We start from the raw sequence: 71171 nt of genomic DNA, 5'->3' as shown, positions 1-71171 counted from the left end.
GATCACGCATCACCGGGCAAAAGGTCCTAACAGGATTTCTCAGGGCCCATCCTCTCCTTTGTTGCTGGCCAACCTTTCCATTCAACCCAATGTATGTTCATGATGTCAGTGGTCACATTTGGGGATTTGGAGTCGGAGTAGCCTTTGAATTGTGGTCTCTTGGCCTGGCTTCCCAACAACAGGTATGGGGATACACCCCAGTGGGTTTACTCCTCTCTTTCTTTCTCTTTACGTCTTGGGGAAGGTTTCCTTTGGAGTCTTGGGGATGTTGGGAGCATTTTGACCCCAGGTCATCTGGAGTCGACAGCACGTTCCTGCTAGCTGTTCTCCAAAGGTCAGGCCTTACTGCATGTCCGAACTCGGTGCACGCCTGGCCTTTGTATAACCCAGGGACGTCAAGGAATCTTGATGACAGGACGGAGGGAAACATGGGGAGCTTATATCTCTCTTTCAAGGGTTTCAAGCTCCCTTGGAGTTTCCCCACACATAATCCCTACTCCAATTCTCTCTCCGTCTCTCAGTCCCTCCGTCTCTCTCTCAGTCTCTCTCTTTCTCAGTCTCTCTCTCTCTCAGTCTCTCTCTCTCTCTCTATGTCTATCTCTCTCTCTCCATTTCTCTGCTGGGACCCTGTTGGTCTCACTTTCTATAACTCCTTGGTTCACTCCCAACTCAGCATTACGGTCTCAATTCCTTCTCCGCTTTGGCCACTTACGCCTACGTGGATGGAACCGTAGACTTTGCACACTGGCCTTGACAGTGTAATATGCAGACTTGTGGTTGGTGTTGAAGTCGTCATCACTGCATGTGCTGAGGTCCGTCCTGATGGACACTTGCCCAGTTGCGTTGGATATTCACGTCGATCTGCTGGATGTCACTTTGTGCTGATGTATCATAAATATCCGGGACTTGGAAGCTCACCTGAAGCGAAGTTGGCTTTGCTTGTATCGGAAGCAAATGCTGCGAGACACAGCACCCTGGAACACAGGAAGTGGTCTTCGACGGCCTTTGCTTTGGGGGCTGTGGGGTAAGCGCTTCGGAAGAAGACCCGCGATGGGGCAGTCACTTGCATGCGAATCACCAAGGACGTATTCCTGGGTGCCGGCCGGACAGAAGGGTGACCGATCCAGGGGGATTCCTCTGCTTCTGTGTGCTTTGACAGGTCTTGACTAGGAGAGCCCACACTGAGGCCATGTGGCTGAGAAGAGGCAACGTGTTGCTAGTGGGCCTTTCGGGAGGAGAGGCTCCTGGTGGCCTAGAGCATGGCATAACTCAGGAAGCTATGGATTTCGTGGATGCAACGATGTGCTGGAATCCACACGTCCGCTGGCCCTCACAGACGTTTCCCTTGGGGTGGTGTGAACCCGCGGCTCTTTCTTCCATTCTTGTCCACCACCACTAGGGCCTGAACCCAGATCGGCCCGGGGACCTTTGTGTGCAGGCAGGCCCCCCTGGGACTCACTGTGGCCCAGCCACAGCACGAGGCAGCATAATCAGTGTGTCTCGAGCTGGTGAGCCTTTTTGGGAGGAGTCCCGGCAGGGCTTCCTTCCAAACGGGTGCTGTGCTGTTCGCACGGCCGACACACTTTCCTTCTCTACCCCCCAGAAGCGCAGTCAGTGCTTGGTGGTGGTTTGCATGGTTCTATTTGTCTTTGGGTTCCTGCCACTCATAGGCCGAGGCTTTGAGCTGATATGCCCTGTACATAGGGAGAGAGGCTGATGTGATTTGCCGAAAGGCCACACTCAGAGACATCCTGCAGAAACCCATTAGTACACTCGGCAGCACTTGTAGGCAGAAGGCGTGTTTGTCCCAAGACTCTGATGTCCCTTCACACTAGGGTCTTCCATCCATTTCCTTTGCCAGCGTGGCCTTGGTATGTGGGGGGATTTGGTCACCAGGAGATGGACTTCATGTGCCCTCTCATAGGCATCCTTGGTGCCCCAACGTTCCCCATGCTGCTGGGCTTCCGATTGTACAGATGTCTTGGCACCCACTTTTGCGCAGAGAGAGCCCTTGCCTCGGGGAACTTCTCCATGGTTGAAGCAGCCCAGGAGGGCCCTGAGGGCACCAGGGATCTACATCCCTGATGACACATCCCTGAGCTCTCCCTCATAGGTCCTTGGGAATCCTGGTGGTCCTTGACCTGGGGTACCATGTCAGGGTGCACCATCGGCTGCAGGCCACTAGGTTCCTCTGCCACGTTGCAATGCTTTTCTCAAAATGCAGATATCCCTGGGTGTCCGGAGTCTCAATGTCGATGTAGCCTCCTGAAAAGTCAGACGTGGTGTGTGAAGAGAGCCATGCTTCAACCCCTTGGTTTGCCTCTCTGCCTTCCTTCCCACCTTCTGTCTTCCATTCGCCTTAACACTTTTCTCCATCCCTAATTTCCTCCCAAGAAATTCCTCCTCCACAATGCGAGCCTTGCTTCTCACCTCCTGCCTTTCTTCCACATCCGTATAGCTTTCTCACTATCTAGCTCTTATCATCAATGTCGTCTTCCTCCTCATCAATTGAGAATTCTCTCTCCAGGGCTTATCTTTGGGAAGATAGTCAAGAAAAGCCGGGACGTATTGGCGACTTCTGGAGACTCAGCAGGAATCATGGACCGTGGTTTTATCCGGCGTGGAAAATGCGATTTGGGGTCCTCTCTCAGGAACTGCGCAGGGTTTTTGGCTATTTTTTTACCGGGTGTCCTCCTAGATCCATGGTCCTATTCCATCGGAAACACGAGCACGTGTGTTTACAATGGGGTAAAGTCTTTGGGCACCCGTTGTCCAGGGGCGCAGGAGAGCCTGAAGAATCGTCGTGCCCCCCATCCTGAAGCTGTCTTGGAACGGTTCAAAGGAATGCAGGGTGATCCGTAGCCACCCAAAGCCACCCAAAGCAATCCAAGCCCAAAGAATGGTTAAAGAAACTTGAGAAAACCACACCCCTGGAAGGAATGTAAAGCAGAGCAGAGGAATGTGTGGAATGCAGACAGGGGTGAAACAATTAGGGTCCCATATGGAAAACGGGGAAAACAACAGGTTGGCATGTGGAAATGAAGGAATCTGACAGAGCCGGGCAGAAAAGTTCTGGAATGCGGCAAGGTCTGAACCAGATGTTCAGTCTTCCATGGCTTGCTGTGAAGACCATATGGCCTGCACTCCAAAGGCCTGGGAGACTCGGGGCTAGGCTGCCATTTGAAAGGGCCTTAGGTTGTCCTCCTTCCTCCCAGGTCCTCAAACTGGAGGGGAATTCTCAATGACTGTTAGATCTCCGACTTTGGGTGAAGTGCGGTCCGTGGTACGGCCCAGCCCTCCAGGTGAAGGGCAACACTATAGGCAGGCTCTACACGTACTTGAGGTGTGCCCTGGAGTTTTGGGGGGTGGGGAATTTCCAGCAGCTCCGCTGATTTCCATACATCAGGGCGTGGCCACCTCAGCCTCTACAAGACCCCTGTCTCCAGGGAGAGCTCAGTGGGCCAGCATTCTCCCGGCCAGCTGCTCGCTTCTTCTCGCTTCTCGGACCTCGAAGCATGGATTCCTCCAGCACGTCCTGCACATCCAGCGGTAGCTTGACCTCTGCTTCTGGGCTGGGGGTTGCAACTCCCAGAGGCTGGGAGCCCTTCCCGCCTGTGCATCCTGCATCGATAGGGCCATGCCCTTCATTAGGGCATGTTCCGAGATTGGGCTGGCCTTTGGCCCGCGCTCCGTGGGCCTCAGCGAAGCAGACTCGCCTCAGAATGACCCCCTTGCTCCATACCCATGGTAATTTCGCTCTGGGATGGAAGTGGATGTTGCCTCTTCCTAGAGAGGTGCCCACGCAGATCACGCATCACCGGGCAAAAGGTCCTAACAGGATTTCTCAGGGCCCATCCTCTCCTTTGTTGCTGGCCAACCTTTCCATTCAACCCAATGTATGTTCATGATGTCAGTGGTCACATTTGGGGATTTGGAGTCGGAGTAGCCTTTGAATTGTGGTCTCTTGGCCTGGCTTCCCAACAACAGGTATGGGGATACACCCCAGTGGGTTTACTCCTCTCTTTCTTTCTCTTTACGTCTTGGGGAAGGTTTCCTTTGGAGTCTTGGGGATGTTGGGAGCATTTTGACCCCAGGTCATCTGGAGTCGACAGCACGTTCCTGCTAGCTGTTCTCCAAAGGTCAGGCCTTACTGCATGTCCGAACTCGGTGCACGCCTGGCCTTTGTATAACCCAGGGACGTCAAGGAATCTTGATGACAGGACGGAGGGAAACATGGGGAGCTTATATCTCTCTTTCAAGGGTTTCAAGCTCCCTTGGAGTTTCCCCACACATAATCCCTACTCCAATTCTCTCTCCGTCTCTCAGTCCCTCCGTCTCTCTCTCAGTCTCTCTCTTTCTCAGTCTCTCTCTCTCTCAGTCTCTCTCTCTCTCTCTATGTCTATCTCTCTCTCTCCATTTCTCTGCTGGGACCCTGTTGGTCTCACTTTCTATAACTCCTTGGTTCACTCCCAACTCAGCATTACGGTCTCAATTCCTTCTCCGCTTTGGCCACTTACGCCTACGTGGATGGAACCGTAGACTTTGCACACTGGCCTTGACAGTGTAATATGCAGACTTGTGGTTGGTGTTGAAGTCGTCATCACTGCATGTGCTGAGGTCCGTCCTGATGGACACTTGCCCAGTTGCGTTGGATATTCACGTCGATCTGCTGGATGTCACTTTGTGCTGATGTATCATAAATATCCGGGACTTGGAAGCTCACCTGAAGCGAAGTTGGCTTTGCTTGTATCGGAAGCAAATGCTGCGAGACACAGCACCCTGGAACACAGGAAGTGGTCTTCGACGGCCTTTGCTTTGGGGGCTGTGGGGTAAGCGCTTCGGAAGAAGACCCGCGATGGGGCAGTCACTTGCATGCGAATCACCAAGGACGTATTCCTGGGTGCCGGCCGGACAGAAGGGAGACCGATCCAGGGGGATTCCTCTGCTTCTGTGTGCTTTGACAGGTCTTGACTAGGAGAGCCCACACTGAGGCCATGTGGCTGAGAAGAGGCAACGTGTTGCTAGTGGGCCTTTCGGGAGGAGAGGCTCCTGGTGGCCTAGAGCGTGGCATAACTCAGGAAGCTCTGGATTTCGTGGATGCAACGATGTGCTGGAATCCACACGTCCGCTGGCCCTCACAGACGTTTCCCTTGGGGTGGTGTGAACCCGCGGCCCTTTCTTCCATTCTTGTCCACCACCACTAGGGCCTGAACCCAGATCGGCCCGGGGACCTTTGTGTGCAGGCAGGCCCCCCTGGGACTCACTGTGGCCCAGCCACAGCACGAGGCAGCATAATCAGGGTGTCTCGAGCTGGTGAGCCATTTTGGGAGGAGTCCCGGCAGGGCTTCCTTCCAAACGGGTGCTGTGCTGTTCGCACGGCCGACACACTTTCCTTCTCTACCCCCCAGAAGCGCAGTCAGTGCTTGGTGGTGGTTTGCATGGTTCTATTTGTCTTTGGGTTCCTGCCACTCATAGGCCGAGGCTTTGAGCTGATATGCCCTGTACATAGGGAGAGAGGCTGATGTGATTTGCCGAAAGGCCACACTCAGAGACATCCTGCAGAAACCCATTAGTACACTCGGCAGCACTTGTAGGCAGAAGGCGTGTTTGTCCCAAGACTCTGATGTCCCTTCACACTAGGGTCTTCCATCCATTTCCTTTGCCAGCGTGGCCTTGGTATGTGGGGGGATTTGGTCACCAGGAGATGGACTTCATGTGCCCTCTCATAGGCATCCTTGGTGCCCCAACGTTCCCCATGCTGCTGGGCTTCCGATTGTACAGATGTCTTGGCACCCACTTTTGCGCAGAGAGAGCCCTTGCCTCGGGGAACTTCTCCATGGTTGAAGCAGCCCAGGAGGGCCCTGAGGGCACCAGGGATCTACATCCCTGATGACACATCCCTGAGCTCTCCCTCATAGGTCCTTGGGAATCCTGGTGGTCCTTGGCCTGGGGTACCATGTCAGGGTGCACCATCGGCTGCAGGCCACTAGGTTCCTCTGCCACGTTGCAATGCTTTTCTCAAAATGCAGATATCCCTGGGTGTCCGGAGTCTCAATGTCGATGTAGCCTCCTGAAAAGTCAGACGTGGTGTGTGAAGAGAGCCATGCTTCAACCCCTTGGTTTGCCTCTCTGCCTTCCTTCCCACCTTCTGTCTTCCATTCGCCTTAACACTTTTCTCCATCCCTAATTTCCTCCCAAGAAATTCCTCCTCCACAATGCGAGCCTTGCTTCTCACCTCCTGCCTTTCTTCCACATCCGTATAGCTTTCTCACTATCTAGCTCTTATCATCAATGTCGTCTTCCTCCTCATCAATTGAGAATTCTCTCTCCAGGGCTTATCTTTGGGAAGATAGTCAAGAAAAGCCGGGACGTATTGGCGACTTCTGGAGACTCAGCAGGAATCATGGACCGTGGTTTTATCCGGCGTGGAAAATGCGATTTGGGGTCCTCTCTCAGGAACTGCGCAGGGTTTTTGGCTATTTTTTTACCGGGTGTCCTCCTAGATCCATGGTCCTATTCCATCGGAAACACGAGCACGTGTGTTTACAATGGGGTAAAGTCTTTGGGCACCCGTTGTCCAGGGGCGCAGGAGAGCCTGAAGAATCGTCGTGCCCCCCATCCTGAAGCTGTCTTGGAACGGTTCAAAGGAATGCAGGGTGATCCTTAGCCACCCAAAGCCACCCAAAGCAATCCAAGCCCAAAGAATGGTTAAAGAAACTTGAGAAAACCACACCCCTGGAAGGAATGTAAAGCAGAGCAGAGGAATGTGTGGAATGCAGACAGGGGTGAAACAATTAGGGTCCCATATGGAAAACGGGGAAAACAACAGGTTGGCATGTGGAAATGAAGGAATCTGACAGAGCCGGGCAGAAAAGTTCTGGAATGCGGCAAGGTCTGAACCAGATGTTCAGTCTTCCATGGCTTGCTGTGAAGACCATATGGCCTGCACTCCAAAGGCCTGGGAGACTCGGGGCTAGGCTGCCATTTGAAAGGGCCTTAGGTTGTCCTCCTTCCTCCCAGGTCCTCAAACTGGAGGGGAATTCTCAATGACTGTTAGATCTCCGACTTTGGGTGAAGTGCGGTCCGTGGTACGGCCCAGCCCTCCAGGTGAAGGGCAACACTATAGGCAGGCTCTACACGTACTTGAGGTGTGCCCTGGAGTTTTGGGGGGTGGGGAATTTCCAGCAGCTCCGCTGATTTCCATACATCAGGGCGTGGCCACCTCAGCCTCTACAAGACCCCTGTCTCCAGGGAGAGCTCAGTGGGCCAGCATTCTCCCGGCCAGCTGCTCGCTTCTTCTCGCTTCTCGGACCTCGAAGCATGGATTCCTCCAGCACGTCCTGCACATCCAGCGGTAGCTTGACCTCTGCTTCTGGGCTGGGGGTTGCAACTCCCAGAGGCTGGGAGCCCTTCCCGCCTGTGCATCCTGCATCGATAGGGCCATGCCCTTCATTAGGGCATGTTCCGAGATTGGGCTGGCCTTTGGCCCGCGCTCCGTGGGCCTCAGCGAAGCAGACTCGCCTCAGAATGACCCCCTTGCTCCATACCCATGGTAATTTCGCTCTGGGATGGAAGTGGATGTTGCCTCTTCCTAGAGAGGTGCCCACGCAGATCACGCATCACCGGGCAAAAGGTCCTAACAGGATTTCTCAGGGCCCATCCTCTCCTTTGTTGCTGGCCAACCTTTCCATTCAACCCAATGTATGTTCATGATGTCAGTGGTCACATTTGGGGATTTGGAGTCGGAGTAGCCTTTGAATTGTGGTCTCTTGGCCTGGCTTCCCAACAACAGGTATGGGGATACACCCCAGTGGGTTTACTCCTCTCTTTCTTTCTCTTTACGTCTTGGGGAAGGTTTCCTTTGGAGTCTTGGGGATGTTGGGAGCATTTTGACCCCAGGTCATCTGGAGTCGACAGCACGTTCCTGCTAGCTGTTCTCCAAAGGTCAGGCCTTACTGCATGTCCGAACTCGGTGCACGCCTGGCCTTTGTATAACCCAGGGACGTCAAGGAATCTTGATGACAGGACGGAGGGAAACATGGGGAGCTTATATCTCTCTTTCAAGGGTTTCAAGCTCCCTTGGAGTTTCCCCACACATAATCCCTACTCCAATTCTCTCTCCGTCTCTCAGTCCCTCCGTCTCTCTCTCAGTCTCTCTCTTTCTCAGTCTCTCTCTCTCTCAGTCTCTCTCTCTCTCTCTATGTCTATCTCTCTCTCTCCATTTCTCTGCTGGGACCCTGTTGGTCTCACTTTCTATAACTCCTTGGTTCACTCCCAACTCAGCATTACGGTCTCAATTCCTTCTCCGCTTTGGCCACTTACGCCTACGTGGATGGAACCGTAGACTTTGCACACTGGCCTTGACAGTGTAATATGCAGACTTGTGGTTGGTGTTGAAGTCGTCATCACTGCATGTGCTGAGGTCCGTCCTGATGGACACTTGCCCAGTTGCGTTGGATATTCACGTCGATCTGCTGGATGTCACTTTGTGCTGATGTATCATAAATATCCGGGACTTGGAAGCTCACCTGAAGCGAAGTTGGCTTTGCTTGTATCGGAAGCAAATGCTGCGAGACACAGCACCCTGGAACACAGGAAGTGGTCTTCGACGGCCTTTGCTTTGGGGGCTGTGGGGTAAGCGCTTCGGAAGAAGACCCGCGATGGGGCAGTCACTTGCATGCGAATCACCAAGGACGTATTCCTGGGTGCCGGCCGGACAGAAGGGAGACCGATCCAGGGGGATTCCTCTGCTTCTGTGTGCTTTGACAGGTCTTGACTAGGAGAGCCCACACTGAGGCCATGTGGCTGAGAAGAGGCAACGTGTTGCTAGTGGGCCTTTCGGGAGGAGAGGCTCCTGGTGGCCTAGAGCATGGCATAACTCAGGAAGCTATGGATTTCGTGGATGCAACGATGTGCTGGAATCCACACGTCCGCTGGCCCTCACAGACGTTTCCCTTGGGGTGGTGTGAACCCGCGGCTCTTTCTTCCATTCTTGTCCACCACCACTAGGGCCTGAACCCAGATCGGCCCGGGGACCTTTGTGTGCAGGCAGGCCCCCCTGGGACTCACTGTGGCCCAGCCACAGCACGAGGCAGCATAATCAGTGTGTCTCGAGCTGGTGAGCCTTTTTGGGAGGAGTCCCGGCAGGGCTTCCTTCCAAACGGGTGCTGTGCTGTTCGCACGGCCGACACACTTTCCTTCTCTACCCCCCAGAAGCGCAGTCAGTGCTTGGTGGTGGTTTGCATGGTTCTATTTGTCTTTGGGTTCCTGCCACTCATAGGCCGAGGCTTTGAGCTGATATGCCCTGTACATAGGGAGAGAGGCTGATGTGATTTGCCGAAAGGCCACACTCAGAGACATCCTGCAGAAACCCATTAGTACACTCGGCAGCACTTGTAGGCAGAAGGCGTGTTTGTCCCAAGACTCTGATGTCCCTTCACACTAGGGTCTTCCATCCATTTCCTTTGCCAGCGTGGCCTTGGTATGTGGGGGGATTTGGTCACCAGGAGATGGACTTCATGTGCCCTCTCATAGGCATCCTTGGTGCCCCAACGTTCCCCATGCTGCTGGGCTTCCGATTGTACAGATGTCTTGGCACCCACTTTTGCGCAGAGAGAGCCCTTGCCTCGGGGAACTTCTCCATGGTTGAAGCAGCCCAGGAGGGCCCTGAGGGCACCAGGGATCTACATCCCTGATGACACATCCCTGAGCTCTCCCTCATAGGTCCTTGGGAATCCTGGTGGTCCTTGGCCTGGGGTACCATGTCAGGGTGCACCATCGGCTGCAGGCCACTAGGTTCCTCTGCCACGTTGCAATGCTTTTCTCAAAATGCAGATATCCCTGGGTGTCCGGAGTCTCAATGTCGATGTAGCCTCCTGAAAAGTCAGACGTGGTGTGTGAAGAGAGCCATGCTTCAACCCCTTGGTTTGCCTCTCTGCCTTCCTTCCCACCTTCTGTCTTCCATTCGCCTTAACACTTTTCTCCATCCCTAATTTCCTCCCAAGAAATTCCTCCTCCACAATGCGAGCCTTGCTTCTCACCTCCTGCCTTTCTTCCACATCCGTATAGCTTTCTCACTATCTAGCTCTTATCATCAATGTCGTCTTCCTCCTCATCAATTGAGAATTCTCTCTCCAGGGCTTATCTTTGGGAAGATAGTCAAGAAAAGCCGGGACGTATTGGCGACTTCTGGAGACTCAGCAGGAATCATGGACCGTGGTTTTATCCGGCGTGGAAAATGCGATTTGGGGTCCTCTCTCAGGAACTGCGCAGGGTTTTTGGCTATTTTTTTACCGGGTGTCCTCCTAGATCCATGGTCCTATTCCATCGGAAACACGAGCACGTGTGTTTACAATGGGGTAAAGTCTTTGGGCACCCGTTGTCCAGGGGCGCAGGAGAGCCTGAAGAATCGTCGTGCCCCCCATCCTGAAGCTGTCTTGGAACGGTTCAAAGGAATGCAGGGTGATCCTTAGCCACCCAAAGCCACCCAAAGCAATCCAAGCCCAAAGAATGGTTAAAGAAACTTGAGAAAACCACACCCCTGGAAGGAATGTAAAGCAGAGCAGAGGAATGTGTGGAATGCAGACAGGGGTGAAACAATTAGGGTCCCATATGGAAAACGGGGAAAACAACAGGTTGGCATGTGGAAATGAAGGAATCTGACAGAGCCGGGCAGAAAAGTTCTGGAATGCGGCAAGGTCTGAACCAGATGTTCAGTCTTCCATGGCTTGCTGTGAAGACCATATGGCCTGCACTCCAAAGGCCTGGGAGACTCGGGGCTAGGCTGCCATTTGAAAGGGCCTTAGGTTGTCCTCCTTCCTCCCAGGTCCTCAAACTGGAGGGGAATTCTCAATGACTGTTAGATCTCCGACTTTGGGTGAAGTGCGGTCCGTGGTACGGCCCAGCCCTCCAGGTGAAGGGCAACACTATAGGCAGGCTCTACACGTACTTGAGGTGTGCCCTGGAGTTTTGGGGGGTGGGGAATTTCCAGCAGCTCCGCTGATTTCCATACATCAGGGCGTGGCCACCTCAGCCTCTACAAGACCCCTGTCTCCAGGGAGAGCTCAGTGGGCCAGCATTCTCCCGGCCAGCTGCTCGCTTCTTCTCGCTTCTCGGACCTCGAAGCATGGATTCCTCCAGCACGTCCTGCACATCCAGCGGTAGCTTGACCTCTGCTTCTGGGCTGGGGGTTGCAACTCCCAGAGGCTGGGAGCCCTTCCCGCCTGTGCATCCTGCATCGATAGGGCCATGCCCTTCATTAGGGCATGTTCCGAGATTGGGCTGGCCTTTGGCCCGCGCTCCGTGGGCCTCAGCGAAGCAGACTCGCCTCAGAATGACCCCCTTGCTCCATACCCATGGTAATTTCGCTCTGGGATGGAAGTGGATGTTGCCTCTTCCTAGAGAGGTGCCCACGCAGATCACGCATCACCGGGCAAAAGGTCCTAACAGGATTTCTCAGGGCCCATCCTCTCCTTTGTTGCTGGCCAACCTTTCCATTCAACCCAATGTATGTTCATGATGTCAGTGGTCACATTTGGGGATTTGGAGTCGGAGTAGCCTTTGAATTGTGGTCTCTTGGCCTGGCTTCCCAACAACAGGTATGGGGATACACCCCAGTGGGTTTACTCCTCTCTTTCTTTCTCTTTACGTCTTGGGGAAGGTTTCCTTTGGAGTCTTGGGGATGTTGGGAGCATTTTGACCCCAGGTCATCTGGAGTCGACAGCACGTTCCTGCTAGCTGTTCTCCAAAGGTCAGGCCTTACTGCATGTCCGAACTCGGTGCACGCCTGGCCTTTGTATAACCCAGGGACGTCAAGGAATCTTGATGACAGGACGGAGGGAAACATGGGGAGCTTATATCTCTCTTTCAAGGGTTTCAAGCTCCCTTGGAGTTTCCCCACACATAATCCCTACTCCAATTCTCTCTCCGTCTCTCAGTCCCTCCGTCTCTCTCTCAGTCTCTCTCTTTCTCAGTCTCTCTCTCTCTCAGTCTCTCTCTCTCTCTCTATGTCTATCTCTCTCTCTCCATTTCTCTGCTGGGACCCTGTTGGTCTCACTTTCTATAACTCCTTGGTTCACTCCCAACTCAGCATTACGGTCTCAATTCCTTCTCCGCTTTGGCCACTTACGCCTACGTGGATGGAACCGTAGACTTTGCACACTGGCCTTGACAGTGTAATATGCAGACTTGTGGTTGGTGTTGAAGTCGTCATCACTGCATGTGCTGAGGTCCGTCCTGATGGACACTTGCCCAGTTGCGTTGGATATTCACGTCGATCTGCTGGATGTCACTTTGTGCTGATGTATCATAAATATCCGGGACTTGGAAGCTCACCTGAAGCGAAGTTGGCTTTGCTTGTATCGGAAGCAAATGCTGCGAGACACAGCACCCTGGAACACAGGAAGTGGTCTTCGACGGCCTTTGCTTTGGGGGCTGTGGGGTAAGCGCTTCGGAAGAAGACCCGCGATGGGGCAGTCACTTGCATGCGAATCACCAAGGACGTATTCCTGGGTGCCGGCCGGACAGAAGGGAGACCGATCCAGGGGGATTCCTCTGCTTCTGTGTGCTTTGACAGGTCTTGACTAGGAGAGCCCACACTGAGGCCATGTGGCTGAGAACAGGCAACGTGTTGCTAGTGGGCCTTTCGGGAGGAGAGGCTCCTGGTGGCCTAGAGCATGGCATAACTCAGGAAGCTATGGATTTCGTGGATGCAACGATGTGCTGGAATCCACACGTCCGCTGGCCCTCACAGACGTTTCCCTTGGGGTGGTGTGAACCCGCGGCCCTTTCTTCCATTCTTGTCCACCACCACTAGGGCCTGAACCCAGATCGGCCCGGGGACCTTTGTGTGCGGGCAGGCCCCCCTGGGACTCACTGTGGCCCAGCCACAGCACGAGGCAGCATAATCAGGGTGTCTCGAGCTGGTGAGCCATTTTGGGAGGAGTCCCGGCAGGGCTTCCTTCCAAACGGGTGCTGTGCTGTTCGCACGGCCGACACACTTTCCTTCTCTACCCCCCAGAAGCGCAGTCAGTGCTTGGTGGTGGTTTGCATGGTTCTATTTGTCTTTGGGTTCCTGCCACTCATAGGCCGAGGCTTTGAGCTGATATGCCCTGTACATAGGGAGAGAGGCTGATGTGATTTGCCGAAAGGCCACACTCAGAGACATCCTGCAGAAACCCATTAGTACACTCGACAGCACTTGTAGGCAGAAGGCGTGTTTGTCCCAAGACTCTGATGTCCCTTCACACTAGGGTCTTCCATCCATTTCCTTTGCCAGCGTGGCCTTGGTATGTGGGGGGATTTGGTCACCAGGAGATGGACTTCATGTGCCCTCTCATAGGCATCCTTGGTGCCCCAACGTTCCCCATGCTGCTGGGCTTCCGATTGTACAGATGTCTTGGCACCCACTTTTGCGCAGAGAGAGCCCTTGCCTCGGGGAACTTCTCCATGGTTGAAGCAGCCCAGGAGGGCCCTGAGGGCACCAGGGATCTACATCCCTGATGACACATCCCTGAGCTCTCCCTCATAGGTCCTTGGGAATCCTGGTGGTCCTTGACCTGGGGTACCATGTCAGGGTGCACCATCGGCTGCAGGCCACTAGGTTCCTCTGCCACGTTGCAATGCTTTTCTCAAAATGCAGATATCCCTGGGTGTCCGGAGTCTCAATGTCGATGTAGCCTCCTGAAAAGTCAGACGTGGTGTGTGAAGAGAGCCATGCTTCAACCCCTTGGTTTGCCTCTCTGCCTTCCTTCCCACCTTCTGTCTTCCATTCGCCTTAACACTTTTCTCCATCCCTAATTTCCTCCCAAGAAATTCCTCCTCCACAATGCGAGCCTTGCTTCTCACCTCCTGCCTTTCTTCCACATCCGTATAGCTTTCTCACTATCTAGCTCTTATCATCAATGTCGTCTTCCTCCTCATCAATTGAGAATTCTCTCTCCAGGGCTTATCTTTGGGAAGATAGTCAAGAAAAGCCGGGACGTATTGGCGACTTCTGGAGACTCAGCAGGAATCATGGACCGTGGTTTTATCCGGCGTGGAAAATGCGATTTGGGGTCCTCTCTCAGGAACTGCGCAGGGTTTTTGGCTATTTTTTTACCGGGTGTCCTCCTAGATCCATGGTCCTATTCCATCGGAAACACGAGCACGTGTGTTTACAATGGGGTAAAGTCTTTGGGCACCCGTTGTCCAGGGGCGCAGGAGAGCCTGAAGAATCGTCGTGCCCCCCATCCTGAAGCTGTCTTGGAACGGTTCAAAGGAATGCAGGGTGATCCGTAGCCACCCAAAGCCACCCAAAGCAATCCAAGCCCAAAGAATGGTTAAAGAAACTTGAGAAAACCACACCCCTGGAAGGAATGTAAAGCAGAGCAGAGGAATGTGTGGAATGCAGACAGGGGTGAAACAATTAGGGTCCCATATGGAAAACGGGGAAAACAACAGGTTGGCATGTGGAAATGAAGGAATCTGACAGAGCCGGGCAGAAAAGTTCTGGAATGCGGCAAGGTCTGAACCAGATGTTCAGTCTTCCATGGCTTGCTGTGAAGACCATATGGCCTGCACTCCAAAGGCCTGGGAGACTCGGGGCTAGGCTGCCATTTGAAAGGGCCTTAGGTTGTCCTCCTTCCTCCCAGGTCCTCAAACTGGAGGGGAATTCTCAATGACTGTTAGATCTCCGACTTTGGGTGAAGTGCGGTCCGTGGTACGGCCCAGCCCTCCAGGTGAAGGGCAACACTATAGGCAGGCTCTACACGTACTTGAGGTGTGCCCTGGAGTTTTGGGGGGTGGGGAATTTCCAGCAGCTCCGCTGATTTCCATACATCAGGGCGTGGCCACCTCAGCCTCTACAAGACCCCTGTCTCCAGGGAGAGCTCAGTGGGCCAGCATTCTCCCGGCCAGCTGCTCGCTTCTTCTCGCTTCTCGGACCTCGAAGCATGGATTCCTCCAGCACGTCCTGCACATCCAGCGGTAGCTTGACCTCTGCTTCTGGGCTGGGGGTTGCAACTCCCAGAGGCTGGGAGCCCTTCCCGCCTGTGCATCCTGCATCGATAGGGCCATGCCCTTCATTAGGGCATGTTCCGAGATTGGGCTGGCCTTTGGCCCGCGCTCCGTGGGCCTCAGCGAAGCAGACTCGCCTCAGAATGACCCCCTTGCTCCATACCCATGGTAATTTCGCTCTGGGATGGAAGTGGATGTTGCCTCTTCCTAGAGAGGTGCCCACGCAGATCACGCATCACCGGGCAAAAGGTCCTAACAGGATTTCTCAGGGCCCATCCTCTCCTTTGTTGCTGGCCAACCTTTCCATTCAACCCAATGTATGTTCATGATGTCAGTGGTCACATTTGGGGATTTGGAGTCGGAGTAGCCTTTGAATTGTGGTCTCTTGGCCTGGCTTCCCAACAACAGGTATGGGGATACACCCCAGTGGGTTTACTCCTCTCTTTCTTTCTCTTTACGTCTTGGGGAAGGTTTCCTTTGGAGTCTTGGGGATGTTGGGAGCATTTTGACCCCAGGTCATCTGGAGTCGACAGCACGTTCCTGCTAGCTGTTCTCCAAAGGTCAGGCCTTACTGCATGTCCGAACTCGGTGCACGCCTGGCCTTTGTATAACCCAGGGACGTCAAGGAATCTTGATGACAGGACGGAGGGAAACATGGGGAGCTTATATCTCTCTTTCAAGGGTTTCAAGCTCCCTTGGAGTTTCCCCACACATAATCCCTACTCCAATTCTCTCTCCGTCTCTCAGTCCCTCCGTCTCTCTCTCAGTCTCTCTCTTTCTCAGTCTCTCTCTCTCTCAGTCTCTCTCTCTCTCTCTATGTCTATCTCTCTCTCTCCATTTCTCTGCTGGGACCCTGTTGGTCTCACTTTCTATAACTCCTTGGTTCACTCCCAACTCAGCATTACGGTCTCAATTCCTTCTCCGCTTTGGCCACTTACGCCTACGTGGATGGAACCGTAGACTTTGCACACTGGCCTTGACAGTGTAATATGCAGACTTGTGGTTGGTGTTGAAGTCGTCATCACTGCATGTGCTGAGGTCCGTCCTGATGGACACTTGCCCAGTTGCGTTGGATATTCACGTCGATCTGCTGGATGTCACTTTGTGCTGATGTATCATAAATATCCGGGACTTGGAAGCTCACCTGAAGCGAAGTTGGCTTTGCTTGTATCGGAAGCAAATGCTGCGAGACACAGCACCCTGGAACACAGGAAGTGGTCTTCGACGGCCTTTGCTTTGGGGGCTGTGGGGTAAGCGCTTCGGAAGAAGACCCGCGATGGGGCAGTCACTTGCATGCGAATCACCAAGGACGTATTCCTGGGTGCCGGCCGGACAGAAGGGAGACCGATCCAGGGGGATTCCTCTGCTTCTGTGTGCTTTGACAGGTCTTGACTAGGAGAGCCCACACTGAGGCCATGTGGCTGAGAAGAGGCAACGTGTTGCTAGTGGGCCTTTCGGGAGGAGAGGCTCCTGGTGGCCTAGAGCATGGCATAACTCAGGAAGCTATGGATTTCGTGGATGCAACGATGTGCTGGAATCCACACGTCCGCTGGCCCTCACAGACGTTTCCCTTGGGGTGGTGTGAACCCGCGGCCCTTTCTTCCATTCTTGTCCACCACCACTAGGGCCTGAACCCAGATCGGCCCGGGGACCTTTGTGTGCGGGCAGGCCCCCCTGGGACTCACTGTGGCCCAGCCACAGCACGAGGCAGCATAATCAGGGTGTCTCGAGCTGGTGAGCCATTTTGGGAGGAGTCCCGGCAGGGCTTCCTTCCAAACGGGTGCTGTGCTGTTCGCACGGCCGACACACTTTCCTTCTCTACCCCCCAGAAGCGCAGTCAGTGCTTGGTGGTGGTTTGCATGGTTCTATTTGTCTTTGGGTTCCTGCCACTCATAGGCCGAGGCTTTGAGCTGATATGCCCTGTACATAGGGAGAGAGGCTGATGTGATTTGCCGAAAGGCCACACTCAGAGACATCCTGCAGAAACCCATTAGTACACTCGACAGCACTTGTAGGCAGAAGGCGTGTTTGTCCCAAGACTCTGATGTCCCTTCACACTAGGGTCTTCCATCCATTTCCTTTGCCAGCGTGGCCTTGGTATGTGGGGGGATTTGGTCACCAGGAGATGGACTTCATGTGCCCTCTCATAGGCATCCTTGGTGCCCCAACGTTCCCCATGCTGCTGGGCTTCCGATTGTACAGATGTCTTGGCACCCACTTTTGCGCAGAGAGAGCCCTTGCCTCGGGGAACTTCTCCATGGTTGAAGCAGCCCAGGAGGGCCCTGAGGGCACCAGGGATCTACATCCCTGATGACACATCCCTGAGCTCTCCCTCATAGGTCCTTGGGAATCCTGGTGGTCCTTGACCTGGGGTACCATGTCAGGGTGCACCATCGGCTGCAGGCCACTAGGTTCCTCTGCCACGTTGCAATGCTTTTCTCAAAATGCAGATATCCCTGGGTGTCCGGAGTCTCAATGTCGATGTAGCCTCCTGAAAAGTCAGACGTGGTGTGTGAAGAGAGCCATGCTTCAACCCCTTGGTTTGCCTCTCTGCCTTCCTTCCCACCTTCTGTCTTCCATTCGCCTTAACACTTTTCTCCATCCCTAATTTCCTCCCAAGAAATTCCTCCTCCACAATGCGAGCCTTGCTTCTCACCTCCTGCCTTTCTTCCACATCCGTATAGCTTTCTCACTATCTAGCTCTTATCATCAATGTCGTCTTCCTCCTCATCAATTGAGAATTCTCTCTCCAGGGCTTATCTTTGGGAAGATAGTCAAGAAAAGCCGGGACGTATTGGCGACTTCTGGAGACTCAGCAGGAATCATGGACCGTGGTTTTATCCGGCGTGGAAAATGCGATTTGGGGTCCTCTCTCAGGAACTGCGCAGGGTTTTTGGCTATTTTTTTACCGGGTGTCCTCCTAGATCCATGGTCCTATTCCATCGGAAACACGAGCACGTGTGTTTACAATGGGGTAAAGTCTTTGGGCACCCGTTGTCCAGGGGCGCAGGAGAGCCTGAAGAATCGTCGTGCCCCCCATCCTGAAGCTGTCTTGGAACGGTTCAAAGGAATGCAGGGTGATCCGTAGCCACCCAAAGCCACCCAAAGCAATCCAAGCCCAAAGAATGGTTAAAGAAACTTGAGAAAACCACACCCCTGGAAGGAATGTAAAGCAGAGCAGAGGAATGTGTGGAATGCAGACAGGGGTGAAACAATTAGGGTCCCATATGGAAAACGGGGAAAACAACAGGTTGGCATGTGGAAATGAAGGAATCTGACAGAGCCGGGCAGAAAAGTTCTGGAATGCGGCAAGGTCTGAACCAGATGTTCAGTCTTCCATGGCTTGCTGTGAAGACCATATGGCCTGCACTCCAAAGGCCTGGGAGACTCGGGGCTAGGCTGCCATTTGAAAGGGCCTTAGGTTGTCCTCCTTCCTCCCAGGTCCTCAAACTGGAGGGGAATTCTCAATGACTGTTAGATCTCCGACTTTGGGTGAAGTGCGGTCCGTGGTACGGCCCAGCCCTCCAGGTGAAGGGCAACACTATAGGCAGGCTCTACACGTACTTGAGGTGTGCCCTGGAGTTTTGGGGGGTGGGGAATTTCCAGCAGCTCCGCTGATTTCCATACATCAGGGCGTGGCCACCTCAGCCTCTACAAGACCCCTGTCTCCAGGGAGAGCTCAGTGGGCCAGCATTCTCCCGGCCAGCTGCTCGCTTCTTCTCGCTTCTCGGACCTCGAAGCATGGATTCCTCCAGCACGTCCTGCACATCCAGCGGTAGCTTGACCTCTGCTTCTGGGCTGGGGGTTGCAACTCCCAGAGGCTGGGAGCCCTTCCCGCCTGTGCATCCTGCATCGATAGGGCCATGCCCTTCATTAGGGCATGTTCCGAGATTGGGCTGGCCTTTGGCCCGCGCTCCGTGGGCCTCAGCGAAGCAGACTCGCCTCAGAATGACCCCCTTGCTCCATACCCATGGTAATTTCGCTCTGGGATGGAAGTGGATGTTGCCTCTTCCTAGAGAGGTGCCCACGCAGATCACGCATCACCGGGCAAAAGGTCCTAACAGGATTTCTCAGGGCCCATCCTCTCCTTTGTTGCTGGCCAACCTTTCCATTCAACCCAATGTATGTTCATGATGTCAGTGGTCACATTTGGGGATTTGGAGTCGGAGTAGCCTTTGAATTGTGGTCTCTTGGCCTGGCTTCCCAACAACAGGTATGGGGATACACCCCAGTGGGTTTACTCCTCTCTTTCTTTCTCTTTACGTCTTGGGGAAGGTTTCCTTTGGAGTCTTGGGGATGTTGGGAGCATTTTGACCCCAGGTCATCTGGAGTCGACAGCACGTTCCTGCTAGCTGTTCTCCAAAGGTCAGGCCTTACTGCATGTCCGAACTCGGTGCACGCCTGGCCTTTGTATAACCCAGGGACGTCAAGGAATCTTGATGACAGGACGGAGGGAAACATGGGGAGCTTATATCTCTCTTTCAAGGGTTTCAAGCTCCCTTGGAGTTTCCCCACACATAATCCCTACTCCAATTCTCTCTCCGTCTCTCAGTCCCTCCGTCTCTCTCTCAGTCTCTCTCTTTCTCAGTCTCTCTCTCTCTCAGTCTCTCTCTCTCTCTCTATGTCTATCTCTCTCTCTCCATTTCTCTGCTGGGACCCTGTTGGTCTCACTTTCTATAACTCCTTGGTTCACTCCCAACTCAGCATTACGGTCTCAATTCCTTCTCCGCTTTGGCCACTTACGCCTACGTGGATGGAACCGTAGACTTTGCACACTGGCCTTGACAGTGTAATATGCAGACTTGTGGTTGGTGTTGAAGTCGTCATCACTGCATGTGCTGAGGTCCGTCCTGATGGACACTTGCCCAGTTGCGTTGGATATTCACGTCGATCTGCTGGATGTCACTTTGTGCTGATGTATCATAAATATCCGGGACTTGGAAGCTCACCTGAAGCGAAGTTGGCTTTGCTTGTATCGGAAGCAAATGCTGCGAGACACAGCACCCTGGAACACAGGAAGTGGTCTTCGACGGCCTTTGCTTTGGGGGCTGTGGGGTAAGCGCTTCGGAAGAAGACCCGCGATGGGGCAGTCACTTGCATGCGAATCACCAAGGACGTATTCCTGGGTGCCGGCCGGACAGAAGGGAGACCGATCCAGGGGGATTCCTCTGCTTCTGTGTGCTTTGACAGGTCTTGACTAGGAGAGCCCACACTGAGGCCATGTGGCTGAGAACAGGCAACGTGTTGCTAGTGGGCCTTTCGGGAGGAGAGGCTCCTGGTGGCCTAGAGCATGGCATAACTCAGGAAGCTATGGATTTCGTGGATGCAACGATGTGCTGGAATCCACACGTCCGCTGGCCCTCACAGACGTTTCCCTTGGGGTGGTGTGAACCCGCGGCCCTTTCTTCCATTCTTGTCCACCACCACTAGGGCCTGAACCCAGATCGGCCCGGGGACCTTTGTGTGCGGGCAGGCCCCCCTGGGACTCACTGTGGCCCAGCCACAGCACGAGGCAGCATAATCAGGGTGTCTCGAGCTGGTGAGCCATTTTGGGAGGAGTCCCGGCAGGGCTTCCTTCCAAACGGGTGCTGTGCTGTTCGCACGGCCGACACACTTTCCTTCTCTACCCCCCAGAAGCGCAGTCAGTGCTTGGTGGTGGTTTGCATGGTTCTATTTGTCTTTGGGTTCCTGCCACTCATAGGCCGAGGCTTTGAGCTGATATGCCCTGTACATAGGGAGAGAGGCTGATGTGATTTGCCGAAAGGCCACACTCAGAGACATCCTGCAGAAACCCATTAGTACACTCGACAGCACTTGTAGGCAGAAGGCGTGTTTGTCCCAAGACTCTGATGTCCCTTCACACTAGGGTCTTCCATCCATTTCCTTTGCCAGCGTGGCCTTGGTATGTGGGGGGATTTGGTCACCAGGAGATGGACTTCATGTGCCCTCTCATAGGCATCCTTGGTGCCCCAACGTTCCCCATGCTGCTGGGCTTCCGATTGTACAGATGTCTTGGCACCCACTTTTGCGCAGAGAGAGCCCTTGCCTCGGGGAACTTCTCCATGGTTGAAGCAGCCCAGGAGGGCCCTGAGGGCACCAGGGATCTACATCCCTGATGACACATCCCTGAGCTCTCCCTCATAGGTCCTTGGGAATCCTGGTGGTCCTTGACCTGGGGTACCATGTCAGGGTGCACCATCGGCTGCAGGCCACTAGGTTCCTCTGCCACGTTGCAATGCTTTTCTCAAAATGCAGATATCCCTGGGTGTCCGGAGTCTCAATGTCGATGTAGCCTCCTGAAAAGTCAGACGTGGTGTGTGAAGAGAGCCATGCTTCAACCCCTTGGTTTGCCTCTCTGCCTTCCTTCCCACCTTCTGTCTTCCATTCGCCTTAACACTTTTCTCCATCCCTAATTTCCTCCCAAGAAATTCCTCCTCCACAATGCGAGCCTTGCTTCTCACCTCCTGCCTTTCTTCCACATCCGTATAGCTTTCTCACTATCTAGCTCTTATCATCAATGTCGTCTTCCTCCTCATCAATTGAGAATTCTCTCTCCAGGGCTTATCTTTGGGAAGATAGTCAAGAAAAGCCGGGACGTATTGGCGACTTCTGGAGACTCAGCAGGAATCATGGACCGTGGTTTTATCCGGCGTGGAAAATGCGATTTGGGGTCCTCTCTCAGGAACTGCGCAGGGTTTTTGGCTATTTTTTTACCGGGTGTCCTCCTAGATCCATGGTCCTATTCCATCGGAAACACGAGCACGTGTGTTTACAATGGGGTAAAGTCTTTGGGCACCCGTTGTCCAGGGGCGCAGGAGAGCCTGAAGAATCGTCGTGCCCCCCATCCTGAAGCTGTCTTGGAACGGTTCAAAGGAATGCAGGGTGATCCGTAGCCACCCAAAGCCACCCAAAGCAATCCAAGCCCAAAGAATGGTTAAAGAAACTTGAGAAAACCACACCCCTGGAAGGAATGTAAAGCAGAGCAGAGGAATGTGTGGAATGCAGACAGGGGTGAAACAATTAGGGTCCCATATGGAAAACGGGGAAAACAACAGGTTGGCATGTGGAAATGAAGGAATCTGACAGAGCCGGGCAGAAAAGTTCTGGAATGCGGCAAGGTCTGAACCAGATGTTCAGTCTTCCATGGCTTGCTGTGAAGACCATATGGCCTGCACTCCAAAGGCCTGGGAGACTCGGGGCTAGGCTGCCATTTGAAAGGGCCTTAGGTTGTCCTCCTTCCTCCCAGGTCCTCAAACTGGAGGGGAATTCTCAATGACTGTTAGATCTCCGACTTTGGGTGAAGTGCGGTCCGTGGTACGGCCCAGCCCTCCAGGTGAAGGGCAACACTATAGGCAGGCTCTACACGTACTTGAGGTGTGCCCTGGAGTTTTGGGGGGTGGGGAATTTCCAGCAGCTCCGCTGATTTCCATACATCAGGGCGTGGCCACCTCAGCCTCTACAAGACCCCTGTCTCCAGGGAGAGCTCAGTGGGCCAGCATTCTCCCGGCCAGCTGCTCGCTTCTTCTCGCTTCTCGGACCTCGAAGCATGGATTCCTCCAGCACGTCCTGCACATCCAGCGGTAGCTTGACCTCTGCTTCTGGGCTGGGGGTTGCAACTCCCAGAGGCTGGGAGCCCTTCCCGCCTGTGCATCCTGCATCGATAGGGCCATGCCCTTCATTAGGGCATGTTCCGAGATTGGGCTGGCCTTTGGCCCGCGCTCCGTGGGCCTCAGCGAAGCAGACTCGCCTCAGAATGACCCCCTTGCTCCATACCCATGGTAATTTCGCTCTGGGATGGAAGTGGATGTTGCCTCTTCCTAGAGAGGTGCCCACGCAGATCACGCATCACCGGGCAAAAGGTCCTAACAGGATTTCTCAGGGCCCATCCTCTCCTTTGTTGCTGGCCAACCTTTCCATTCAACCCAATGTATGTTCATGATGTCAGTGGTCACATTTGGGGATTTGGAGTCGGAGTAGCCTTTGAATTGTGGTCTCTTGGCCTGGCTTCCCAACAACAGGTATGGGGATACACCCCAGTGGGTTTACTCCTCTCTTTCTTTCTCTTTACGTCTTGGGGAAGGTTTCCTTTGGAGTCTTGGGGATGTTGGGAGCATTTTGACCCCAGGTCATCTGGAGTCGACAGCACGTTCCTGCTAGCTGTTCTCCAAAGGTCAGGCCTTACTGCATGTCCGAACTCGGTGCACGCCTGGCCTTTGTATAACCCAGGGACGTCAAGGAATCTTGATGACAGGACGGAGGGAAACATGGGGAGCTTATATCTCTCTTTCAAGGGTTTCAAGCTCCCTTGGAGTTTCCCCACACATAATCCCTACTCCAATTCTCTCTCCGTCTCTCAGTCCCTCCGTCTCTCTCTCAGTCTCTCTCTTTCTCAGTCTCTCTCTCTCTCAGTCTCTCTCTCTCTCTCTATGTCTATCTCTCTCTCTCCATTTCTCTGCTGGGACCCTGTTGGTCTCACTTTCTATAACTCCTTGGTTCACTCCCAACTCAGCATTACGGTCTCAATTCCTTCTCCGCTTTGGCCACTTACGCCTACGTGGATGGAACCGTAGACTTTGCACACTGGCCTTGACAGTGTAATATGCAGACTTGTGGTTGGTGTTGAAGTCGTCATCACTGCATGTGCTGAGGTCCGTCCTGATGGACACTTGCCCAGTTGCGTTGGATATTCACGTCGATCTGCTGGATGTCACTTTGTGCTGATGTATCATAAATATCCGGGACTTGGAAGCTCACCTGAAGCGAAGTTGGCTTTGCTTGTATCGGAAGCAAATGCTGCGAGACACAGCACCCTGGAACACAGGAAGTGGTCTTCGACGGCCTTTGCTTTGGGGGCTGTGGGGTAAGCGCTTCGGAAGAAGACCCGCGATGGGGCAGTCACTTGCATGCGAATCACCAAGGACGTATTCCTGGGTGCCGGCCGGACAGAAGGGAGACCGATCCAGGGGGATTCCTCTGCTTCTGTGTGCTTTGACAGGTCTTGACTAGGAGAGCCCACACTGAGGCCATGTGGCTGAGAAGAGGCAACGTGTTGCTAGTGGGCCTTTCGGGAGGAGAGGCTCCTGGTGGCCTAGAGCATGGCATAACTCAGGAAGCTATGGATTTCGTGGATGCAACGATGTGCTGGAATCCACACGTCCGCTGGCCCTCACAGACGTTTCCCTTGGGGTGGTGTGAACCCGCGGCCCTTTCTTCCATTCTTGTCCACCACCACTAGGGCCTGAACCCAGATCGGCCCGGGGACCTTTGTGTGCGGGCAGGCCCCCCTGGGACTCACTGTGGCCCAGCCACAGCACGAGGCAGCATAATCAGGGTGTCTCGAGCTGGTGAGCCATTTTGGGAGGAGTCCCGGCAGGGCTTCCTTCCAAACGGGTGCTGTGCTGTTCGCACGGCCGACACACTTTCCTTCTCTACCCCCCAGAAGCGCAGTCAGTGCTTGGTGGTGGTTTGCATGGTTCTATTTGTCTTTGGGTTCCTGCCACTCATAGGCCGAGGCTTTGAGCTGATATGCCCTGTACATAGGGAGAGAGGCTGATGTGATTTGCCGAAAGGCCACACTCAGAGACATCCTGCAGAAACCCATTAGTACACTCGACAGCACTTGTAGGCAGAAGGCGTGTTTGTCCCAAGACTCTGATGTCCCTTCACACTAGGGTCTTCCATCCATTTCCTTTGCCAGCGTGGCCTTGGTATGTGGGGGGATTTGGTCACCAGGAGATGGACTTCATGTGCCCTCTCATAGGCATCCTTGGTGCCCCAACGTTCCCCATGCTGCTGGGCTTCCGATTGTACAGATGTCTTGGCACCCACTTTTGCGCAGAGAGAGCCCTTGCCTCGGGGAACTTCTCCATGGTTGAAGCAGCCCAGGAGGGCCCTGAGGGCACCAGGGATCTACATCCCTGATGACACATCCCTGAGCTCTCCCTCATAGGTCCTTGGGAATCCTGGTGGTCCTTGACCTGGGGTACCATGTCAGGGTGCACCATCGGCTGCAGGCCACTAGGTTCCTCTGCCACGTTGCAATGCTTTTCTCAAAATGCAGATATCCCTGGGTGTCCGGAGTCTCAATGTCGATGTAGCCTCCTGAAAAGTCAGACGTGGTGTGTGAAGAGAGCCATGCTTCAACCCCTTGGTTTGCCTCTCTGCCTTCCTTCCCACCTTCTGTCTTCCATTCGCCTTAACACTTTTCTCCATCCCTAATTTCCTCCCAAGAAATTCCTCCTCCACAATGCGAGCCTTGCTTCTCACCTCCTGCCTTTCTTCCACATCCGTATAGCTTTCTCACTATCTAGCTCTTATCATCAATGTCGTCTTCCTCCTCATCAATTGAGAATTCTCTCTCCAGGGCTTATCTTTGGGAAGATAGTCAAGAAAAGCCGGGACGTATTGGCGACTTCTGGAGACTCAGCAGGAATCATGGACCGTGGTTTTATCCGGCGTGGAAAATGCGATTTGGGGTCCTCTCTCAGGAACTGCGCAGGGTTTTTGGCTATTTTTTTACCGGGTGTCCTCCTAGATCCATGGTCCTATTCCATCGGAAACACGAGCACGTGTGTTTACAATGGGGTAAAGTCTTTGGGCACCCGTTGTCCAGGGGCGCAGGAGAGCCTGAAGAATCGTCGTGCCCCCCATCCTGAAGCTGTCTTGGAACGGTTCAAAGGAATGCAGGGTGATCCGTAGCCACCCAAAGCCACCCAAAGCAATCCAAGCCCAAAGAATGGTTAAAGAAACTTGAGAAAACCACACCCCTGGAAGGAATGTAAAGCAGAGCAGAGGAATGTGTGGAATGCAGACAGGGGTGAAACAATTAGGGTCCCATATGGAAAACGGGGAAAACAACAGGTTGGCATGTGGAAATGAAGGAATCTGACAGAGCCGGGCAGAAAAGTTCTGGAATGCGGCAAGGTCTGAACCAGATGTTCAGTCTTCCATGGCTTGCTGTGAAGACCATATGGCCTGCACTCCAAAGGCCTGGGAGACTCGGGGCTAGGCTGCCATTTGAAAGGGCCTTAGGTTGTCCTCCTTCCTCCCAGGTCCTCAAACTGGAGGGGAATTCTCAATGACTGTTAGATCTCCGACTTTGGGTGAAGTGCGGTCCGTGGTACGGCCCAGCCCTCCAGGTGAAGGGCAACACTATAGGCAGGCTCTACACGTACTTGAGGTGTGCCCTGGAGTTTTGGGGGGTGGGGAATTTCCAGCAGCTCCGCTGATTTCCATACATCAGGGCGTGGCCACCTCAGCCTCTACAAGACCCCTGTCTCCAGGGAGAGCTCAGTGGGCCAGCATTCTCCCGGCCAGCTGCTCGCTTCTTCTCGCTTCTCGGACCTCGAAGCATGGATTCCTCCAGCACGTCCTGCACATCCAGCGGTAGCTTGACCTCTGCTTCTGGGCTGGGGGTTGCAACTCCCAGAGGCTGGGAGCCCTTCCCGCCTGTGCATCCTGCATCGATAGGGCCATGCCCTTCATTAGGGCATGTTCCGAGATTGGGCTGGCCTTTGGCCCGCGCTCCGTGGGCCTCAGCGAAGCAGACTCGCCTCAGAATGACCCCCTTGCTCCATACCCATGGTAATTTCGCTCTGGGATGGAAGTGGATGTTGCCTCTTCCTAGAGAGGTGCCCACGCAGATCACGCATCACCGGGCAAAAGGTCCTAACAGGATTTCTCAGGGCCCATCCTCTCCTTTGTTGCTGGCCAACCTTTCCATTCAACCCAATGTATGTTCATGATGTCAGTGGTCACATTTGGGGATTTGGAGTCGGAGTAGCCTTTGAATTGTGGTCTCTTGGCCTGGCTTCCCAACAACAGGTATGGGGATACACCCCAGTGGGTTTACTCCTCTCTTTCTTTCTCTTTACGTCTTGGGGAAGGTTTCCTTTGGAGTCTTGGGGATGTTGGGAGCATTTTGACCCCAGGTCATCTGGAGTCGACAGCACGTTCCTGCTAGCTGTTCTCCAAAGGTCAGGCCTTACTGCATGTCCGAACTCGGTGCACGCCTGGCCTTTGTATAACCCAGGGACGTCAAGGAATCTTGATGACAGGACGGAGGGAAACATGGGGAGCTTATATCTCTCTTTCAAGGGTTTCAAGCTCCCTTGGAGTTTCCCCACACATAATCCCTACTCCAATTCTCTCTCCGTCTCTCAGTCCCTCCGTCTCTCTCTCAGTCTCTCTCTTTCTCAGTCTCTCTCTCTCTCAGTCTCTCTCTCTCTCTCTATGTCTATCTCTCTCTCTCCATTTCTCTGCTGGGACCCTGTTGGTCTCACTTTCTATAACTCCTTGGTTCACTCCCAACTCAGCATTACGGTCTCAATTCCTTCTCCGCTTTGGCCACTTACGCCTACGTGGATGGAACCGTAGACTTTGCACACTGGCCTTGACAGTGTAATATGCAGACTTGTGGTTGGTGTTGAAGTCGTCATCACTGCATGTGCTGAGGTCCGTCCTGATGGACACTTGCCCAGTTGCGTTGGATATTCACGTCGATCTGCTGGATGTCACTTTGTGCTGATGTATCATAAATATCCGGGACTTGGAAGCTCACCTGAAGCGAAGTTGGCTTTGCTTGTATCGGAAGCAAATGCTGCGAGACACAGCACCCTGGAACACAGGAAGTGGTCTTCGACGGCCTTTGCTTTGGGGGCTGTGGGGTAAGCGCTTCGGAAGAAGACCCGCGATGGGGCAGTCACTTGCATGCGAATCACCAAGGACGTATTCCTGGGTGCCGGCCGGACAGAAGGGAGACCGATCCAGGGGGATTCCTCTGCTTCTGTGTGCTTTGACAGGTCTTGACTAGGAGAGCCCACACTGAGGCCATGTGGCTGAGAAGAGGCAACGTGTTGCTAGTGGGCCTTTCGGGAGGAGAGGCTCCTGGTGGCCTAGAGCATGGCATAACTCAGGAAGCTATGGATTTCGTGGATGCAACGATGTGCTGGAATCCACACGTCCGCTGGCCCTCACAGACGTTTCCCTTGGGGTGGTGTGAACCCGCGGCTCTTTCTTCCATTCTTGTCCACCACCACTAGGGCCTGAACCCAGATCGGCCCGGGGACCTTTGTGTGCAGGCAGGCCCCCCTGGGACTCACTGTGGCCAGGCCACAGCACGAGGCAGCATAATCAGGGTGTCTCGAGCTGGTGAGCCATTTTGGGAGGAGTCCCGGCAGGGCTTCCTTCCAAACGGGTGCTGTGCTGTTCGCACGGCCGACACACTTTCCTTCTCTACCCCCCAGAAGCGCAGTCAGTGCTTGGTGGTGGTTTGCATGGTTCTATTTGTCTTTGGGTTCCTGCCACTCATAGGCCGAGGCTTTGAGCTGATATGCCCTGTACATAGGGAGAGAGGCTGATGTGATTTGCCGAAAGGCCACACTCAGAGACATCCTGCAGAAACCCATTAGTACACTCGACAGCACTTGTAGGCAGAAGGCGTGTTTGTCCCAAGACTCTGATGTCCCTTCACACTAGGGTCTTCCATCCATTTCCTTTGCCAGCGTGGCCTTGGTATGTGGGGGGATTTGGTCACCAGGAGATGGACTTCATGTGCCCTCTCATAGGCATCCTTGGTGCCCCAACGTTCCCCATGCTGCTGGGCTTCCGATTGTACAGATGTCTTGGCACCCACTTTTGCGCAGAGAGAGCCCTTGCCTCGGGGAACTTCTCCATGGTTGAAGCAGCCCAGGAGGGCCCTGAGGGCACCAGGGATCTACATCCCTGATGACACATCCCTGAGCTCTCCCTCATAGGTCCTTGGGAATCCTGGTGGTCCTTGGCCTGGGGTACCATGTCAGGGTGCACCATCGGCTGCAGGCCACTAGGTTCCTCTGCCACGTTGCAATGCTTTTCTCAAAATGCAGATATCCCTGGGTGTCCGGAGTCTCAATGTCGATGTAGCCTCCTGAAAAGTCAGACGTGGTGTGTGAAGAGAGCCATGCTTCAACCCCTTGGTTTGCCTCTCTGCCTTCCTTCCCACCTTCTGTCTTCCATTCGCCTTAACACTTTTCTCCATCCCTAATTTCCTCCCAAGAAATTCCTCCTCCACAATGCGAGCCTTGCTTCTCACCTCCTGCCTTTCTTCCACATCCGTATAGCTTTCTCACTATCTAGCTCTTATCATCAATGTCGTCTTCCTCCTCATCAATTGAGAATTCTCTCTCCAGGGCTTATCTTTGGGAAGATAGTCAAGAAAAGCCGGGACGTATTGGCGACTTCTGGAGACTCAGCAGGAATCATGGACCGTGGTTTTATCCGGCGTGGAAAATGCGATTTGGGGTCCTCTCTCAGGAACTGCGCAGGGTTTTTGGCTATTTTTTTACCGGGTGTCCTCCTAGATCCATGGTCCTATTCCATCGGAAACACGAGCACGTGTGTTTACAATGGGGTAAAGTCTTTGGGCACCCGTTGTCCAGGGGCGCAGGAGAGCCTGAAGAATCGTCGTGCCCCCCATCCTGAAGCTGTCTTGGAACGGTTCAAAGGAATGCAGGGTGATCCGTAGCCACCCAAAGCCACCCAAAGCAATCCAAGCCCAAAGAATGGTTAAAGAAACTTGAGAAAACCACACCCCTGGAAGGAATGTAAAGCAGAGCAGAGGAATGTGTGGAATGCAGACAGGGGTGAAACAATTAGGGTCCCATATGGAAAACGGGGAAAACAACAGGTTGGCATGTGGAAATGAAGGAATCTGACAGAGCCGGGCAGAAAAGTTCTGGAATGCGGCAAGGTCTGAACCAGATGTTCAGTCTTCCATGGCTTGCTGTGAAGACCATATGGCCTGCACTCCAAAGGCCTGGGAGACTCGGGGCTAGGCTGCCATTTGAAAGGGCCTTAGGTTGTCCTCCTTCCTCCCAGGTCCTCAAACTGGAGGGGAATTCTCAATGACTGTTAGATCTCCGACTTTGGGTGAAGTGCGGTCCGTGGTACGGCCCAGCCCTCCAGGTGAAGGGCAACACTATAGGCAGGCTCTACACGTACTTGAGGTGTGCCCTGGAGTTTTGGGGGGTGGGGAATTTCCAGCAGCTCCGCTGATTTCCATACATCAGGGCGTGGCCACCTCAGCCTCTATAAGACCCCTGTCTCCAGGGAGAGCTCAGTGGGCCAGCATTCTCCCGGCCAGCTGCTCGCTTCTTCTCGCTTCTCGGACCTCGAAGCATGGATTCCTCCAGCACGTCCTGCACATCCAGCGGTAGCTTGACCTCTGCTTCTGGGCTGGGGGTTGCAACTCCCAGAGGCTGGGAGCCCTTCCCGCCTGTGCATCCTGCATCGATAGGGCCATGCCCTTCATTAGGGCATGTTCCGAGATTGGGCTGGCCTTTGGCCCGCGCTCCGTGGGCCTCAGCGAAGCAGACTCGCCTCAGAATGACCCCCTTGCTCCATACCCATGGTAATTTCGCTCTGGGATGGAAGTGGATGTTGCCTCTTCCTAGAGAGGTGCCCACGCAGATCACGCATCACCGGGCAAAAGGTCCTAACAGGATTTCTCAGGGCCCATCCTCTCCTTTGTTGCTGGCCAACCTTTCCATTCAACCCAATGTATGTTCATGATGTCAGTGGTCACATTTGGGGATTTGGAGTCGGAGTAGCCTTTGAATTGTGGTCTCTTGGCCTGGCTTCCCAACAACAGGTATGGGGATACACCCCAGTGGGTTTACTCCTCTCTTTCTTTCTCTTTACGTCTTGGGGAAGGTTTCCTTTGGAGTCTTGGGGATGTTGGGAGCATTTTGACCCCAGGTCATCTGGAGTCGACAGCACGTTCCTGCTAGCTGTTCTCCAAAGGTCAGGCCTTACTGCATGTCCGAACTCGGTGCACGCCTGGCCTTTGTATAACCCAGGGACGTCAAGGAATCTTGATGACAGGACGGAGGGAAACATGGGGAGCTTATATCTCTCTTTCAAGGGTTTCAAGCTCCCTTGGAGTTTCCCCACACATAATCCCTACTCCAATTCTCTCTCCGTCTCTCAGTCCCTCCGTCTCTCTCTCAGTCTCTCTCTTTCTCAGTCTCTCTCTCTCTCAGTCTCTCTCTCTCTCTCTATGTCTATCTCTCTCTCTCCATTTCTCTGCTGGGACCCTGTTGGTCTCACTTTCTATAACTCCTTGGTTCACTCCCAACTCAGCATTACGGTCTCAATTCCTTCTCCGCTTTGGCCACTTACGCCTACGTGGATGGAACCGTAGACTTTGCACACTGGCCTTGACAGTGTAATATGCAGACTTGTGGTTGGTGTTGAAGTCGTCATCACTGCATGTGCTGAGGTCCGTCCTGATGGACACTTGCCCAGTTGCGTTGGATATTCACGTCGATCTGCTGGATGTCACTTTGTGCTGATGTATCATAAATATCCGGGACTTGGAAGCTCACCTGAAGCGAAGTTGGCTTTGCTTGTATCGGAAGCAAATGCTGCGAGACACAGCACCCTGGAACACAGGAAGTGGTCTTCGACGGCCTTTGCTTTGGGGGCTGTGGGGTAAGCGCTTCGGAAGAAGACCCGCGATGGGGCAGTCACTTGCATGCGAATCACCAAGGACGTATTCCTGGGTGCCGGCCGGACAGAAGGGAGACCGATCCAGGGGGATTCCTCTGCTTCTGTGTGCTTTGACAGGTCTTGACTAGGAGAGCCCACACTGAGGCCATGTGGCTGAGAACAGGCAACGTGTTGCTAGTGGGCCTTTCGGGAGGAGAGGCTCCTGGTGGCCTAGAGCGTGGCATAACTCAGGAAGCTATGGATTTCGTGGATGCAACGATGTGCTGGAATCCACACGTCCGCTGGCCCTCACAGACTTTTCCCTTGGGGTGGTGTGAACCCGCGGCCCTTTCTTCCATTCTTGTCCACCACCACTAGGGCCTGAACCCATATCGGCCCGGGGACCTTTGTGGGCAGGCAGGCCCCCCTGGGTCTCACTGTGGCCCAGCCACAGCACGAGGCAGCATAATCAGGGTGTCTCGAGCTGGTGAGTCATTTTGCGAGGAGTCCCGGGAGGGCTTCCTTCCAAACGGGTGCTGTGGTGTTGGCACCGCCGAGAAGCTTTCCTTTTCTACCCCCCAGAAATGCAGTCAGTGTTTGTTGGTGGTTTGCATGGTTCTATTTGTCTTTGGGTTCCTGCCACTCATAGGCCGAGGCTTTGAGCTGATATGCCCTGGACGTAGGCGAGAGAAGCTTGTGTGATTTGCCGAAGGGCCACACTACCAGAGACATCTTGCACAAACCCATCAGTACACTCGACAGCACTGGTAGGCGGGGAAGGCGGGTTAGTCCCAAGACTCCTATGTTCCTTTACACTAGGATCTTCCATCCATTCCTTTGCCAGCGTTGCCGTGTGATGTGGGGGGATTTGGGCCCCAGGAGATGGACTTCTTATCCCCTCTCGAAGGCATCCTTGGTGCCCCCACGTTCCCCATGCCACTGGGCTTCGGATTCTACAGATGTCTTGGCACCCCCTTTGCGCAGAGACAGCCCTTGCGTCGGGGACCTTCTCCATGGTTGAAGCAGCCCAGCAGGGCCCCGAGGGCACCAGGGATCTGCATCCCTGCTGACGCATCCCTGAGCTCTCCCCCATAGGTCCTTGGGAATCCTGGTGGTCCTTGACTTGGGGTGCCCTGTCAGGGTGCACCATCGCGTCAGGCCACGAAGTTCCTCTGCCAAGTTGCAATGCTTTTCTCAAAATGCAGACTTCCCTGGGTGTCCGGAGTCTCGATGTTGATGTAGCCTCCTGTAAAGTCAGACGTGGTTCGTGATGAGAGCCATGCTTCAACCCCTTGGTTGGCCTCTCTGCCTTCCTTCCCACTTTCTGTATTCCATTCGCCTTAGCACATTTTTCCATCCCTAATTTCCTCCCAAGAAATCCCTCCTCCACAAGGCGAGCCTTGCTGCTCACCTCCTGCATCTCCCCCACATCAGTATAGCTTTCTCACTCTCTCGCTCTTATCATCAATGTCCTCTACCTCCTCATCAATTGATAATTCTCTCTCCAGGGTTGTTCTTTCGGAGGATGGTCATGAAAATCGGGAACGTTTTTGCGACTTCTGGAAACTCAGCAGGAATCCTGGACTGTGGTTATATCGGGCATGGAAAATGCGATTTGGAGTCCTCTCTCAGGAAATGCTCAGGGGTTTTGGCTATTTTATTTACCGGGCGTCCTCCTAGATCCATACTCCTATTCCCATCGGAAACACGAGCACGTGTGTTTACAATGGGGAAAAGTCTTTAGGCACCCATTGCCCAGGGAGAAGGAAAGCCTGAGGAATCGTCTTGCCCCCCAAAATGAAGCTGTCTTCGAACGGTTCCAAAGAAAGCAGGCTAATCCAAAGCCACCCAAAGCCCCCCAAAGCAACCCAAGCCCAAAGACGTGTTAAAGAACCTTGAGTATACCACACACCTGGTAGGAATGTACAGCAGAGCAGAGGAATGTGTGGAATGCAGACAGGTGTGAAACAATTAGCGCCCCATCTGGAAAACGGGGAATAGAACAAGTTGGCCTGTGGAAATGCATGAATCCGACCGAGCCGGGCAGAGACGGTCTGGAATGCGGCAAGGTCTGAACCAGAGGCTCAGTCTTACGTGGTTTGCCGTGAAGACCATATGGCCTGCACTCCAAAGCCTGGGAGACTCGGAGCTGGGCTGCCATTTGAAAGGGCCTTAGGTGGTCCTGCTTCCTCCCAGTTCTTCAAACTGGAGGGGAATTCTAAATGACTGTTAGATCTCCGCCTTTGCGTGAAGTGCGGTGCGTGAGGTCCTTGGCCTAGATGACCCCTTGGGTGCCAGGGACGGCCCAGCCGTCCAGGTGATGGACAAACCTATAGGCAGGCACTCCACGTACTTGAGGTGTGCCCTTGAGTTTTAGGGCGTGGGGAATTTCCAGCAGCTCCGCTGATTTCCATACATCAGGGCGTGGCCACCTCAGCCTCTACAGGACCCCTGTCTCCATGGAGAGCACAGTGGGCCAGCATTCTCCCGGCCAGCTGCTCGCTTCTTCTCGCTTCTCGGACCTCGAAGCATGGATTCCTCCAGCACGTCCTGCACATCCAGCGGTAGGTTGACCTCTGCCTCTGGGCTGAGGGTTGAAACTCCCAGTGGCCAGGAGCCCTTCATGCCTGTGCATCCTGCATCAATAGAGCCAAATGCCGTTCTTTAGAGCATGTTCCGAGATTGGGCTGGCCTTTTGCCAGCGCTCCGTGGGCCTCATCGAAACAGACTCGCCTCAGAATGACACCCTTTCTCCATACCCATGGGATTTTCGCTCTGGGGTGGAAGTGGATGTTGTCTCTTCCAAGAGAGGTGCCCACGCAGATCACGCATCACTGGGCAAAAGGTGCTAACATTAATTATCAGGTCCCATCCTCTCCGTTGTTGCTGGCCAATCTTTCCATCCAACCGAATGTAGGTTCATGATTGCAGTGGACACATTTGGCGATGTAGAGTCGGAGTAGCCTTGGAATTGTGGTCTCTTGGCCTGGCTTCCCAACAGCCGGTATGGATATACACCCAGTAGGGTTTATTCCACACGTTCTATCTCTTTTGTTCTTGGGGATGTTTTCCGTTGTATTCTTGGTGATGGTGGGATCAATTTGACACCAGGTCATCTTGAGGCGACAGCCCGTTCCTAGGAGCTCTTGTCCCAACTCAGGCCTTTCTGCATGACCGAACTCTGTGCATGCCTGGCCTTTGTATAACCCAGGGATGTCAAGGAATCTTGATGCCAGGACGGAGGGAAGCATGTGCAGCTTATATCTCTCTTTCAAAGGTTTCAAGCTCCCTTGGAGTTTCCCCACACATAATCCATACTCCATTTCTCTCTCTCCGTCTCTCTCTCTCTCTCTCTCTCTCTCTCTCTCTCTCTCTATCTCTCTCTCTCTCACTCTTCAATTCTCTGCTGGGACCCTGCTGTTCTCACTTTCTTTTTTTTTTTTTTTCTTAGCAAAATCCTGAGTGTTTATTTTTCAATCGGTAAAATAAAAGCCAAGATATAGAAAGTACTTTCATTTTTAAGTAATACTAAATTGTATTGATTTTTAAAATAACAAAAATATAGAACTTACAGAAATGAGATATCTTTTTTTTTTTAATTTTATTTTCCCACTGTACAGCAAGGGGTTCAGGTTATCCTTACATGTATACATTACAATTACAGTTTTTCCCCCACCATTTCTTCTGTTGCAACATGAGTATCTAGACATAGTTCTCAATGCTATTCAGCGGGATCTCCTTGTAAATCTATTCTAGGTTGTGACTGATAAGCCCAAGCTCCTGATCCCTCCCACTCCCTCCCCCTCCCATCAGGCAACCACAAGTCTCTTCTCCAAGTCCATGATTTTCTTTTCTGAGGAGATGTTCATTTGTGCTGGATATTAGATTCCAGTTATAAGTGATATCATATGGTATTTGTCTTTGTCTTTCTGGCTCATTTCACTCAGTATGAGATTCTCTAGTTCCATCCATGTTGCTGCAAATGGCATGATGTCATCCTTTTTTATGGCTGAGTAGTATTCCATCGTGTATATATACCACATCTTCCGAATCCAATCATCTGTCGATGGACATTTGGATTGTTTCCATGTCCTGGCTATTGTGAATAGTGCTGCAATGAACATGCGGGTGCATGTGTCTCTTTTAAGTAGAGCTTTGTCCGGATAGATGCCCAAGAGTGGGATTGTGGGGTCACATGGAACTTCTATGTATAGATTTCTAAGGTATCTCCAAACTGTTCTCCATAGTGGCTGTACCAGTTTACATTCCCACCAACAGTGCAGGAGGGTTCCCTTTTCTCCACAGCCCCTCCAGCACTTGTTATTTGTGGATTTATTAATGATGGCCATTCTGACTGGTGTGAGGTGGTATCTCATGGTAGTTTTGATTTGCATTTCTCTTATAATCAGCGATGTTGAGCATTTTCTCAAGTGTTTGTTGGCCATCTTTATATCTTCTTTGGAGAAATGTCTATTCAGGTCTTTTGCCCATTTTTCCATTGATTGATTGGTTTTTTTGCTGTTGAGTTGTATAAGTTGCTTATATATTCTAGAGATTAAGCCCTTGTCAGTTGCATCATTTGAAACTATTTTCTCCCATTCTGTAAGTTGTCTTTTTGTTTTCTTTTGGGTTTCCTTTGCTGTGCAAAAGCTTTTCAGTTTGATGAGGTCCCATGGGTTTATTTTTGCTCTAATTTCTATTGCTTTGGGAGACTGACCTGAGAAAATATTCATGATGTTGATGTCAGAGAGTGTTTTGCCTATGTTTTCTTCTAGGAGTTTGATGGTGTCCTGTCGTATATTTAAGTCTTTCAGCCATTTGGAGTTTATTTTTGTGCATGGTGTGAGGGTGTGTTCTCGTTTCACTGCTTTGCATGCAGCTGTAGAGGTTTCCCAGCAATGCTTGCTGAATAGACTTTCTTTTTCCCATTTTATGTTCTTGCCTCCCTTGTCAAAGATTAATTGACCATAGGTGTCAGGGTTAATTTCCGGATTCTCTATTCTGTTCCATTGGTCTGTCTGTCTGTTTTGATACCAGTACCACACTGTTTTGATGACTGTGGCTTTGTAGTATTTCTTGAAGTCTGGGAGAGTTATGCCTCCTGCTTGGTTTTTGTTTCTCAGGATTGCTTTGGCGATTCTGGGTCTTTTGTTGTTCCATATAAATGTTTGGATTGTTTGTTCTAGTTCTGTGAACAATGTCATTGGTAATTTGATAGGGATTGCATTGAATCTGTAGATTGCTTTGGGTAGGATGGCCATTTTCACAATATTGATTTTTCCAATCCAGGAACATGGAATATCTTTCCATTTCTTTACATCTTCTTTGATTTCTTTGATTAAGGTTTTATAGTTCTCGGCATATAGGTCCTTTACCTCTTTGGTCAGGTGTATTCCGAGGTATTTGATTTTGTGTGGTACAATTTTAAAAGGTATCGTATTTTTGTATTCCTTTTCTAATGTTTCATTGCTGGTATACAGAAATGCAACTGACTTCTGAATGTTAATCTTATATCCTGCCACTTTGCTGAATTTATTAATCAGTTCAAGGAGTTTTGGGGTTGAGTCCCTAGGGTTTTCTAGGTATAGAATCATGTCATCTGCATACAGTGACAGTTTGATCTCTTCTCTTCCTATATGGATGCCTTTGATTTCTTTTGTTTGTCTAATTGCTGTGGCTAAGACTTCCAAAACGATGTTGAAGAGCAGTGGTGAGAGTGGGCATCCCTGTCTTGTTCCAGATTTGAGTGAGAAGGCTTTCAGTTTTTCCCCATTGAGGATTATATTTGCTGTGGGTTTATCATAAATGGCTTTGATTATATTCAGGAATGTTCCCTCTATACCCACTTTGGCGAGGGTCTTGATCATGAATGGATGTTGAACTTTGTCAAATGCTTTTTCTGCGTCTATTGAGATGATCATATGATTTTTGACTTTTTTTTTGTTAATGTGGTGGATGATGTTGATTGATTTGCGTATGTTGAACCATCCTTGTGAACCTGGGATGAACCCAACCTGGTCATGGTGTATAATTTTTTTGATATGTTGTTGGATTCGGTTGGCTAAGATTTTGTTGAGAATTTTTGCATCTATATTCATCAATGATATTGGGCGATAGTTTTCTTTTTTGGTGGTATCTCTGCCTGGTTTTGGAATGAGGGTGATGGTGGCCTCATAGAATGTCTTTGGGAGTATTCCTTCTTCTTCAACCTTTTGAAAGAGTTTAAGGAGGATGGGCACCAATTCCTCTTTATATGTTTGATAGAATTCACCTGTGAAGCCATCTGGTCCTGGACTTTTATTTGTAGGGAGTGATTTTATGACCTCTTCAATTTCATTTCTAGTGATCGGTCTGTTCAGTTGGTCTGTTTCTGCTTGATTCAGTTTTGGCAGGCTGTAAGATTCTAGAAAACTGTCCATTTCTTCCAGATTGTCAAACTTGTTGCCATATAGTTGTTCATGGTATTCTCTTATGTTTTTTTGTATTTCTGCTGTATCCGTTGTGATTTCTCCTTTTTCATTTATAATTTTGGTGATTTGGGTTCTTTCTCTCCTCTTTTTAGTGAGTCTGGCCAGGGGTTTATCAATTTTGTTCACCTTTTCAAAGAACCAGCTCTTGGTTTTATTAATTTTCTCTATTGTTTTTTGAGTCTCTATTTTATTGATTTCTTCTTTGATCTTTATAATTTCCTTCCTTCTGCTGACTTTAGGACTTTTTTGTTCTTCTTTTTCTAATTCATTTAGGTGGAGGGTTAAGTTGTCCATTTGGGATCTTTCTTCTTTTTTGAGAAAGGCCTGGATTGCTATAAATTTCCCTCTGAGCACTGTTTTCGCAGCATCCCATAGATTTGGAGAGGTTGTGTCTTCATTATCATTTGTTTCAAGGTAGTTTTTAATTTCCTTCTTGATTTCCTCATTGACCCATTGGTTTTTTAGTAGCATGTTGTTTAGTCTCCATGGAGTAGGTTTTTTCTCTTTGCTTTTCCCATGGTTGGTTTCTAATTTCATGGCATTGTGGTCAGAGAAGATACGTGAGATAATTTCTATGCTCCTAAATTTATTGAGATTCGCTTTGTGTCCCAATATGTGGTCGATTCTTGAGAATGTTCCATGAGCATTTGAGAAGAATGTGTATTCTGCTTTTTTTGGATGTAGTGTCCTGAAGATATCAATGAAGTCTAATTTTCTATTGTTTCCTTTAGGATCTCTGTTGCTTTATTGGTTTTCCGTCTGGAGGATCTGTCCATTGATGTGAGGGGGGTATTTAGGTCTCCTACTATGATTGTATTCTCATCAATATCTCCCTTTATGTTTGTTAATATTTGTTTTATGTATCTGGGTGCTCCTATGTTTGGGGCATATATGGTGACGATAGTAACATCCTCTCCTTGGATGGATCCCTTAATCATTAAATAGTGTCCTTCTTTGTCTTTCTTTATGTCTTTTGTTTTAAAGTCTATTTTGTCTGATATGAGCGTTGCAACTCCTGCTTTTCTGTCATGTCTATTGGCATGAAATACTTTTCCCCAGCCTTTCACTTTCAATTTATATGTATCTTTTGTCCTAAGGTGAGTTTCTTGTAGGCAGCATATTGAAGGTTTTTGCCTTTTTATCCACTCAGCCAGTCTGTGTCTTTTGATTGGGGCATTCAGTCCATTGACATTTAAGGTGATAATTGATAGATGATTATTTATTGCCATTTGATCCTCGTGTTCCAGTTGATTCTATGGTTCTCCATTCTTCTTTTTTTTTTTTTTTTTTTGGTTGGATGGTCTCCTGTTATTATCTGCTTGAGTGTATTTTTTTTTTCATTTTTTGCAAATGCAATATTTTGTTTTGGCTTGTGGTTGCCCTGTTTTTTAAGTATGCTAACCCCTTCCCATAATTGTGTGTTTTAGCCTGATGGTCCTGTAAGTTCAAACACTTCATTATTATATTAAAATTAAGAAGAGAGACATAACATACAAACAAAAAGGCTTATTTACCTCCTAACATCCCTTGCCCACATTTTATGGTTTTGATGACTCTTTTATTTTTTTCTTTTTAATTTTATTTTGTTTGAAGCATGTTCATGATTAAATCTGTATGCTGGCTTATTTGAGTGACTGCTCTCTGATTACGGTTTCCTCAGTCCTAGTTCTTCCTCTTCTTCTTCTTCTTTTTTTTTTTTCTTTTCTTTTTTCTTCCCTTTCCTTCCTTTCTTTTTGGTTTAGAGAAGCCCTTTCAATATTTCCTTTAACCTGGGTTTTGTGTTGCTGTATTCTTTAAGTTTTTGTTTGTTGGAAAAAATTTTTATTTCCCCTTCTATTTTAAATGATATTCTTGCTGGATAAAGTATTCTAGGTTGCATATTTTTTCCTTTGAGCACTTTAAATATCTCTTGCCATTCCCTCCTGGCCTGTAGTGTTTCTGTAGAGAAATCAGCTGATATTCTTATGGGGGTTCCCTTGTAGGTAACATTCTGTTTTTCTCTTGCTGCCTTTAGGATCCTCTCTTTATCACTAACTTTTGCCATTTTTATTATGATGTGTCTTGGTGTGGGTCTGTTTGGGTTCAGTTTGTTTGGGGCCCTCTGTGCTTCTTGTATCTTGAATCCAGTATCCTTTAGATTGGGGAAGTTTCCAGCGATAATTGCTTCAAATATATTTTCCATTCCCTTATCTTTTTCTACTCCATCTGGAATTCCTATTATGCGTAGATTGGCCCGCTTTATATTATCCCATAGGTCCCTTATATTGCTTTCCAGTTTTTTGATTCGGTTTTCTGTCTGTTGACCAGATTGAGTGATTTCCATTATTCTATCTTCCACATCACTGATTCGTTCTTCTGCATTATTCATTCTGGTTTTTACTGCCCCTATTTCAGTTTGCATCTCTGCAAATGAATGTTCTAGTTTTTCTTGGCTCCTCCTTATATTTTCTAGCTCCTTTCTGAGGGTATCTGTATTACTGTTCATATTTTGTCTCTCTGCCTTCCTTCCCACCTTCTGGCTTCCATTCGCCTTAACACCTTTCTCCATTCGGACGTTCCTCCAAAGAAATCCCTCCTCCACAAGGCGAGCCTTGATGCTCACCTCCTGCATTTCCTCCACATCAGTATAGCTTTCTCACTCTCTAGCTCTTATCATCAATGTCCTCTACCTGCTCATCATTGATAATACTCTCTCCAGGTTTTATCTTTGGGAGGATAGACAAGAAATTGCGGAACGTTTTTGCAACTTCTGGAATGTCAGCAGGAATTCCGGAGCGTGGTTTTATCCGTGGTGGAAAATGGGATTTGGGGTCCTCTCTCAGGAAATGCGCAGGTTTTTTGGCTATTTTTTTAACCGGGTGTCCTCCTAGATCCATAGTCCTATTCCCATCGGAAACACTAGCACGTGTGTTTACAATGGGGAAAATCTTTAGGCACCCATTTTCCAGTGGAGCAGGAGAGGCTGAGAAATTGTCGCGACCCCAAAACTGAAGCTGTCTTTGAACGTTTCAAAAGAAAGCAGGCTAATCCATAGCCTCCCAAAGCCACGCAAGCACAACGATGGTTAAAGAACCCTGAGAAAACCACACCCCTGGAAGTAATGTAAAGCAGAGCAGAAGAAGGTGTCAAATGAAGACAGGGGTGAAACAAATAGTGCCACATATGGAAAACGGGGAAAACAACAGGTTGACATGTGGAAATGCACGAATCCGACAGAGGCGGGCAGAGAAGGTCTGGAATGCGGCCAGGTCTGAACCAGAGGGTGAGTCTTACGTGGCTTGCCGTGAATACCCTGTGGCCTGCATCCCAAAGGCCTGGGAGACTTGGAGTTGGGCTGCAACTTGAAAGGGCCTTAGGTTGTCATACTTCCTCCCAGGTCCTCAAACTGGAGGGGAATTCTCAATGACTGTTATATCTCCGCCCTTGCGTGAAGTGTGGTGCGTGGGGTCCTTCCCCTATATGACCCCTTGGGTGCCAGGGACGGCCCAGCCGTCCAGGTGATGGACAAACATATGGGCAGGCTCTACACGTACCTGAGGGGTGCCCTGGAGGTTTTGGCGGTAGGGAATTAACAGAACCTCCACTGATTTCCATACATCAGGACATGGACGCCTCAGCCTCTGCAAGACTCCTGTCTCCAGGGAGAGCACATTGGACCAGCATTCTCCCGGCAAGCTGGTCGCTTCTTCTCGCTTCTCAGACCTCGAAGCATGGATTCCTCCAGCACGTCCTGCACATCCAGCGGTAGCTTGACCTCTGCCTCTGAGCTGGGGGTTGCAAATCCCAGAGGCCTGGAGTCCTTCACGCCTGTGCATCCTGCATTGATAGAGCCATGCCGTTCATTAGGGCATGTTCCGAGATTGTGCTGGCCTTTGGCCAGCCCTCACTGGGCCTCAGCAAAGCAGACTCGCCTCAGAATGACCCTCTTGCTCCATACCCATGGGATTTTCGCTCTGGGATGGAAGGGGATATTGCCTCTTCCTAGAGAGGTGCCCACGCAGATCACACATCACTGGGCGAAAGGTCCTAACAGGATTTCTCAGGGCCAATACTCTCCTTTGTGGCTGGCCAAACTTTCCATCCAACCCAATATATGTTCATGATTGCAGTGGACACATTTGGGGATTTAGAGTCAGAGTAGCCTTTGAATGGTGGTCTCTTGGCCTGGCTTCTCAACAACAGGTATGGAGATACAACCTGGCAGGTTTATTCCCCTCTTTCGTTCTTGGGGATGGTTTCCTTTTGGATTATTGGGGATGTTGGGAGCATTTTGACCCCAGGTCATCTGGAGTTGACAGCACGTTCATGGGAGCTCTTCTCCAAAGGTCATGCCTTTATGCATGACCGCAGTCTGTGCACGCCTGGCCTTTGTATAAGCCAGGGACGTCAAGGATTCTTGATCCCAGGACCGAGGGAAACATGTGGAGCTTATATCTCTCTTTCAAGGGTTTCAAGCTCCCTTGGAGTTTCCCCACACATAATCCCGACTCCATTTCTCTCTCTCTTACTCTCTCTCTGTCTCACTCTCTTTCTCTCTCTTTCTCTCTCTCTCTATTTCTCTGCTGAAACCCTGTGGGTCTCACTTTCTATTACTCCTTGGTTCCCTCCCAACTCAGCCTTATGGCATACATTTCTTCTCCTCTTTGGCCACTTACGTCTACAAGAATGGTACCCTTGACTTTGTACACTCTGGCCTTGACAGTGTAATATGCAGACTTGTGGTTGCAGTTTAAGTTGTCATCACTGCATGTGCTGAGGTGCGTCCTGATGGACACTTGCCTTGTTGAGTTGGATATTCAAGTCGATCTGCTGGATGTCTCTTTGTCCTGATGTATCATAAATATCCGGGACTTGGAAGCTCACCTGAAGAGATGTTGGCTTTGCGTGTATTCGGAAGCAAATGCTGGGTGACACAGCATCCAGGAACAGAGGAAGTGGTCTTTGACGGCCTTTGCTTTGGGGGCTGTGGGGTAAGAACTTCGCAAGGGGACCCGCCATGGGGCAGTCAGTTGCATGCGAATCACCACGAACATATTCCTGGGTGCCGGCCGGACAGAAGGGAGATGGAACAAGGGGGGATTTCTCTGCTTCTGTTTGCTTTGACAGGTCTCTACTAGGAGACCTCACAGACTTTTCCCGTGGGGTTGTGTGAACCCCTGGCCCTTTCTTCCATTCTTGTCCACCACCACTAGGGCCTGAACCCAGATCGGCCCGGGGTCCTTTGTGTGCAGTCATGTCCCCCTGGGACTCACTGTGGCCCAGCCACTGCACGAGGCAGCATAATCAGGGTGTCTCGAGCTGGTGAGGCATTTTGGGAGGAGTCCCGGCAGGGCGTCCTTCCAAACGGGTGCTGTGGTGTTTGCACGGCCGAGACACTTTCCTTCTCTACGCTCCAGACACGCAGTCAGTGTTTGGTGGTGGTTTGCATGGTTCTATTTGTCTTTGGGTTCTTGCCACTCATAGGCAGAGGCTTTGAGCTGAAATGCCCTGGACGAAGGCGAGAGAAGCTGGTGTGATTTGCCAAAGGGCCACACTACCAGAGATATCGTGCACAAACCCATAAGTACACTCGACAGCACTGGTAGGCGGAAGGCGGTTTTGTCCCAAGACTCCGATGTCCCTTCGCACTAGGGTCTTCCATCCATTTCCTTTGCCAGCGTGGCCTTGGGAAGTGGGGGGATTTGGTCCCCAGGAGAGGGATTCACGTCCCCTCTCATAGGCATCCTTGCTGCCCCACGTTCCCCATGCCGCTGGGCTTCTGATAGTACAGATGTCTTCGCATCCCCTTTGCGCAGAGACAGCCCTTGACCCGGGCAGCTTCTCCATGGTTGAAGCAGCCCAGCAGGGCCCTGAGGGCACCAGAGATCTGCATCCCTGCGGACACATCCCTGAGCTCTCCCCCATAGGTCCTTGGGAATCCTGGTGGTCCTTGACCTGGGGTGCCCTGTCAGGGTGCACCATCGGCTGCAGGCCACGAGGTTCCTCTGCCAAGTTGCAATGCTTTTCTCAAAATGCAGACATCACTGGGTGTCTGGAGTCTCGATGTCGATGAAGCCTCCTGAAAAGTCAGACGTGGTGTGTGAAGAGAGCCATGCTTCATCCCCTTGGTTGGCCTCTCTGCCTTCCTTCCCACCTTCTGTCTTCCATTCGCCTTAACCCCTTTCTCCATCCGGACCTTCCTCCCAAGAAATCCCTCCTCCACAATGCAAGCTTTGCCGCTCACCTCCTACATCTCGTCCACATCAGTATAGCTTTCTCACTCTCTAGCTCTTATCATCAATGTCCTCTACCTCCTCATCAATGGATAATTCTCTCTCCAGGCTTTATCGTTGGGATGAGAGCCAAGAAAATCGGGGACGTTTGTGTGACTTCTGAAGACTCAGCAGGAATCCTGGACCGTGTTCTTATCCAGGGTGGAAAATGCGATTTGGGGTCCTCTCTCAGGAAATGCGCAGGGGTTTTGGCTCTTTTTTTAACCGGGTGTCTTCCTAGATCCATAGTCCTCTTCGCATCGGAAACACTAGCACGTGTGTTTACAATGGGGAAAAGTCTTTAGGCACCCGTGGTCCAGTGGCGCAGGAGAGCCTGAGGAATCGTCGTGCCCCCCATCCTGAAGCTGTCTTGGAGCGGTTCAAAGGAAAGCAGGCTAATCCATAGCCACCCAAAGCCACCCAAAGCAACCCAAGCCAAAAGAAGCGTTAAAGAACCTTAAGAACACCACACCACTGGAAGGTATGTGAAACAGAGCAGAGGAACGTGTGGAATGCAGACAGGTGTGAAACAATTACGGTGCCATATGGAAAACGGGGAAAACCACAGGTTGGCCTGTGGAAATGCAGGAATCTGACAGAGGCGCGCAGAGAAGGTCTGGAATGCGGCCAGGTCTGAACCAGAGGGTGAGTCTTACGTGGCTAGCCGTGAAGACCATATGGCCTGCACTCCAAAGGCCTGGGAGACTCGGAGCTGGGCTGCCACTTGAAAGGGCCTTAGGTTGTCGTCCTCCTCCCAGGTCCTCAAACTGGAGGGGAATTCTCAATGACTGTTAGATCTCCGACCTTGCGTGAAGTGAGGTCTGTGGTACGGCCCAGCCGTCCAGGTGATGGGCAACCCTGTGGGCAGGCTCTACAGGTACCTGAGGAATGCCCTGGAGTTTTGGGGGGTGGGGAATTTCCAGCAGCTCCGCTGATTTCCATACATCAGGGCGTGGCCACCTCAGCCTCTACGAGACCCCTGTCTCCAGGGAGAGCACAGTGGGCCAGCATTCTCCCGGCAAGCTGGTCGATACTTCTTGCTTCTCAGACCTCGAAGCATGGATTCCTCCAGCACGTCCTGCACATCCAGCGGTAGGTTGACCTCTGCCTCTGAGCTGGGGGTTGCAAATCCCAGAGGCCGGGAGCCCTTCCCGCCTGTGCATCCTGCATCGATAGGGCCATGCCCTTCATTAGGGCATATTCCAAGATTGGGCTGGCCTTTGGCCAGCGCTCAGTGGGCCTCAGCGAAGCAGACTCGCCTCAGAATGACCCCCTTGCTCCATACCCATGGGATTTTCCTTCTGGGATGGAAGTGGATGTTACCTCTTCCTAGAGAGGTGCCCACGAAGATCACGCATCACCGGGCGAAAAGTCCTAACAGGATTTCTCAGGGCCCATCCTCTCCTTTGCTGCTGGCCAACCTTTCCATCCAACGGAATCTATGTTCATGATTGCAGTGGACACATGTGGGGCTTTGGAGTCGGAGTAGCCTTTGAATGGTGGTCTCTTGACCTGGCTTGCCAACAACAGGTATGGAGATACACCCCGGCGGGTTTACTCCCCTCATTCTTTCTCTCTGGTTCTTGGGGAAGGTTTCCTTTGGATTCTTGGGGATGTTGGGAGCATTTGGACCCCAGGTCATCTGGAGTCGACAGCACGTTCCTGGGAGCTCTATTCCAAAGATCAGGCCTTTCCGCATGACCGACGTCTGTGCACGCCTGGCCTTTGTATAACCCAGGGAGGTCAAGGATTCTTGATCCCAGGACGGAGGGAAACATGTGGAGCTTATATCTCTCTTTCAAGGGTTTCAAGCTCCCTTGGAGTTTCCCCACACATAATCCCGACTCCATTTCTCTCTCTCCGTCTCTCAGTCCCTCCGTCTCTCTCTCAGTCTCTCTCTCTCTCAGTCTCTCTCTCTGTCTAAGTCTCTCTGTCTCTATCCATTTCTCTGCTGGGTCCCTGTAGGTGTCACTTTCTATTACTCCTTGGTTCCCTCCCAACTCAGCCTTACGGACTCAATTTCTTCTCTTCTTTGGCCACTTACGTCTACATGAATGGTACCCTTTACTTTGTACACTCTGGCCTCGACAGTGTAATATGCAGACTTGTGGTTGGTGTTGAAGTTGTCATCACTGCATGTGCTGAGGTGCGTCCTGATGGACACTTGCCCGGTTGAGTTGGATATTCAAGTCGATCTGCTGGATATCTCCTTGTCCTGATGTATCATAAATATCCGTGATGTTGGAAGCTCACCTGAAGCGAAGTTGGCTTTGCGTGCATTCGGAAGCAAATGCTGGGAGACCCAGCATCCAGGAACACAGGAAGTGGTCTTCGACGGCCTTTGCTTTGCCGGCTGTGCGGCAACATCTTCCCAAGGAGACCCGCCAAGGGGCAGTCAATTGCATGCGAATCACCAAGGACGTATTCCTGGGTGCTGGCCGGACTGAAGGGAGACCGATCCAGGGGGCATTCCTCTGCTTCTGTGTGCTTTGACAGGTCTTGACTAGGAGAGCCCACACTGAGGCCATGTGGCTGAAAACAGGCAATTGGTTGCTATTGGGCATTTCGGGAGGAGAGGCTCCTGGTGGCCTAGAGCGTGTCATAACTCAGGAAGCTATGGATTTCGTGGATGCAACGATGTGCTGGAATCCACACTTCCGCTGGCCCTCACAGACTTTTCCTTTGGGGTGGTGTGAACCCGCAGCCCTTTCTTGCATTCTTGTCCACCACCACTAGGGCCTGAACCCAGATCGGCCCGGGGTCCTTTGTGTGCAGGCAGGCCCCCCTGGGACTCACTGTGTCCCAGCCACAGCACGAGGCAGCATAATCAGGGTGTCTCGAGCTGGTGAGCCATTTTGCGAGGCGTCCCGTCAGAGCTTCCTTCCAAACGGGTGCTGTGGTATCGACACCGCCGAGAAGCTTTCCTTCTCTACCCCCCAGACGCGCAGTCAGTGTTTGGTGGTGGTTTGCATGGTTCTATTTGTCTTTGGGTTCCTGCCACTCATAGGCCGAGGCTTTGAGCTGATATGCCCTAGACGTAGGGAGAGAGGCTGCTGTGATTTGCCGAAAGGCCACACTACCAGAGACATTGTGCACAAACCCGTCAGTTCACTCGACAGCACTGGTAGGCGGAAGGCGGGTTTGTCCCAAGACTCTGATGTCCCTTCACACTAGGGTCTTCCATCCATTTCCTTTGCCAGCGTGGCCTTGGGAAGTGGGGGGATTTGGTCCCCCGGAGAGGGATTCACGTCCACTCTCATAGGCATCCTTGCTGCCCCACGTTCCCCATGCCACTGGGCTTCTGATAGTACAGATGTCTTGGCACACCCTTTGCGCAGAGACAGCCCTTGCCCTGGGCAGCTTCTCCATGGTTGAAGCAGCCTAGCAGGGCCCTGAGGGCACCAGGGATCTGCATCCCTGCGGACACATCCCTGAGCTCTCCCCCATAGGTCCTTGGGAATCCTGGTGGTCCTTGACCTGGGGTGCCCTGTCAGGGTGCACCATCGGCTACAGGCCACGAGTTTCCTCTGCCAAGTTGCAATGCTTTTCTCAAAATGCAGACATCACTGGGTGTCCGGAGTCTCGATGTCGATGTATCTTCCTGAAAAGTCAGACGTGGTGTGTGAAGAGAGCCATGCTTCAACCCCTTGGTTGGCCTCTCTGCCTTCTTTCCCACCTTCTGTCTTCCATTCGCCTTAACCCCTATCTCCATCCGGACCTTCCTCCCAAGAAATCCCTCCTCCACAATGCAAGCTTTGCCGCTCACCTCCTACATCTCGTCCACATCAGTATAGCTTTCTCACTCTCTAGCTCTTATCATCAATGTCCTCTACCTCCTCATCAATGGATAATTCTCTCTCCAGGCTTTATCGTTGGGATGAGAGCCAAGAAAATCGGGGACGTTTGTGTGACTTCTGAAGACTCAGCAGGAATCCTGGACCGTGTTCTTATCCGGGGTGGAAAATGCGATTTGGGGTCCTCTCTCAGGAAATGCGCAGGGGTTTTGGCTCTTTTTTTAACCGGGTGTCTTCCTAGATCCATAGTCCTCTTCGCATCGGAAACACTAGCACGTGTGTTTACAATGGGGAAAAGTCTTTAGGCACCCGTGGTCCAGTGGCGCAGGAGAGCCTGAGGAATCGTCGTGCCCCCCATCCTGAAGCTGTCTTGGAGCGGTTCAAAGGAAAGCAGGCTAATCCATAGCCACCCTAAACAACCCAAGCCCAAAGAAGGGTTAAAGAACCTTGAAAACACCACACCCCTGGAAGGAATGTAAAGCAGAGCAGAGGAACGTGTGGAATGCAGACAGGGGTGCAACAATTACGGTGCCATATGGAAAAAGGGGAAAACCACAGGTCGGCCTGTGGAAATGCAGGAATCTGACAGAGGTGGGCAGAGAAGGTGTGGAATGCGGCCAGGTCTGAACCAGAGGGTGAGTCTTACGTGGCTAGCCGTGAAGACCATATGGCCTGCACTCCAAAGGCCTGGGAGACTCGGAGCTGGGCTGCCACTTGAAAGGGCCTTAGGTTGTCCTCCTTCCTCCCAGGTCCTCAAACTGCAGGGGAATTCTCAATGACTGTTAGATCTCCGACCTTGCGTGAAGTGAGGTCTGTGATACGGCCCAGCCGTCCAGGTGATGGGCAACCCTGTGGGCAGGCTCTACACGTACCTGTGGAGTGCCCTGGAGTTTTGCGGGTTGGGGAATTTCCAGCAGCTCCGCTGATTTCCATACATCAGGGCGTGGCCACCTCAGCCTCTACCAGACCCCTGTCTCCAGGGAGAGCACAGTGGGCCAGCATTTTCCCGGCAAGCCGGTCGCTTCTTCTCGCTTCTCGGACCTCGAAGCATGGATTCCTCCAGCACGTCCTGCACATCCAGCGGTAGGTTGACCTCTGCCTCTGAGCTGGGGGTTGCAAATCCCAGAGGCCCAGAGCCCTTCCCGCCTGTGCATCCTGCATCGATAGGGCCATGCCCTTCATTAGGGCATGTTCCGAGATTGGGCTGGCCTTTGGCCAGCGCTCAGTGGGCCTCAGTGAAGCAGACTCGCCTCAGAATGACCCCCTTGCTCCATACCCATGGGATTTTCGCTCTGGGATGGAAGTGGATGTTGCCTCTTCCTAGAGAGGTGCCGACGCAGATCACGCATCACCGGGCGAAAAGGCCTAACAGGATTTCTCAGGGCCCATCCTCTCCTTTGCTGCTGGCCAACCTTTCCATCCAACGGAATCTATGTTCATGATTGCAGTGGACACATTTGGGGATTTGGAGTCGGAGTAGCCTTTGAATGGTGGTCTCTTGACCTGGCTTGCCAACAACAGGTATGGAGATACACCCCGGCGGGTTTACTCCCCTCTTTCTTTCTCTCTGGTTCTTGGGGAAGGTTTCCTTTGGATTCTTGGGGATGTTGGGAGCATTTGGACCCCAGGCCATCTGGAGTCGACAGCACGTTCCTGGGAGCTCTTCTCCAAAGATCAGGCCTTTCCGCATGACCGCAGTTTGTGCACGCCTGGCCTTTGTATAACCCAGGGACGTCAAGGATTCTTGATCCCAGGACCGAGGGAAACATGTAGAGCTTATATCTCTCCTTCAAGGGTCTCAAGCTCCCTTGGAGTTTCCCCACACATAATCCCGACTCCATTTCTCTCTCTCTGTCTCTCAGTCCCTCCGTCTCTCTCTCAGTCTCTCTCTCTCACTCTCTCTCTCTCTCTCTCTAAGACTCTCTGTCTCTCTCCATTTCTCTGCTGGGTCCCTGTGGGTCTCACTTTCTATTACTCCTTGGTTCCCTCCCAACTCAGCCTTATGGTCTCAATTTCTTCTCCTCTTTGGCCACTTACGTCTACATGAATGGCACCCTTGACTTTGTACATTCTGGCCTTGACAGTGTAATATGCAGACTTGTGGTTGGTGTTGAAGTTGTCATCACTGCATGTGCTGAGGTGCGTCCTGATGGACACTTGCCCGGTTGAGTTGGATATTCAAGTCGATCTGCTGGATGTCTCTTTGTCCTGATGTATCATAAATATCTGGGACGTTGGAAGCTCACCTGAAGCGAATTTGGCTTTGGGTGCATTCGGAAGCAAATGCTGGGAGACCCAGCATCCAGGAACACAGGAAGTGGTCTTCGACGGCGTTTTCTTTGGGGGCTGTGGGGTAAGAGCTTCGCAAGAAGACCCGCCATGGGGCAGTCACTCGCATGCGAATCACCAAGGACGTATTCCTGGGTGCTGGCCGGACTGAAGGGAGACCGATCCAGGGGGCATTCCTCTGCTTCTGTGTGCTTTGACAGGTCTTGACTAGGAGAGCCCACACTGAGGCCATGTGGCTGAGAACAGGCAACGTGTTGCTAGTGGGCCTTTCTGGAGGAGAGGCTCCTGGTGGCCTAGAGCGTGGCATAACTCAGGAAGCTATGGGTTTCGTGGATGCAACGATGTGCTGGAATCCACACGTCCGCTGGCCCTCACCGACTTTTCCCTTGGGGTGGTGTGAACCCGCGGCCCTTTCTTCCATTCTTGTCCACCACCACTAGGGCCTGAACCCAGATCGGCCCGGGGTCCTTTGTGTGCAGGCAGGCCCCCCTGGGACTCACTGTGGCCCAGCCACAGCACGAGGCTGCATAATCACGGTGTCTCGAGCTGGTGAGCCATTTTGGGAGGAGTCCCTGTAGGGCTTCCTTCCAAACGGGTGCTGTGGTGTCGACACCGCCGAGAAGCTTTCCTTCTCGACCCCCCAGAAGGGCAGTCAGTGTTTGGTGGTGGTTTGCATGGTTCTATTTGTCTTTGGGTTCCTGCCACTCATAGGCCGAGGCTTTGAGCTGATATGCCCTGGACGTAGGGAGAGAGGCTGCTGTGATTTGCCGAAAGGCCACACTACCAGAGACATCGTGCACAAACCCGTTAGTTCACTCGACAGCACTGGTAGGCGGAAGGCGGGTTTCTCCCAAGACTCTGATGTCCCTTCACACTAGGGTCTTCCATCCATTTCCTTTGCCAGCGTGGCCTTGGGAAGTGGGGGGATTTGGTCCCCAGGAGAGGGATTCACGTCCCCTCTCATAGGCATCCTTGCTGCCCCACGTTCCCCATGCCGCTGGGCTTCTGATGGTACAGATGTCTTCGCACCCCCTTTGCGCAGAGACAGCCCTTGCCCCGGGCAGTTTCTCCAGGTGGAAGCAGCCTAGCAGGGCCCTGAGGGCACCAGGGATCTGCATCCCTGCGGACACATCCCTGAGCTCTCCCCCATAGGTCCTTGGGAATCCTGGTGGTCCTTGACCTGGGGTGCCCTGTCAGGGTGCACCATCGGCTACAGGCCACGAGGTTCCTCTGCCAAGTTGCAATGCTTTTCTCAAAATGCAGACATCACTGGGTGTCCGGAGTCTCGATGTCGATGTATCTTCCTGAAAAGTCAGACGTGGTGTGTGAAGAGAGCCATGCTTCAACCCCTTGGTTGGCCTCTCTGCCTTCTTTCCCACCTTCTGTCTTCCATTCGCCTTAACCCCTATCTCCATCCGGACCTTCCTCCCAAGAAATCCCTCCTCCACAATGCAAGCTTTGCCGCTCACCTCCTACATCTCGTCCACATCAGTATAGCTTTCTCACTCTCTAGCTCTTATCATCAATGTCCTCTACCTCCTCATCAATGGATAATTCTCTCTCCAGGCTTTATCGTTGGGATGAGAGCCAAGAAAATCGGGGACGTTTGTGTGACTTCTGAAGACTCAGCAGGAATCCTGGACCGTGTTCTTATCCGGGGTGGAAAATGCGATTTGGGATCCTCTCTCAGGAAATGCGCAGGGGTTTTGGCTCTTTTTTTAACCGGGTGTCTTCCTAGATCCATAGTCCTCTTCGCATCGGAAACACTAGCACGTGTGTTTACAATGGGGAAAAGTCTTTAGGCACCCGTGGTCCAGTGGCGCAGGAGAGCCTGAGGAATCGTCGTGCCCCCCATCCTGAAGCTGTCTTGGAGCGGTTCAAAGGAAAGCAGGCTAATCCATAGCCACCCTAAACAACCCAAGCCCAAAGAAGGGTTAAAGAATCTTGAGAACACCACACCCCTGGAAGGAATGTAAAGCAGAGCAGAGGAACGTGTGGAATGCAGACAGGGGTGCAACAATTACGGTGCCATATGGAAAAAGGGGAAAACCACAGGTCGGCCTGTGGAAATGCAGGAATCTGACAGAGGTGGGCAGAGAAGGTCTGGAATGCGGCCAGGTCTGAACCAGAGGGTGAGTCTTACGTGGCTAGCCGTGAAGACCATATGGCCTGCACTCCAAAGGCCTGGGAGACTCGGAGCTGGGCTGCCACTTGAAAGGGCCTTAGGTTGTCCTCCTTCCTCCCAGGTCCTCAAACTGCAGGGGAATTCTCAATGACTGTTAGATCTCCGACCTTGCGTGAAGTGAGGTCTGTGGTACGGCCCAGCCGTCCAGGTGATGGGCAACCCTGTGGGCAGGCTCTACACGTACCTGTGGAGTGCCCTGGAGTTTTGCGGGTTGGGGAATTTCCAGCAGCTCCGCTGATTTCCATACATCAGGGCGTGGCCACCTCAGCCTCTACCAGACCCCTGTCTCCAGGGAGAGCACAGTGGGCCAGCATTCTCCCGGCAAGCCGGTCGCTTCTTCTCGCTTCTCGGACCTCGAAGCATGGATTCCTCCAGCACGTCCTGCACATCCAGCGGTAGGTTGACCTCTGCCTCTGAGCTGGGGGTTGCAAATCGCAGAGGCCCAGAGCCCTTCCCGCCTGTGCATCCTGCATCGATAGGGCCATGCCCTTCATTAGGGCATGTTCCGAGATTGGGCTGGCCTTTGGCCAGCGCTCAGTGGGCCTCAGCGAAGCAGACTCGCCTCAGAATGACCCCCTTGCTCCATACCCATGGGATTTTCGCTCTGGGATGGAAGTGGATGTTGCCTCTTCCTAGAGAGGTGCCCACGCAGATCACGCATCACCGGGCGAAAAGGCCTAACAGGATTTCTCAGGGCCCATCCTCTCCTTTGCTGCTGGCCAACCTTTCCATCCAACGGAATCTATGTTCATGATTGCAGTGGACACATTTGGGGCTTTGGAGTCGGAGTAGCCTTTGAATGGTGGTCTCTTGGCCTGGCTTGCCAACAACAGGTACGGAGATACACCCCGGCGGGTTTACTCCCCTCTTTCTTTCTCTCTGGTGCTTGGGGAAGGTTTCCTTTGGATTCTTGGGGATGTTGGGAGCATTTGGACCCCAGGCCATCTGGAGTCGACAGCACGTTCCTGGGAGCTCTTCTCCAAAGATCAGTCCTTTCCGCATGACCGAAGTCTGTGCACGCCTGGCCTTTGTATAACCCAGGGACGTCAAGGATTCTTGATCCCAGGACCGAGGGAGACATGTGGAGCTTATATCTCTCTTTCAAGGGTTTCAAGCTCCCTTGGAGTTTCCCCACACATAATCCCGACTCCATTTCTCTCTCTCCGTCTCTCAGTCCCTCCGTCTCTCTCTCAGTCTCTCTCTCTCACTCTCTCTCTCTCTCTCTCTCTAAGTCTCTCTGTCTCTCTCCATTTCTCTGCTGGGTCCCTGTGGGTCTCACTTTCTATTACTCCTTGGTTCCCTCCCAACTCAGCCTTATGGTCTCAATTTCTTCTCCTCTTTGGCCACTTACGTCTACATGAATGGCACCCTTGACTTTGTACACTCTGGCCTTGACAGTGTAATATGTAGACTTGTGGTTGGTGTTGAAGTTGTCATCACTGCATGTGCTGAGGTGCGTCCTGATGGACACTTGCCCGGTTGAGTTGGATATTCAAGTCGATCTGCTGGATGTCTCTTTGTCCTGATGTATCATAAATATCTGGGACGTTGGAAGCTCACCTGAAGCGAATTTGGCTTTGGGTGCATTCGGAAGCAAATGCTGGGAGACCCAGCATCCAGGAACACAGGAAGTGGTCTTCGACGGCCTTTGCTTTGGGGGCTGTGGGGTAAGAGTTTCGCAAGTAGACCCGCCATGGGGCAGTCACTCGCATGCGAATCACCAAGGACGTATTCCTGGGTGCTGGCCGGACTGAAGGGAGACAGATCCAGGGGGCATTCCTCTGCTTCTGTGTGCTTTGACAGGTCTTGACTAGGAGAGCCCACACTGAGGCCATGTGGCTGAGAACAGGCAACGTGTTGCTAGTGGGCCTTTCTGGAGGAGAGGCTCCTGGTGGCCTAGAGCGTGGCATAACTCGGGAAGCTATGGGTTTCGTGGATGCAACGATGTGCTGGAATCCACACGTCCGCTGGCCCTCACCGACTTTTCCCTTGGGGTGGTGTGAACCCGCGGCCCTTTCTTCCATTCTTGTCCACCACCAGTAGGGCCTGAACCCAGATCGGCCCGGGGTCCTTTGTGTGCAGGCAGGCCCCCCTGGGACTCACTGTGGCCCAGCCACAGCACGAGGCAGCATAATCAGGGTGTCTCGAGCTGGTGAGCCATTTTGGGAGGAGTCCTGTTAGGGCTTCCTTCCAAACGGGTGCTGTGGTGTCGACACCGCCGAGAAGCTTTCCTTCTCGACCCCCCAGACGCGCAGTCAGTGTTTGGTGGTGGTTTGAATGGTTCTATTTGTCTTTGGGTTCCTGCCACTCATAGGCCGAGGCTTTGAGCTGATATGCCCTGGACGTTCGGAGAGAGGCTGCTGTGATTTGCCGAAAGGCCACACTACCAGAGACATCGTGCACAAACCCGTCAGTTCACTCGACAGCACTGGTAGGCGGAAGGCGGGTTTGTCCCAAGACTCTGATGTCCCTTCACACTAGGGACTTCCATCCATTTCCTTTGCCAGCGTGGCCTTGGGAAGTGGGGGGATTTGGTCCCCAGGAGAGGGATTCACGTCCCCTCACATAGGCATCCTTGCTGCCCCACGTTCCCCATGCCGCTGGGCTTCTGATGGTACAGATGTCTTGGCACCCCCTTTGCGCAGAGACAGCCCTTCCCCCGGGCAGCTTCTCCATGGTTGAAGCAGCCCAGCAGGGCCCTGAGGGCACCAGGGATCTGCATCCCTGCGGACACATCCCTGAGCTCTCCCCCATAGGTCCTTGGGAATCCTGGTGGTCCTTGACCTGGGGTGCCCTGTCAGGGTGCACCATCGGCTGCAGGCCACGAGGTTCCTCTGCCAAGTTGCAATGCTTTTCTCAAAATGCAGACATCACTGGGTGTCTGGAGTCTCGATGTCGATGAAGCCTCCTGAAAAGTCAGACGTGGTGTGTGAAGAGAGCCATGCTTCAACCCTTGGTTGGCCTCTCTGCCTTCCTTCCCACCTTCTGTCTTCCATTCGCCTTAACCCCTTTCTCCATCCGGACCTTCCTCCCAAGAAATCCCTCCTCCACAATGCACGCTTTGCCGCTCACCTCCTACATCTCGTCCACATCAGTATAGCTTTCTCACTCTCTAGCTCTTATCATCAATGTCCTCTACCTCCTCATCAATGGATAATTCTCTCTCCAGGCTTTATCGTTGGGATGAGAGCCAAGAAAATCGGGGACGTTTGTGTGACTTCTGAAGACTCAGCAGGAATCCTGGACCGTGTTCTTATCCGGGGTGGAAAATGCGATTTGGGGTCCTCTCTCAGGAAATGCGCAGGGGTTTTGGCTCTTTTTTTAACCGGGTGTCTTCCTAGATCCCTAGTCCTCTTCGCATCGGAAACACTAGGACGTGTGTTTACAATGGGGAAAAGTCTTTAGGCACCCGTGGTCCAGTGGCGCAGGAGAGCCTGAGGAATCGTCGTGCCCCCCATCCTGAAGCTGTCTTGGAGCGGTTCAAAGGAAAGCAGGCTAATCCATAGCCACCCAAAGCAACCCAAGCCCAAAGAAGGGTTAAAGAACCTTGAAAACACCACACCCCTGGAAGGAATGTAAAGCAGAGCAGAGGTACGTGTGGAATGCAGACAGGGCTGAAAAAATTAAGGTGCCATATGGAAAAAGGGGAAAACCACAGGTTGGCCTGTGGAAATGCAGGAATCTGACAGAGGCGGGCAGAGAAGGTCTGGAATGCGGCCAGGTCTGAACCAGAGGGTGAGTCTTACGTGGCTAGCCGTGAAGACCATATGGCCTGCACTCCAAAGGCCTGGGAGACTCGGAGCTGGGCTGCCACTTGAAAGGGCCTTAGGTTGTCCTCCTTCCTCCCAGGTCCTCAAACTGGAGGGGAATTCTCAATGACTGTTAGATCTCCGACCTTGCGTGAAGTGAGGTCTGTGGTACGGCCCAGCCGTCCAGGTGATGGGCAACCCTGTGGGCAGGCTCTACACGTACCCGTGCAGTGCCCTGGAGTTTTGCGGGTTGGGGAATTTCCAGCAGCTCCGCTGATTTCCATACATCAGGGCGTGGCCACCTCAGCCTCTACCAGACCCCTGTCTCCAGGGAGAGCACAGTGGGCCAGCATTCTCCCGGCCAGCTGCTCGCTTCTTCTCGCTTCTCGGACCTCGAAGCATGGATTCCTCCAGCACGTCCTGCACATCCAGCGGTAGGTTGACCTCTGCCTCTGAGCTGGGGGTTGCAAATTCCAGAGGCCGGGAGCCCTTACCGCCTGTGCATCCTGCATCGATAGGGCCATGCCCTTCATTAGGGCATGTTCCGAGATTGGGCTGGCCTTTGGCCAGCGCTCCGTGGGCCTCAGCGAAGCAGACTCGCCTCAGAATGACCCCCTTTCTCCATACCCATGGGATTTTCGCTCTGGGATGGAAGTGGATGTTGCCTCTTCATAGAGAGGTGCCCACGAAGATCACGCATCACCGGGCGAAAAGGCCTAACAGGATTTCTCAGGGCCCATCCTCTCCTTTGCTGCTGGCCAACCTTTCCATCCAACGGAATCTATGTTCATGATTGCAGTGGACACATTTGGGGATTTGGAGTCGGAGTAGCCTTTGAATGGTGGTCTCTTGAACTGCCTTGCCAACAACAGGTATGGAGATATACCCCGGCGGGTTTACTCCCCTCTTTCTTTCTCTTTGGTTCTTGGGGAAGGTTTCCTTTGGATTCTTGGGGATGTTGGGAGCATTTGGACCCCAGGCCATCTGGAGTCGACAGCACGTTCCTGGGAGCTCTTCTCCAAAGATCAGGCCTTTCCGCATGACCGAAGTCTGTGCACGCCTGGCCTTTGTATAACCCAGGGACGTCAAGGATTCTTGATCCCAGGACCGAGGGAAACATGTGGAGCTTATATCTCTCTTTCAAGGGTTTCAAGCTCCCTTGGAGTTTCCCCACACATAATCCCGACTCCATTTCTCTCTCTCCGTCTCTCAGTCCCTCCGTCTCTCTCTCAGTCTCTCTCTCTCACTCTCTCTCCCTCTCTCTCTAAGACTCTCTGTCTCTCTCCATTTCTCTGCTGGGTCCCTGTGGGTCTCACTTTCTAGTACTCCTTGGTTCCCTCCCAACTCAGCCTTATGGTCTCAATTTCTTCTCCTCTTTGGCCACTTACGTCTACATGAATGGCACCCTTGACTTTGTACACTCTGGCCTCGACAGTGTAATATGCAGACTTGTGGTTGGTGTTGAAGTTGTCATCACTGCATGTGCTGAGGTGCGTCCTGATGGACACTTGCCCGGTTGAGTTGGATATTCAAGTCGATCTGCTGGATGTCTCTTTGTCCTGATATATCATAAATATCTGGGACGTTGGAAGCTCACCTGAAGCGAAGTTGGCTTTGCGTGCATTCGGAAGCAAATGCTGGGAGACACAGCATCCAGGAACACAGGTAGTGGTCTTCGACGGCCTTTGCTTTGGGGGCTGTGGGGTAAGAGCTTCGCAAGAAGACCCGCCATGGGGCAGTCACTCGCATGCGATTCACCAAGGACGTATTCCTGGGTGCTGGCCGGACAGAAGCGAGCCCGATCCAGGAGGGATTCCTCTGCTTCTGTGTGCTTTGACAGGTCTTGACTAGGAGAGCCCACCCTGAGGCCATGTGGCTGAGAACAGGCAACGTGCTGCTAGTGGGCCTTTCTGGAGGAGAGGCTCCTGGTGGCCTAGAGCGTGGCATAACTCAGGAAGCTATGGGTTTCGTGGATGCAACGATGTGCTGGAATCCACACGTCCGCTGGCCCTCACCGACGTTTCCCTTGGGGTGGTGTGAACCCGCGGCCCTTTCTTCCATTCTTGTCCACCACCAGTAGGGCCTGAACCCAGATCGGCCCGGGGTCCTTTGTGTGCAGGCAGGCCCCCCTGGGACTCACTGTGGCCCAGCCACAGCACGAGGCAGCTTAATCAGGGTTTCTCGAGCTGGTGAGCCATTTTGGGAGGAGTCCCGGCAGGGCTTCCTTCCAAACGGGTGCTGTGGTGTCGACACCGCCGAAAAGATTTCCTTCTCGACCCCCCAGAGGCGCAGTCAGTGTTTGGTGGGGGTTTGCATGGTTCCATTTGTCTTTGGGTTCCTGCCACTCATAGGCCGAGGCTTTGAGCTGATATGCCCTGGACGTTCGGAGAGAGGCTGCTGTGATTTGCCGAAAGGCCACACTACCAGAGACATCGTGCACAAACCCGTCAGTTCACTCGACAGCACTGGTAGGCGGAAGGCGGGTTTGTCCCAAGACTCTGATGTCCCTTCACACTAGGGACTTCCATCCATTTCCTTTGCCAGCGTGGCCTTGGGAAGTGGGGGGATTTGGTCCCCAGGAGAGGGATTCACGTCCCCTCTCATAGGCATCCTTGCTGCCCCACGTTCCCCATGCCGCTGGGCTTCTGATGGTACAGATGTCTTGGCATCCCCTTTGCGCAGAGACAGCCCTTGCCCCGGGCAGCTTCTCCATGGTTGAAGCAGCCCAGCAGCGCCCTGAGGGCACCAGGGATCTGCATCCCTGCGGACACATCCCTGAGCTCTCCCCCATAGGTCCTTGGGAATCCTGGTGGTCCTTGACCTGGGGTGCCCTGTCAGGGTGCACCATCGGCTGCAGGCCACGAGGTTCCTCTGCCACGTTGCAATGCTTTTCTCAAAATGCAGGCATCACTGGGTGTCCGGAGTCTCGATGTCGATGAAGCCTCCTGAAAAGTCAGACGTGGTGTGTGAAGAGAGCCATGCTTCAACCCCTTGGTTGGCCTCTCTGCCTTCCTTCCCACCTTCTGTCTTCCATTCGCCTTAACCCCTATCTCCATCCGGACCTTCCTTCCAAGAAATCCCTCCTCCACAATGCAAGCTTTGCCGCTCACCTCCTACATCTCGTCCACATCAGTATAGCTTTCTCACTCTCTAGCTCTTATCATCAATGTCCTCTACCTCCTCATCAATGGATAATTCTCTCTCCAGGCTTTATCGTTGGGATGAGAGCCAAGAAAATCGGGGACGTTTGTGTGACTTCTGAAGACTCAGCAGGAATCCTGGACCGTGTTCTTATCCGGGGTGGAAAATGCGATTTGGGGTCCTCTCTCAGGAAATGCGCAGGGGTTTTGGCTCTTTTTTTAACCGGGTGTCTTCCTAGATCCATAGTCCTCTTCCCATCGGAAACACTAGCACGTGTGTTTACAATGGGGAAAAGTCTTTAGGCACCCGTGGTCCAGTGGCGCAGGAGAGCCTGAGGAATCATCGTGCCCCCCATCCTGAAGCTGTCTTGGAGCGGTTCAAAGGAAAGCAGGCTAATCCATAGCCACCCAAAGCAACCCAAGCCCAAAGAAGGGTTAAAGAACCTTGAAAACACCACACCCCTGGAAGGAATGTAAAGCAGAGCAGAGGAACGTGTGGAATGCAGACAGGGGTGCAACAATTACGGTGCCATATGGAAAAAGGGGAAAACCACAGGTTGGCCTGTGGAAATGCAGGAATCTGACAGAGGCGGGCAGAGAGGGTCTGGAATGCGGCCAGGTCTGAACCAGAGGGTGAGTCTTACGTGGCTAGCCGTGAAGACCATATGGCCTGCACTCCAAAGGCCTGGGAGACTCGGAGCTGGGCTGCCACTTGAAAGGGCCTTAGGTTGTCCTCCTTCCTCCCAGGTCCTCAAACTGCAGGGGAATTCTCAATGACTGTTAGATCTCCGACCTTGCGTGAAGTGAGGTCTGTGGTACGGCCCAGCCGTCCAGGTGATGGGCAACCCTGTGGGCAGGCTCTACACGTACCTGAGGAGTGCCCTGGAGTTTTGGGGGGTGGGGAATTTCCAGCAGCTCCGCTGATTTCCATACATCAGGGCGTGGCCACCTCAGCCTCTACCAGACCCCTGTCTCCAGGGAGAGCACAGTGGGCCAGCATTCTCCCGGCAAGCCGGTCGCTTCTTCTCGCTTCTCGGACCTCGAAGCATGGATTCCTCCAGCACGTCCTGCACATCCAGCGGTAGGTTGACCTCTGCCTCTGAGCTGGGGGTTGCAAATCCCAGAGGCCGGGAGCCCTTCCCGCCTGTGCATCCTGCATCGATAGGGCCATGCCCTTCATTAGGGCATGTTCCGAGATTGGGCTGGCCTTTGGCCAGCGCTCCGTGGGCCTCAGCGAAGCAGACTCGCCTCAGAATGACCCCCTTGCTCCATACCCATGGGATTTTCGCTCTGGGATGGAAGTGGATGTTGCCTCTTCCTAGAGAGGTGCCCACGCAGATCACGCATCACCGGGCGAAAAGGCCTAACAGGATTTCTCAGGGCCCATCCTCTCCTTTGCTGCTGGCCAACCTTTCCATCCAACGGAATCTATGTTCATGATTGCAGTGGACACATTTGGGGATTTGGAGTCGGAGTAGCCTTTGAATGGTGGTCTCTTGGCCTGCCTTGTCAACAACAGGTATGGAGATACACCCCGGCGGGTTTACTCCCCTCTTTCTTTCTCTTTGGTTCTTGGGGAAGGTTTCCTTTGGATTCTTGGGGATGTTGGGAGCATTTGGACCCCAGGCCATCTGGAGTCGACAGCACGTTCCTGGGAGCTCTTCTCCAAAGATCAGGCCTTTCCACATGACCGACGTTTGTGCAGGCCTGGCCTTTGTATAACCCAGGGACGTCAAGGATACTTGATCCCAGGACCGAGGGAAACATGTGGAGCTTATATCTCTCTTTCAAGGGTTTCAAGCTCCCTTGGAGTTTCCCCACACATAATCCCGACTCCATTTCTCTCTCTCCGTCTCTCAGTCCCTCCGTCTCTCTCTCAGTCTCTCTCTCTCACTCTCTCTCTCTCTCTCTCTACGACTCTCTGTCTCTCTCCATTTCTCTGCTGGGTCCCTGTGGGTCTCACTTTCTAGTACTCCTTGGTTCCCTCCCAACTCAGCCTTATGGTCTCAATTTCTTCTCCTCTTTGGCCACTTACGTCTACATGAATGGCACCCTTGACTTTGTACACTCTGGCCTCGACAGTGTAATATGCAGACTTGTGGTTGGTGTTGAAGTTGTCATCACTGCATGTGCTGAGGTGCGTCCTGATGGACACTTGCCCGGTTGAGTTGGATATTCAAGTCGATCTGCTGGATGTCTCTTTGTCCTGATGTATCATAAATATCTGGGACGTTGGAAGCTCACCTGAAGCGAAGTTGGCTTTGCGTGCATTCGGAAGCAAATGCTGGGAGACACAGCATCCAGGAACACAGGTAGTGGTCTTCGACGGCCTTTGCTTTGGGGGCTGTGGGGTAAGAGCTTCGCAAGAAGACCCGCCATGGGGCAGTCACTCGCATGCGATTCACCAAGGACGTATTCCTGGGTGCTGGCCGGACTGAAGGGAGACCGATCCAGGGGGCATTCCTCTGCTTCTGTGTGCTTTGACAGGTCTTGACTAGGAGAGCCCACACTGAGGCCATGTGGCTGAAAACAGGCAATGGGTTGCTAGTGGGCCTTTCGGGAGGAGAGGCTCCTGGTGGCCTAGAGCGTGGCATAACTCAGGAAGCTATGGGTTTCGTGGATGCAACGATGTGCTGGAATGCACACGTCCGCTGGCCCTCACAGACTTTTCCTTTGGGTTGGTGTGAACCCGCAGCCCTTTCTTGCATTCTTGTCCACCACCACTAGGGCCTGAACCCAGATCGGCCCGGGGACCATTGTGTGCAGGAAGGCCCCCATTGGGACTCACTGTGACCCAGCCACAGCACGAGGCAGCATAATCAGGGTGTCTCGAGCTGGTGAGCCATTTTGGGAGGAGTCCCGGTAGGGCTTCCTTCCAAACGGGTGCTGTGGTGTCGACACCGCCGAGAAGCTTTCCTTCTCGACCCCCCAGAAGCGCAGTCAGTGTTTGGTGGTGGTTTGCATGGTTCTATTTGTCTTTGGGTTCCTGCCACTCATAGGCCGAGGCTTTGAGCTGATATGCCCTGGACGTAGGGAGAGAGGCTGCTGTGATTTGCCGAAAGGCCACACTACCAGAGACATCGTGCACAAACCCATCAGTTCACTCGACTGCAATGGTAGGCGGGGAAGGCAGGTTTCTCCCAAGACTCTGATGTCCCTTCACACTAGGGTCTTCCATCCATTTCCTTTGCCAGCGTGGCCTTGGGAAGTGGGGGGATTTTGTCCCTAGGAGAGGGATTCACGTCCCCTCTCATAGGCATCCTTGCTGCCCCACGTTCCCCATGCCGCTGGGCTTCTGATGGTACAGATGTCTTGGCATCCCCTTTGCGCAGAGACAGCCCTTGCCCCGGGCAGCTTCTCCATGGTTGAAGCAGCGCAGCAGGGCCCTGAGGGCACCAGGGATCTGCATCCCTGCGGACACATCCCTGAGCTCTCCCCCATAGGTCCTTGGGAATCCTGGTGGTCCTTGACCTGGGGTGCCCTGTCAGGGTGCACCATCGGCTGCAGGCCACGAGGTTCCTCTGCCACGTTGCAATGCTTTTCTCAAAATGCAGACATCACTGGGTGTCCGGAGTCTCGATGTCGATGAAGCCTCCTGAAAAGTCAGACGTGGTGTGTGAAGAGAGCCATGCTTCAACCCCTTGGTTGGCCTCTCTGCCTTCCTTCCCACCTTCTGTCTTCCATTCGCCTTAACCCCTTTCTCCATCCGGACCTTCCTCCCAAGAAATCCCTCCTCCACAATGCAAGCTTTGCCGCTCACCTCCTACATCTCGTCCACATCAGTACAGCTTTCTCACTCTCTAGCTCTTATCATCAATGTCCTCTACCTCCACATCAATGGATAATTCTCGCTCCAGGCTTTATCGTTGGGATGAGAGCCAAGAAAATCGGGGACGTTTGTGTGACTTCTGAAGACTCAGCAGGAATCCTGGACCGTGTTCTTATCCGGGGTGGAAAATGCGATTTGGGGTCCTCTCTCAGGAAATGCGCAGGGGTTTTGGCTCTTTTTTTAACCGGGTGTCTTCCTAGATCCATAGTCCTCTTCCCATCGGAAACACTAGCACGTGTGTTTACAATGGGGAAAAGTCTTTAGGCACCCGTGGTCCAGTGGCGCAGGAGAGCCTGAGGAATCATCGTGCCCCCCATCCTGAAGCTGTCTTGGAGCGGTTCAAAGGAAAGCAGGCTAATCCATAGCCACCCAAAGCAACCCAAGCCCAAAGAAGGGTTAAAGAACCTTGAAAACACCACACCCCTGGAAGGAATGTAAAGCAGAGCAGAGGAACGTGTGGAATGCAGACAGGGGTGCAACAATTAGGGTCCCATATGGAAAACGGGGAAAACCACAGGTTGGCCTGTGGAAATGCAGGAATCTGACAGAGGCGGGCAGAGAAGGTGTGGAATGCGGCCAGGTCTGAACCAGAGGGTGAGTCTTACGTGGCTAGCCGTGAAGACCATATGGCCTGCACTCCAAAGGCCTGGGAGACTCGGAGCTGGGCTGCCACTTGAAAGGGCCTTAGGTTGTCCTCCTTCCTCCCAGGTCCTCAAACTGCAGGGGAATTCTCAATGACTGTTAGATCTCCGACCTTGCGTGAAGTGAGGTCTGTGGTACGGCCCAGCCGTCCAGGTGATGGGCAACCCTGTGGGCAGGCTCTACACGTACCTGAGGAGTGCCCTGGAGTTTTGGGGGGTGGGGAATTTCCAGCAGCTCCGCTGATTTCCATACATCAGGGCGTGGCCACCTCAGCCTCTACCAGACCCCTGTCTCCAGGGAGAGCACAGTGGGCCAGCATTCTCCCGGCAAGCCGGTCGCTTCTTCTCGCTTCTCGGACCTCGAAGCATGGATTCCTCCAGCACGTCCTGCACATCCAGCGGTAGGTTGACCTCTGCCTCTGAGCTGGGGGTTGCAAATTCCAGAGGCCGGGAGCCCTTCCCGCCTGTGCATCCTGCATCGATAGGGCCATGCCCTTCATTAGGGCATGTTCCGAGATTGGGCTGGCCTTTGGCCAGCGCTCCGTGGGCCTCAGCGAAGCAGACTCGCCTCAGAATGACCCCCTTTCTCCATACCCATGGGATTTTCGCTCTGGGATGGAAATGGATGTTGCCTCTTCCTAGAGAGGTGCCCACGAAGATCACGCATCACCGGGCGAAAAGGCCTAACAGGATTTCTCAGGGCCCATCCTCTCCTTTGCTGCTGGCCAACCTTTCCATCCAACGGAATCTATGTTCATGATTGCAGTGGACACATTTGGGGATTTGGAGTCGGAGTAGCCTTTGAATGGTGGTCTCTTGAACTGCCTTGCCAACAACAGGTATGGAGATACACCCCGGCGGGTTTACTCCCCTCTTTCTTCCTCTTTGGTTCTTGGGGAAGGTTTCCTTTGGATTCTTGGGGATGTTGGGAGCATTTGGACCCCAGGCCATCTGGAGTCGACAGCACGTTCCTGGGAGCTCTTCTCCAAAGATCAGGCCTTTCCACATGACCGACGTTTGTGCAGGCCTGGCCGTTGTATAACCCAGGGACGTCAAGGATACTTGATCCCAGGACCGAGGGAAACATGTGGAGCTTATATCTCTCTTTCAAGGGTTTCAAGCTCCCTTGGAGTTTCCCCACACATAATCCCGACTCCATTTCTCTCTCTCCGTCTCTCAGTCCCTCCGTCTCTCTCTCAGTCTCTCTCTCTCAGTCTCTCTCTCTCTCTCTCTACGACTCTCTGTCTCTCTCCATTTCTCTGCTGGGTCCCTGTGGGTCTCACTTTCTAGTACTCCTTGGTTCCCTCCCAACTCAGCCTTATGGTCTCAATTTCTTCTCCTCTTTGGCCACTTACGTCTACATGAATGGCACCCTTGACTTTGTACACTCTGGCCTCGACAGTGTAATATGCAGACTTGTGGTTGGTGTTGAAGTTGTCATCACTGCATGTGCTGAGGTGCGTCCTGATGGACACTTGCCCGGTTGAGTTGGATATTCAAGTCGATCTGCTGGATGTCTCTTTGTCCTGATGTATCATAAATATCTGGGACGTTGGAAGCTCACCTGAAGCGAAGTTGGCTTTGCGTGCATTCGGAAGCAAATGCTGGGAGACACAGCATCCAGGAACACAGGTAGTGGTCTTCGACGGCCTTTGCTTTGGGGGCTGTGGGGTAAGAGCTTCGCAAGAAGACCCGCCATGGGGCAGTCACTCGCATGCGATTCACCAAGGACGTATTCCTGGGTGCTGGCCGGACTGAAGGGAGACCGATCCAGGGGGCATTCCTCTGCTTCTGTGTGCTTTGACAGGTCTTGACTAGGAGAGCCCACACTGAGGCCATGTGGCTGAAAACAGGCAATGGGTTGCTAGTGGGCCTTTCGGGAGGAGAGGCTCCTGGTGGCCTAGAGCGTGGCATAACTCAGGAAGCTATGGGTTTCGTGGATGCAACGATGTGCTGGAATGCACACGTCCGCTGGCCCTCACAGACTTTTCCTTTGGGTTGGTGTGAACCCGCAGCCCTTTCTTGCATTCTTGTCCACCACCACTAGGGCCTGAACCCAGATCGGCCCGGGGACCATTGTGTGCAGGAAGGCCCCCATTGGGACTCACTGTGACCCAGCCACAGCACGAGGCAGCATAATCAGGGTGTCTCGAGCTGGTGAGCCATTTTGGGAGGAGTCCCGGTAGGGCTTCCTTCCAAACGGGTGCTGTGGTGTCGACACCGCCGAGAAGCTTTCCTTCTCGACCCCCCAGAAGCGCAGTCAGTGTTTGGTGGTGGTTTGCATGGTTCTATTTGTCTTTGGGTTCCTGCCACTCATAGGCCGAGGCTTTGAGCTGATATGCCCTGGACGTAGGGAGAGAGGCTGCTGTGATTTGCCGAAAGGCCACACTACCAGAGACATCGTGCACAAACCCATCAGTTCACTCGACTGCAATGGTAGGCGGGGAAGGCAGGTTTCTCCCAAGACTCTGATGTCCCTTCACACTAGGGTCTTCCATCCATTTCCTTTGCCAGCGTGGCCTTGGGAAGTGGGGGGATTTTGTCCCTAGGAGAGGGATTCACGTCCCCTCTCATAGGCATCCTTGCTGCCCCACGTTCCCCATGCCGCTGGGCTTCTGATGGTACAGATGTCTTGGCATCCCCTTTGCGCAGAGACAGCCCTTGCCCCGGGCAGCTTCTCCATGGTTGAAGCAGCGCAGCAGGGCCCTGAGGGCACCAGGGATCTGCATCCCTGCGGACACATCCCTGAGCTCTCCCCCATAGGTCCTTGGGAATCCTGGTGGTCCTTGACCTGGGGTGCCCTGTCAGGGTGCACCATCGGCTGCAGGCCACGAGGTTCCTCTGCCACGTTGCAATGCTTTTCTCAAAATGCAGACATCACTGGGTGTCCGGAGTCTCGATGTCGATGAAGCCTCCTGAAAAGTCAGACGTGGTGTGTGAAGAGAGCCATGCTTCAACCCCTTGGTTGGCCTCTCTGCCTTCCTTCCCACCTTCTGTCTTCCATTCGCCTTAACCCCTTTCTCCATCCGGACCTTCCTCCCAAGAAATCCCTCCTCCACAATGCAAGCTTTGCCGCTCACCTCCTACATCTCGTCCACATCAGTACAGCTTTCTCACTCTCTAGCTCTTATCATCAATGTCCTCTACCTCCACATCAATGGATAATTCTCGCTCCAGGCTTTATCGTTGGGATGAGAGCCAAGAAAATCGGGGACGTTTGTGTGACTTCTGAAGACTCAGCAGGAATCCTGGACCGTGTTCTTATCCGGGGTGGAAAATGCGATTTGGGGTCCTCTCTCAGGAAATGCGCAGGGGTTTTGGCTCTTTTTTTAACCGGGTGTCTTCCTAGATCCATAGTCCTCTTCCCATCGGAAACACTAGCACGTGTGTTTACAATGGGGAAAAGTCTTTAGGCACCCGTGGTCCAGTGGCGCAGGAGAGCCTGAGGAATCATCGTGCCCCCCATCCTGAAGCTGTCTTGGAGCGGTTCAAAGGAAAGCAGGCTAATCCATAGCCACCCAAAGCAACCCAAGCCCAAAGAAGGGTTAAAGAACCTTGAAAACACCACACCCCTGGAAGGAATGTAAAGCAGAGCAGAGGAACGTGTGGAATGCAGACAGGGGTGCAACAATTAGGGTCCCATATGGAAAACGGGGAAAACCACAGGTTGGCCTGTGGAAATGCAGGAATCTGACAGAGGCGGGCAGAGAAGGTGTGGAATGCGGCCAGGTCTGAACCAGAGGGTGAGTCTTACGTGGCTAGCCGTGAAGACCATATGGCCTGCACTCCAAAGGCCTGGGAGACTCGGAGCTGGGCTGCCACTTGAAAGGGCCTTAGGTTGTCCTCCTTCCTCCCAGGTCCTCAAACTGCAGGGGAATTCTCAATGACTGTTAGATCTCCGACCTTGCGTGAAGTGAGGTCTGTGGTACGGCCCAGCCGTCCAGGTGATGGGCAACCCTGTGGGCAGGCTCTACACGTACCTGAGGAGTGCCCTGGAGTTTTGGGGGGTGGGGAATTTCCAGCAGCTCCGCTGATTTCCATACATCAGGGCGTGGCCACCTCAGCCTCTACCAGACCCCTGTCTCCAGGGAGAGCACAGTGGGCCAGCATTCTCCCGGCCAGCCGGTCGCTTCTTCTCGCTTCTCGGACCTCGAAGCATGGATTCCTCCAGCACGTCCTGCACATCCAGCGGTAGGTTGACCTCTGCCTCTGAGCTGGGGGTTGCAAATTCCAGAGGCCGGGAGCCCTTCCCGCCTGTGCATCCTGCATCGATAGGGCCATGCCCTTCATTAGGGCATGTTCCGAGATTGGGCTGGCCTTTGGCCAGCGCTCCGTGGGCCTCAGCGAAGCAGACTCGCCTCAGAATGACCCCCTTTCTCCATACCCATGGGATTTTCGCTCTGGGATGGAAATGGATGTTGCCTCTTCCTAGAGAGGTGCCCACGAAGATCACGCATCACCGGGCGAAAAGGCCTAACAGGATTTCTCAGGGCCCATCCTCTCCTTTGCTGCTGGCCAACCTTTCCATCCAACGGAATCTATGTTCATGATTGCAGTGGACACATTTGGGGATTTGGAGTCGGAGTAGCCTTTGAATGGTGGTCTCTTGAACTGCCTTGCCAACAACAGGTATGGAGATACACCCCGGCGGGTTTACTCCCCTCTTTCTTCCTCTTTGGTTCTTGGGGAAGGTTTCCTTTGGATTCTTGGGGATGTTGGGAGCATTTGGACCCCAGGCCATCTGGAGTCGACAGCACGTTCCTGGGAGCTCTTCTCCAAAGATCAGGCCTTTCCACATGACCGACGTTTGTGCAGGCCTGGCCGTTGTATAACCCAGGGACGTCAAGGATACTTGATCCCAGGACCGAGGGAAACATGTGGAGCTTATATCTCTCTTTCAAGGGTTTCAAGCTCCCTTGGAGTTTCCCCACACATAATCCCGACTCCATTTCTCTCTCTCCGTCTCTCAGTCCCTCCGTCTCTCTCTCAGTCTCTCTCTCTCAGTCTCTCTCTCTCTCTCTCTACGACTCTCTGTCTCTCTCCATTTCTCTGCTGGGTCCCTGTGGGTCTCACTTTCTAGTACTCCTTGGTTCCCTCCCAACTCAGCCTTATGGTCTCAATTTCTTCTCCTCTTTGGCCACTTACGTCTACATGAATGGCACCCTTGACTTTGTACACTCTGGCCTCGACAGTGTAATATGCAGACTTGTGGTTGGTGTTGAAGTTGTCATCACTGCATGTGCTGAGGTGCGTCCTGATGGACACTTGCCCGGTTGAGTTGGATATTCAAGTCGATCTGCTGGATGTCTCTTTGTCCTGATGTATCATAAATATCTGGGACGTTGGAAGCTCACCTGAAGCGAAGTTGGCTTTGCGTGCATTCGGAAGCAAATGCTGGGAGACACAGCATCCAGGAACACAGGAAGTGGTCTTCGACGGCCTTTGCTTTGGGGGCTGTGGGGTAAGAGCTTCGCAAGAAGACCCGCCATGGGGCAGTCACTCGCATGCGATTCACCAAGGACGTATTCCTGGGTGCTGGCCGGACTGAAGGGAGACCGATCCAGGGGGCATTCCTCTGCTTCTGTGTGCTTTGACAGGTCTTGACTAGGAGAGCCCACACTGAGGCCATGTGGCTGAAAACAGGCAATGGGTTGCTAGTGGGCCTTTCGGGAGGAGAGGCTCCTGGTGGCCTAGAGCGTGGCATAACTCAGGAAGCTATGGGTTTCGTGGATGCAACGATGTGCTGGAATGCACACGTCCGCTGGCCCTCACAGACTTTTCCTTTGGGTTGGTGTGAACCCGCAGCCCTTTCTTGCATTCTTGTCCACCACCACTAGGGCCTGAACCCAGATCGGCCCGGGGACCATTGTGTGCAGGAAGGCCCCCCTGGGACTCACTGTGACCCAGCCACAGCACGAGGCAGGGTCTCGAGCTGGTGAGCCATTTTGGGAGGAGTCCCGGTAGGGCTTCCTTCCAAACGGGTGCTGTGGTGTCGACACCGCCGAGAAGCTTTCCTTCTCGACCCCCCAGAAGCGCAGTCAGTGTTTGGTGGTGGTTTGCATGGTTCTATTTGCCTTTGGGTTCCTGCCACTCATAGGCCGAGGCTTTGAACTGATATGCCCTGGACGTAGGGAGAGAGGCTGCTGTGATTTGCCGAAAGGCCACACTACCAGAGACATCGTGCACAAACCCGTCAGTTCACTCGACAGCACTGGTAGGCGGAAGGCGGGTTTGTCCCAAGACTCTGATGTCCCTTCACACTAGGGTCTTCCATCCATTTCCTTTGCCAGCGTGGCCTTGGGAAGTGGGGGGATTTGGTCCCCAGGAGAGGGATTCACGTCCCCTCTCATAGGCATCCTTGCTGCCCCACGTTCCCCATGCCGCTGGGCTTCTGATGGTACAGATGTCTTGGCATCCCCTTTGCGCAGAGACAGCCCTTGCCCCGGGCAGCTTCTCCATGGTTGAAGCAGCGCAGCAGGGCCCTGAGGGCACCAGGGATCTGCATCCCTGCGGACACATCCCTGAGCTCTCCCCCATAGGTCCATGGGAATCCTGGTGGTCCTTGACCTGGGGTGCCCTGTCAGGGTGCACCATCGGCTGCAGGCCACGAGGTTCCTCTACCACGTTGCAATGCTTTTCTCAAAATGCAGACGTCACTGGGTGTCCGGAGTCTCGATGTCGATGAAGCCTCCTGAAATGTCAGACGTGGTGTGTGAAGAGAGCCATGCTTCAACCCCTTGGTTGGCCTCTCTGCCTTCCTTCCCACCTTCTGTCTTCCATTCGCCTTAACCCCTTTCTCCATCCAGACCTTCCTCCCAAGAAATCCCTCCTCCACAATGCAAGCTTTGCCGCTCACCTCCTACATCTCGTCCACATCAGTATAGCTTTCTCACTCTCTAGCTCTTATCATCAATGTCCTCTACCTCCTCATCAATGGATAATTCTCTCTCCAGGCTTTATCGTTGGGATGAGAGCCAAGAAAATCGGGGACGTTTGTGTGACTTCTGAAGACTCAGCAGGAATCCTGGACCGTGGTTTTATCCGGGGTGGAAAATGAGATTTGGGGTCCTCTCTCAGGAAATGCGCAGGGGTTTTGGCTCTTTTTTTAACCGGGTGTCTTCCTAGATCCATAGTCCTCTTCCCATCGGAAACACTAGCACGTGTGTTTACAATGGGGAAAAGTCTTTAGGCACCCGTGGTCCAGTGGCGCAGGAGAGCCTGAGGAATCGTCGTGCCCCCCATCCTGAAGCTGTCTTGGAGCCGTTCAAAGGAAAGCAGGCTAATCCATAGCCACCCAAAGCAACCCAAGCCCAAAGAAGGGTTAAAGAAGCTTGAAAACACCACACCCCTGGAAGGAATGTA

This window comes from Sus scrofa, chromosome 10, assembly GCF_054392235.1.
Source record: "Sus scrofa isolate SSC_HxYL_T2T_F1_AM1 chromosome 10, Sscrofa_HxYL_maternal_Yorkshire_Landrace_v2.0, whole genome shotgun sequence".
Lineage (NCBI taxonomy): Eukaryota > Metazoa > Chordata > Mammalia > Artiodactyla > Suidae > Sus > Sus scrofa.
This window is presented reverse-complemented; position numbering follows the sequence as displayed.